The 72,089-nt window shown below is 36.8% G+C and overlaps 2 protein-coding genes across 2 annotated transcripts; one reads left to right on the top strand and one right to left on the bottom strand.

Moving 5' to 3' along the window:
- Nucleotides 1–34,869: 34,869 nt before the first annotated feature.
- LOC115969891 ((-)-kolavenyl diphosphate synthase TPS28, chloroplastic) lies at nucleotides 34,870–43,363 on the top strand. Its single transcript, XM_031089525.1, has 15 exons — nucleotides 34,870–34,963; nucleotides 35,867–35,953; nucleotides 36,303–36,394; nucleotides 36,543–36,846; nucleotides 36,952–37,138; nucleotides 37,311–37,525; nucleotides 37,677–37,797; nucleotides 37,913–38,025; nucleotides 38,370–38,596; nucleotides 39,155–39,270; nucleotides 40,076–40,174; nucleotides 40,274–40,513; nucleotides 42,157–42,280; nucleotides 42,495–42,689; nucleotides 43,058–43,363. Exons 1-15 carry the CDS (start codon nucleotides 34,885–34,887, stop codon nucleotides 43,292–43,294), a joined length of 2,436 nt encoding a protein of 811 aa, XP_030945385.1. The 5' UTR covers nucleotides 34,870–34,884; the 3' UTR covers nucleotides 43,295–43,363.
- A 3,869-nt stretch (nucleotides 43,364–47,232) lies between these two features.
- On the bottom strand, nucleotides 47,233–61,949 carry LOC115971180 (N-terminal acetyltransferase B complex catalytic subunit NAA20). Its single transcript, XM_031090919.1, has 6 exons — nucleotides 61,733–61,949; nucleotides 61,544–61,634; nucleotides 61,307–61,439; nucleotides 59,748–59,817; nucleotides 47,700–47,760; nucleotides 47,233–47,609 (listed from the first exon to the last, which is right to left on the bottom strand). Exons 1-6 carry the CDS (start codon nucleotides 61,808–61,810, stop codon nucleotides 47,518–47,520), a joined length of 525 nt encoding a protein of 174 aa, XP_030946779.1. The 5' UTR covers nucleotides 61,811–61,949; the 3' UTR covers nucleotides 47,233–47,517.
- Nucleotides 61,950–72,089: the final 10,140 nt, after the last annotated feature.

Raw genomic sequence — 72,089 nt, 5'->3', positions numbered from 1 at the left:
CGTCGCCGATCTCGCACTATCGCATAGTCCTCTGCCCCTCTCATCTTCCTCGCGTGACACGGCCTCACTCCACCTCATTCTCCATTTTTTTTTTCTGGGTTCAGTTAACCTCAATCATGTGAGTTTGTGTTTGTGTTTATGATTTCTGAAAGGGAAAAATGAAAATCATAGATCTGAAATTTGTGTTTGGTTTGTGATTTTGAAAGGGAAAATCATAGATCTGAAATCTGTGTTTGTGATTTCTATGTTTATGTTGTGATTGTGTTTGGATTTGTGTTTGTGATTTTGGGCCGAAAAATCATAAATCAAAATTTTTGTTTCTGATTTTGGGTTGGGTTGGATATGACCGACAGGGCGGGTTTGGGGTGGGAAAAAATACTCGTTTATTAAACGGGCCGGATTCGGGTTATAGTAGTAGGCCCACGGGTCGGGTTCGGGTATAGAAAAACCTGGCCCGAACCCAACCCGTTGCCATTCCTACTCTCATAGATCCTTGCCCCTTATTTAATTGGGCTTTTGTCTATTTACAATAAAGCTCTCACCTTACTCTCATGGGCTTTCATTAGAATGTACTTAGGAATCTTCAACCCTTTGTCTCAAACTTGGGTCTACAATGTATTCATCACATTTGGGCTTTTCATTTTTATTCATTATTTCAACACTCTTTTTGAAATAGCCCTCTAGCTAGAATACTTTGTAGCCATCCTTTCAAAGTCTATGAAATTCTCATCATTTTGGGCCTAGGCATACAATAAAGAGACCCAAGATTAGGGAGTTTCATTTTGGCTTTGATTCAGGCATACTTGTTACCTTAAGCCCAAAGTCCTCTTTTCCGAAAGGCCTTTTAATTGGGCCCATGATAGCAATTAGGCTATAGTCTTATGAACCTTTCAAGTTAAGATATACCTTTGGATTTAGGGACAAGCCTCTTATATGTGAAAACTTCTTTTCTTTTGTCCCACAACATCTTAGGGTATATCATAACTTTAAGGCCATCCTTTCCATTTTTATACATTTTATTTGTCCCTTAGAATTAGGTGAACACATGATATATAGTTGAACAAATAAGAGATATATAAAGGGTACCCTTCATGGTAAGATCTAGGATCTCTCTAGTGTGAGTAGGCACCCTAAGGCTAAAGGGATAGATAAGTAGGTCACTCACAACTAAGTGGGCTATGATTCCAACTGAGGGCCTAAATGGACCCCATAGTGGATTGGTAGCAAACCTTTATAGTACTCAAGGCCCATTATAGGTAATGACACTGATTGTGAGTTGGTGGGATGAACTTCAAAAAAATTGGGCCCAAATGGAGCCTTCCATCTTCCCACTCATCATCAATTGAGGTTAAGGGACAAAAGAACAAGTGAATGTGTGTGCAACAAGTATTGAAAATATTTTTATCAAGGTTAAGAAATAAGACACATAGGAATTAAACTCATTGTCCCCAGCAGAGTCGCCACTGTGGGAACAACGAAATGGAATCACCTAGTTATATGGTCTAGGAACCATGAAATAGCGTCCTTTCGAGAAAGGACCTTTGATCTTACTACCAGAGTTTTGGTTCAGAGTTTAGGTGCGTTCTTGGAAAGGTGTTAGGCCCCCAAAATTGCCCAACCCTAAGGTTGGCCTCCCATCATTGTGTCTTATACCTTAACCTCATTAAAAGCACTTTCAACACTTGCATCTATACTCACGCACACACTAACATACATCTATGCATACAATCATGGTATCCTTCATCCCAAAACACATATACTTATCAATCTAAAACAAAAGCAAGCCAAGGCGCAAAAGAAAACCCTAACATTCATCTAACATGTGAAAACCAATCATGCATCTACAACAAGGCAGCAAGCAAACATATTACAAAACCCTAATCTTACATCTAAGCATATTCTCTCATATCATCAAAGTGAAACCCTAATACAATGCATGAACATCGCTAATGCATGACTTATCCTTTACTTACCTCTCAGTAGCACAGTACTTATGGCGTCAATGCATGAACATGTGAATGCATGATATTAACATTAAGAAACCCTAATCTACACATGTGATAACAAATAAACATTTTAAAAAGTAGACAAATAGTTATGGGGCTTGAAACATATGAAAAGGAGGCTACACGGAATACACATGTGAGTGTAGAAACAAAACAAACAAAAATTAGGGTTTCTGGGTAACGGCATCATGCACGCTAGAATAGATCTGCGTACGCATGAGTTCAGTCTGCGGGTGTAGGCTAGATCATGCATATGCAGATCCTTACCTAGAAAACCTAATTTACACAGAAATAGAGCAGAAGCCAAACAATACATAAAACAAAAAATCTAACAACCTAACATGCTTAAAGACATAAAAAAACCTAAAACTAACCTAAACAAACATGTGTAAACATAAACTAAATAAAACACATATTAAAATAAAGATTAAAGGCACAAAAGAAAAGGAAAAGTTTAAAAGGATACCTTAAAGTAAAAACTCCTAGGCTTCATTTTTTACCATTCTCCTCAATCAAATCGATCATAATTCAATAAAATAGTGATTAGCAACCTTAAACTCAAAGGATTGGGGCTAGAAAAGGTCCCAATCAAATAAAAATGACTTGAGGGTGTTTTATGAAAAACTCCCTTTTGATTCACTATTTTCTAGTGAATCTTGGGTTTTTCCATTGGGATTTCTGTCTATCTTGAAAATGCACTATGTAAGGCTTTTTATAGTTGAAAAAATGGGATTTGGAATGGCCACCAGATGATGTGGGATTCATTCCAAACCTCAACCATTATTGCAAAAAGCTTGCCTTTCTTATGCTTTTGAAACCCTAGCTGTGTACGCAAGAATGTGTCTGCGTACGTAGGCTGCGACTCGCATATGCAAGCCGCGACTCACGTTCATAGGCTAAGAGCCACTTTGGTCATTTAATTTCCAAAATATATTTTTTTTTCTCATTTAAAAGGTTATATTTTCCATTTTAACACTCCTTAAATCACTTTAATATCTTATTGGCTCTAAACTGGCCTTTGGCCTTAGAGTTCGAGCATTATTAGGGAACGGGGGCTCAAGTCATAAGGGGTAAAAAAATGCGGTGTCTACACCAAGCGCCCTGCGTATGCAAATTTGACTTTGCATACGCAGGGTTCACCTTGCGTACGTGGGCCGCGAATCAGAAAAACCCTAACTTACTTACTTAAGTATAAAAGTAGTTGTTTGAGTCCAAAACCCTCACCAACATATTTCCAACCCAGAGAAAACTTTTTTGAGGTCCTCCGATGGCAGAAAACTCTCCTCTTGATGTCTCCACTTGGATTAGGAAGCTTGGTCCTGATTTCAAGGATTCCATTACTCCTTATGGTCTTTCTTGCACTTTTCCCTATCATAAAAGAGAAGGAAAAAGAAAAAGTTTAAGACTAGATACCTCACACAAAAACTTTTAAGCTTAATTTTGACCGTTCCCCTCAGTCAAATCTATTCACAAATGTGAAAAACTCCCTTTTGATTCACTATTTTCTAGTGAATCTTAAGTTTTTCCCATGGGATTTCTCTGTGTTTTGAAATGTACCATGTAAGGCTTTTTATAGTTGAAAAAATGGGGTTTGGAACGGTTTCTAGACTGTGTGATTCATTCCAAACCTAGACATGGCAAAATGGGCGGGGCGGGGCGGGTCAGGTTCAGGTCAAGTTAAACGGGTTGCAGGTCAAATGGATTGCAAGTCAAAACGGGTCATTTAAGCAGGTTAAAAACATGTTCAAGTTAATCGGGGTGCAAGTCGGGTTAGGTTGACTTGAATTTTTCACATGATTTTTTTTTTTTTTAATAAAGAAAACAACATGTATTTGCCGTTTGGAAAGTCATACAACAAATTACTTGATGTAAAATGCATTACTTTGAATTCACCACTTATATCAAGAATGAACTCAATTAAACTTATAAATACTTATTCAATAATTTTAAAATTATACAAATCCTAACATTGTTATCTAAAACAAAATAACACAAAAATAAGTAAAACAAAAACACAAGTTTTTCCCATAATAAAAAAAAAATACACAAGTTTCATTTCTACACAATACCAACATCTCAAAATATAAAACAAAATTACAAATGACTTACTGGATAACTCATTTGACAAAGAATAAAAACATATAAGAAATTTACAATCTTGAAAATTAATTTTATAATCTATTATCAATTGTGGTTGGCACTTTATTTCATTTTGAGATATACATTAAAGTTTGATTGTTTACTTATTTATACATGATCTCTTTTATGAATATCATTTCATTGTTAAGCAACACACACTCTAGGAAATATCATAATTTATTTTGAAAAACCGTTTATTTTGGACATAAATGGTTAAAAAATAGGTCTAAGCATTCATAATTTATGCTAATTTGATACTTTGGCTTCACTATTTTCACACTTGTGAATGTTTCTCACACATGCCTACAATTTTAAATCTATATTTTTAACTCTATAATAACCAGAGTATCTTAGCATGTACTTTACTATTTGATATCTAAAACTCTTTACTCATTACAAAATGCTCAACTATTCATCTTTCAATTAATTTGCATGCAGTTATGTAAATGTCTCAATTGTTTCCTTAAAGCTCACAACAAACAATTAAACCAATATTGTCTTAATTTTATTATTATTTTTACCAAACAAAAAAAAAGTTTTAAAAAGTGGTTCGAGTTTGGGTTGGGTCGAGTCGAGTCACACGGGTCAACTCGTTTTTGCTTCGGGTAAAAAAAATCGAGTTTGAGTCAGGTATTTTTCGGGTCGGGTCAAAAAATTCTGACCCGTTTTGCCATGTCTATCCAAACCTCAGTCATTATTGCAGAAAACTTGTCTTTATCATGCTTTTGAAACCCTAGCTGTGTACGCAGGAAGGTGCCTGCATATGCATGCCTTAGCTTACATACACAGGCCGCGACCCACGTACGCAAGCTAAGGGCCTCTTTGGTCATTTTATTTCCAAAAATAGATTTTTGCTCATTTAAAAGGTTATATTTTCCATTTTAACACTCCTCAAGTCAATTTAATATCTAATTAAGCTCTAAACTGATCTTAGGCCTTAGAGTTCGAGCATTATTGAAGAACAGGAACCCAAGTCGTAAGGAGTACAAAATACGATGTCTACACCTAAGTTTAGGGCCGGCCTTGACCGTACCCCATGGAAACTCACATGTACGTACGTAAATGTGATATTGAATTATTATTTGATAAGTGCATGTCATATCCTTTTATACTTCAAGTTCCTCCTTCATGCTACCGTTTGTCTTTTTACCATATAATCCATGTTGTTGGGACAATATGTAGAATAAATTTTACAATATTAATCCTATTGAAGATATGTTTAGTAAGAAAGAGGAAAAAAAATCGCTTTGTGTAATAAATTAATGTTGTGCTTTCCTAAGGACTTCTGGAAAATTTTCGAGGGAAGAATCTTCTTAGAAATCATAGTTGTTTTTCATGGTTTTAGACTCCAATTATTTTCTAAATATTTTCAACTGTAAATCCATCCTCATGTGATAAAATTTCTTACATGATATTGATTAAGGACAAAGTTTAGTTACAAAATTGGTTATAACTTACAACCTTACTCAATAAAATAAACATTATTATATATTTTTGAAAATATAACCGTTGAATTGCATATTCTTTATGCTCTTAATAAACATGTCAAATTTTGTGTCAATCGGATATTATTTACTATATTATCTATAAACATATATTTTATGCATAATTTTAAACTATAAAAACTTGCAATTTAAACAATTTATTGATGATATAGCTATTGATATTTAATTTTCTAGAAATTTTACAAGTATGGAAGATATAAGAAGAAAATGTAATCAATAATAGATTTGTCAAAATTCACCTCCAATAAAAAGTTATTAAGTAAGGTTGTAATCTTAGGTTACAACCAATATTGTAGTTAAACTTTGTCCATTGATTAATTAGTGTGATAGAAGGTTTGCCCCCAACGAATTATCATGGTTTTAAGGTTTTTTTTTTTTTTTTTGAAAGGAATCATGGTTTAAAGTAAAAAATGTGATTACTACAAATTTTACTACATAAAAAAAATTAAACTAAAAATTTATTTATAATGTCTATTTATAAAAATTTTGTAGCAAACTTTATAATATATAACTTTAGCATATTCCAAAATACACATAATCCAAAACTTATATGTAAACGAATATAAAAGATTTAATATTGTCGTCCTTTGTTGATAATGAAATTTTGCTGACCTTGCTCTAGACGGCATCCGCAATTATCTTTATATATGTTAAAATTTTAGGTTCTTTCTGCAAATCAAAATATTCTAATGAAGGAAATTTAGATGCCTATGAATAGTGATATGGAGGGTCTATCAATACCATATATACCCTACAAATGGTACGGAAAAATTCAGTTTGCAAGTTCTCTAATGTCAACTTAAGTATGCGACATTAATTTGCACCAGATAACAAAACTGAGACTCAGGTTTTCCAAGTTATGAGCACTTAATTTGCATACTGGTAAAACTATGAATTATTCTAAGGTTTTTTCTATTTTTTTTTTTTTTTATCCACAATCAATTATTCGAAGGTTTTTTTTACCCCCTTTTTGTTGAATCAATTATTCTAAATACCCGTTTGGATAGCACGTTTACACGTTTGCATCTGCATTTTTTTTTTTGGAAGTGCATTTCTCAGTTTTTGTGGCTGTGGCGGCTTTCCAGTGGGTCCCGTACACTGTTCACGGGACCACAAACCTCTTGAAAGCTCGAAATGTGTAAAAATACAAGAGCTTGTTTAGTGCAGAATAGTGTAAAAGCAAGCATACAAGCAAGGGAGCTACTCTAATCCATATTTAAAGCAACACAGCAGTAAAATGAAATGAACAAAAGTAGGGAAGAGAGATTCAAACACAGATAACACCGAGACGTGTTATCGAAGAGGAAACTGAAGAACTCGGCGAAAAGCCTCTCCGTCGCCCTCCAAGCGGTAATCGATCCACTAGACAATCAGTTGGGATACATGGGTAAGCAAGAGACCCTCCAAGCTTAATCTACTCTCTGTACCTAAGCCCTCCAAGCTCCTACTCCAATAAGGCTTCTCGGAACCGTGTCTTGTCTAGCTCTCCAGATCCCGCAACAAGCTCCATGTTGCATCCACCAACCTTGGCATCTTCCAATGCTTTCCAGCAACACCAAAAACACTCACTACACTCTGAAAAGGTATGGATTGTGTTTGGGTACAAATCTCCTCTCAATGTATGATAATGGGAGAGGGAAGGAGAAGAGGCTACAATTAATTTTCACTAAGGATGAGTAGCTCTCTCTCAAAAAGATGGGTGTGTGTGTTGTAGAAAACCTATCTAGGGTTTTTCTCTCTGAATGGCTTCTCTTACATTTGTGGGTAATGAGGGTATATATAGTATGGGTGAAGGATAAGGAATTCACACATAAAAATCCTCCAGGCAGAATGTTTTGCGACTGTCTCGCGGGAAGGCCTTACCCACGAGACACTCGCGAAAACGACAACCTGGCACGACTCTTCAGCTTCCAGTCATGTGCTCCTCACATGCTCTTTCGCAGCTTAGCTTCTAGCGAGCTTCTCGTGAAATCCACTGATTCTTCATTTAAGCTTGAGTCTTCACCAACTTAATACTAAACCCAATACAATAAAATCCCACAAAATACAAGGAACAAAATTAGAGCAATTACAACACTTTTTGTCATGGAATAAAGCCATAGTTGTAAATCACAACTTTACACCCCTTTTTTCAACAAAACTTTCATTAAAAATAGGTTCTATGGAACTATTCACACATTTAAAAATAATTTTGTTACAGTGTTTTCAATTTTTAGTTTTCAGCAAAATAAGCGGTATCCAAATGAACCCTAAGTTGGTTGTTTTATTATTATTATTATTATTATTATTATTATTATTATTATTATTATTATTATTATTATTATTATTATTATTATTATTATTATTATTATTTTATTGCTAAAATCAAAGCTGGTTGATAGTAGAAATTGATAAAGATATATTAATTTAATTTCCACCATACATAGTTTGTGGACAATGAAGTGAAGGCCAAAATTGGAAATATATTTTCAAACTATATATTTAGGCACTGTTTTCAAACTATATTTTTTACTAACATCTCGAGTCTAAGAGGCTTGATTTTGGGTTATAAATCGAGTCTTTGAGGGTCGGTTTTCATGTTCTGATCAGGTCTAAGTTGACACTTTTTCCACGTGGCGTCCACCTGGAAATCGAGTCTCTAAGACTCAATTTAGTGGAGTTTTCATTTTCACTTAGATTTTGTAACTTTTATGTGGGACCGACTCTACTAACTAACTCAAACAACCTAGTTCTCTCTCCACTTCATTTTTTTCTCTAAAAATTTCTTTCCTCTTTCTCCGCCCCTTTTCTCTCTTCCACTCATTCTGCCATTGACGAAATTGATTCCTACAAAGTTTTGTTCTTCATTTTTCTGCATCTTAGGTAGATCGGTGTCTTCGATTGGAGAAGCCAACTTAGAACACAACCCAGGTAGATCGGTGTTCTTCATTTTTCTCTCTTTCGGTGAAGCCTCCATCGCCGATCGGCCTCCATGACAGTGGGTTTTTGGACCACGTGGCTGACAGCAACGCCCGACGAGTTCGACCTTGCCGTCTACGAATCGGACCTACATGACAGTGGGTTTTTGAAGTTGGTGGTGTGGCTGTTGAATGATTGGTTTTGGGGTTTTTTTTTTTTTTTTTTAATCTGGATTTTAGGTGGTTGTTGGGGGTGGATTTGGTTGGATTTATGCTGAATTGTTGGTCTGTGCTTGTATTTGATGGTGGCTAATCTGTGTTTGTGTTTTGTACTCCAAACACTTGTGAAAATCTTTGCAGTGTAAATGTTTTACAGATACAAATCGAGTCTCTAAGACTCGATTTCTAGGTGGACATCAGGCCAGCTCAAATCTGATTCAAACATGAAAACTGAGCCTCAAAGACTCGATTTATAGTCCCAAAATCGAGTCTTTGAGACTCGAGATGTTAGTAAATAATATACTCTCAGAACCGTGCCTACTAACTAAATAGTTGAGAAATCATGGTTAAATTCCAATTTTGGCCATGAAGTGAATAAACCAAAGACAACCGTACGTTCCATATTTTTGGCTTTATCGCCACGTACAATGGAATTTCGAGTTCATGGTCCATAAAAACTATTCAAAATTCGCTTAGAATTTCTATACAATTTCGGCATTTCCTTTCAAATTCTCAGCGTTTTGGCAGGTTTATTCTTTTTTACTAGCATTCTTTAGAGCCAAAAGTAAAGAATTCAATGGGTAATAACATGCATGTTATATAGTAATATATATATCCCTAATCATTGTAGTTTGTGCTTGGCTAAGCCTTAAGATGCTTCAAGTGTCCAATACTTTTGGTTTCCTTTGTATATACGCATACAATACGTAAGAAGACTACAAGTCTGTTTGGATAAGCTGTTAAAAAAAATGCATTTTCAAAAAATAGCGTTTTTAAAACAAACATTTTGAAAACTCAGTTTTTAAAGTTATATTTGAGTGTTTGGTAAAACATGTTGTTCTAAAATGTTGTTTTGAGAAAATTACAAAACAGGACATGACAGACTATGCTGTAATGATAATTATATGAGTAATAATATTTTTTTTTTATTTAATAATTTAATAATAGGAAAACGTCCCATAAAAAATTTAATAAAGAAAGTAATAATAATATGGTTCCATTTAATATTGTAATTTATTTTTGTTATTATAATAATAAAAAATTACACAAGAAGGACACCTAATTTTTATCTTTCCCAATGTCTATCTCCTACTACCTCATGCTTCTCGTTCACTTGCTGGGTAGCTGGACAAAAATCCTCTACTGCCAATCACATGGTCCGCATCTAACCTTAGTAATTTCTAAAAAAATTCATTCAATTGCATCCAAGTTTCTCTAGACTCATCTTCTTTGCGTCACCCACAATCTCATCCCATACCAAAGTAATTTTTGCATGCCCAGAATATCAATTAATGAAAAAAGCTAGAGAGAAGAAATTTCATCAAAGCCAAGCAAAATTAGATAGAGGCAAGGCCTAGAGGTGATAGATGATAGCAAGGTAGCAGGCAAGACTTTAGTATTTGTGAGGTTATTTTAGGAATTTCAAGCTTCAATAGACTATGATAGTTGCGTGTTTTACCTGGTTTTTTAAAAAGCTATCCACCATTGTGTTTCGTAAACGTGAATTTTCAGAGTTTTCAAAAATGTAATTTTTCAAAAACCGTAATGCCAAATGCATAGCTTACAGCGTTTTTGATCAAAAACGCTAGTTTTCATTTAGAAAACGCCCCCACCAAATAGAGCCTACAATAAGTCAAATATGAACCACTATGTACCAATGTGGGTTGTAATTTTTTGACCTAAATATAATACTTAACAATACAAATTAACCTTTGTCCAAAAACAGAAACAAGAAGAATAAAAGTACACATTGGACTAGTTTTATAAGCATTCACAATAGTGGAGCTATTTTTTTAGCTATTTGGCACCATAAAAAGTTCATTTATTTTACCTTCTCACTTTACAAAATATCCAACATCAATGGTTTTATTTTAGCTTTCAACACACTAAAATAATATAAACAACACAATAAAATAATATATCTTTACCTTGACGATTGCTTCGCGACCAGTGGCTTTGTAATCGTAGCTGCATACGTGGCGATCAGTGTACCGGTGCTCGGTGCAAAAGAGCTCGCTGCACCTACACCGGTATCCGGTCAACCCTACCTTCCTCCTGCAATCGAAGCACCGGTTCATCTCTCTCTTCACCTCTGATATGAATCCAAAACTGAACCCCTCCAATCTAACCTGATCCGCCGCCGCTGTCGTCACAACGTCCTTGCTCGACACCTCCATAGTAGTAGATCTGAACGAACTCACACTAGATCTATGATGAACCTTCAACAACTTGTTTGTCGACGAAGAGGCCATTGTTGAAATGGTCATCATTGTTGTTGATGATGAAGAATTTGTTGTTGTTGTTGTTGCGTTTGGGTTTATGGTGGTTGTTGGTGGTGAATTCGAGGTGTTGAAGCAGTTTTAGTACATGTTGTTGGTGGCCGAATTACTGGTGAAACTGCAATTGTTGATACAAAGAGGGATTTTCTCGTGTACCTTGAACTCGGTCTCTTCTTTTCTGATTTTCTGAGCCATGGTGTTTTGGATCGGAACGAGCTTTGAGGTTTTCGGAGAAGAGCGAGAAGTTTGATAATAATAATAATAAATTTTAGCTAAAAATTTTTAGCTATGGCACCACTACTGCAGCATGATTTTTAAGTATCGGTGGTGCTAAAAATAGTAATATAGCTATTTAGCACCACTATTGTGGATGCAATGCTATCAAACCATCAGAACCGACAATGGGCATATTTGTGGGAAGGATGGAGAATTTCATGCCTTGATTCTAGTTAGTTCATGTATTTAACTAATCAAAGCTTGCCAAATGCCAATCTAGCCGTGATTAACATCAGGTGTGAAATTATAATATGAATTCATTAGCTTCAAGGAGAGGAAAAAATATATGCGCATGCAATCACACACGTACACATGTGAATATATATAGCATTTGAGACAAATTTAAAATAATAAAAACTATTCATTTGAACATTAAGTGATAAGTAAGAAAATCCACAAACAATATCATTATTATTATATTATAGAGTTTACTTATTAGGATTTTATCATTTAAATAATCTATTTTTTCAACGTCAAAATTTATTTATGGATGGAATGAATTAATTTAATATTTAGATAAATATCAAGATAGTTTTTATATAAAATCCCATATCATTTTGGTTAATATAGGCTCATAAAATGTTTAAATTGTAATAATGTAAAACTGTACTATGAACATTGTTGAGGTACTTTCCTCCCAAAAAAAAAAAAACATTGTTGAGGTACAAAATTTCAGGCCCTAATTTCGTTAGCCCACTCACTAAAAAATACCCACACAAGTCTATAAATTATTTTGAGCCCCATAAATATTCCCCACATATTACTCAAATATTCTCCATGTTATTGGGCTCCCACAAATATTCCCTATATAAGCCCCATAAATTACCTTGAGCCATTTCACAAATATTACCCATTATATCCTACATATTATCCAACTTGGGCTTTCCACAAAAAATACCTATCACATTACTACCAAATTGGGCCACAAAATTATATTATCTTCACAAAAAAAGCCCAAAATCATTTACTTTGTGGGAAAAATCCAAAAAGCCGAACAAAACCCTATTAAAAGCCTATTGCTACAGGGCACCTCTAAAGCCCGTTGCTACACGGCACCTCTTAAAAGTCTGTTGTTACACGGCACCTCTAAAGCCTATTACTACATGGCACCTCTAAAAGCCCATTGCTACATGATAATATTTTTACAAAATCTTACAAAGCCCAAATACTATTTTGGCACCTATTTTACAAAACCTAAATATTATTTTTGGCAACTACTCATAAAGCCCAATAATACTTTGGCACCTATTTACAAAAGCCTAAATATTATTTTGACAAAAACAATTACATTATGCTCAAAAGCCCAAAACTATTTTTTGGCAAAAACATATCTTCATATACTAAAGTGCCTAACTTATGGGAAATATAAATTATTCATCTCTCAAAAATATTTCTTTTACAAAAATTTATGGGAACTATGCTTATTTTTCCATAATCAACTAACTACAAAAGCCCATGTATAGCACCCATGGCAAAACTATTCATCTTGTAGGGATGGACAAGCCTAAAGAAGCTCAACTATAAGGCCTAGCTGAGCCAGCCCAGCTCACATGAAAATCCCAGCAGCTGAAGCTCATGTGAGCTATCTAGTCAAGTTTTAGTACAACCTGACAACTGGAACCCATCACCATCAATTCCAACTTAACCAGTCAGATCAGAAAAGGACATGTGTCCAGCAGGGGTTAAACCCTTCCTTACTAAGTTCATTTTCATCATTTCTCATGTGACATAAAGCTGGGATGACATAATATAAATCTGGGAAAGCTTCAGCCAGCTGTCTTCCCTTTCTTCTCCAACCCATTCAGTCAAAGACTGAGGGCAACCATAACCAAACCATGGATGCTCAGTTCATTTTCATGCCAAAAACGTGTACTCTCTGGTTCATGGACCAAGCACATGAACCTAAATTAGGAAACTTAAGGAAATGTGGTTTGGAGGACACCAAATGGATCTCTAGCAGAGTTCCCAACAAAGGGCTCTAAGGTTGACACTTGGCTTGGGGTGATGCAACCTGCCCTAGGGAGCTCTGATTCTAGCAGCATTAAAACCAAGATCATTAGCCTAATACATGCTTTAATTCCATCAGCTAAGGCCAATCAGCATTTAATGCTACGTCAGAACTCCAGCTGCCATTACCCAAAACAGCAAAGAACACTCTAAAGCTGAGTTTACTACTCTTGACCAAATCCTAGGAACAATTCTCTAAAGATTTTCTGAAGATTGAGGATGATTTAGCAGAGATTATTTGCTAATATCCCCCTCAAACTCAACTATAAATGGAACTCTCCATTAATACTTCAACACACACTAAGAGATACACTAATAGAAATGAGTTCTTCCTTAACTTCTCTATTTAGCCTTCTCTAAGCTCTGGCAAAGTTCTAAGTCACTGAATTCTTAGCTTCAAGCTTAGAAACTAAGTTCTCCAGCTCCTAGCTCATAAATACCCCTCATACCTCTACCTATAAACACTCATCTACCCCCAGCAGAAATCTTCAGCAGCTTTACTATACACTCTCACTCACTACTCACTCACTACTCATACTACTCAAACTGACCTTCTCTACTCACCACATATACTATATCCACGAGCATGCCCTGGCATCATAATGATCTTGCTGTATTAGCTAGAATCTCTCTCTCTCTCTCTCTCTCTCTCTCTCTCTCTCTCTCTCTCTCTCTCTCTCTCTCTCTAAGTTTTCTCATTACTTGCTATAATGAAACCTATGATATTTGTTTATTCATTTACTATTGAAGGTTATGACGTAATTGTTACTATAGAGTTTTCCCTCATATTATTGTATTAGAAGACTCTTCTCCAAAGTCCACGGATGATAAGTTTGAAGATATAGATACTTTCCTTAATCTGTGAATATCTAACGGCTGGAGGTTTATTCTGCTCTGTTTCATTTTACCGCTGGAATACTTTACCGTTGGGATACTTTATTGCTGAAATATTTTACTGCGGGGTTATTTCTTTATTGCAGTATGCTTTTTATTGTGCTGACGTGTCTGCTATAGGAAGTGTTTTTGGGCCATCTCCTACCCTTGTCAGTCCCATCCTAGACCCAAGGTATAAAAAGAGGGCGAACTCTTCAAAAACTTCACCGATAGCGTTTGGGCCATGCTTCAAGTCCATCGTCGAGTTTCGGTTTAGGCCCCCAACCCAACATAAATATCATTTGTCGGAAGGAAAACTTTTTCGCCCCCGACAAACATTTTATTATATTAATTATCTCCATACTTTACTATTAAATTTTACCCAAATTTTTATGAATGAGAAATTATTATTAAAAAAAAGTTGCGATCCTATTATTATTGTTTATAATTATTTAAAAGTAACAATAATTTTTTGCCTCTTCAATTAAAACTTTTGCTTCTCTTTAAGCTTATCCTCTCTCTCTCTCTCTCTCTCTCTCTCTCTCTCTCTCTTAAATGATTTCAAGATATTAATCAATCATATTTCTTTCTAATTATTTTAAAATGAAATTTAACATAGATATATCGTTTTGCTTAAATATTGTGTTTGAAAGTAAATATTACATTTAACAATGTCAACCAGAAATCTTATTAACTTAGAAAGAGGTGCATTGTAATAACTTTTTATTTCCTCCTTTTTGACAATGCAATTATAATTTTTCTTTCTTTTAAAAAGGAGAATCAAATTATAATGTGCGTGTAGTGGGCTAGTGGCTCCCATCGACTAATTAACTTAAGTGGAGTTTTAAGCATAGTTTTAGCATGTCTATTTTAATTACCAAGATTTTCCTTTGGGCTGGGGTGGTTGAGGTGCTTAGGAGAGGTCTAAAATCTAAATGGAAAAGTAAAGAATTCAATGGTAATGACATGCATATATGTTATATTATTATCCTATTTTGTGCTTAACTAAGCATTAAGATGCTTCAGAGGGGGAATAATGGAGATCGAATAAGGTATAAAAACCAAAACATTGTCATATAATTTTGGTTTCCTTTGTATGCTTACGTAAGAAGACTACAATAAGCCAAATATGAATCAATACCAATGTGGGTTGTATGTTTTTGACCTAAATATAATACAAATTAAGCTTTGTCCAAAAAACAAAAACAAGAAGAATAAAAGTACACATTGGCCTAGTTTTATAACAATAGCAAGAAATCTTGTAAGAAGTAATTAATTCGTGGGCAGCAAATAGACGCTACCAAACTACATATCAGAACAGACAATGGGCATATTTTTGGGAAGGATGGAGAATTTCATATCTTGATTCTACTTCTAGTTTAGTTCATATTTTAACTAATCAAAGCTTGCCAAATGCCAATCTAGCAGTGAATATTAACATCAGCTGCGATATCATGATATGAATTCACTAGCTTCAAGGAGAGGAAACGAAAGGAATATATATATATATATATATATATATATATATATTATCAGCTCCAGGAAATTATAAGTGATTAATTATTTTGATAAAGTTCAAACAACATAACCACTAGAAAATACTTACACGCATAGACAACATATATAGTCGAGATTCTATTCTGGTGCAACAGTTTGAGGAGCCTTCTATTTACCCACATACGTTTGAAATTAACCCATGCATGTACATTAATTTGTACACACATGCTGTTTTCATTTTCCGGCTAAGAAAATATAATTAACCAAAGGGACAATCTTTAACCCATTATGTAATGGTTTATAAGACCATTCTCATGTATTTACTTATATAATTTATATTTAAATAAGTTTTATATATTTTAAAAAGTTAGATTCTTTCTTCCCATCGAAATATTCTTTGCCCTGCTAATGCAACACATTTTAGTCTCCTTCATGAATATATAGTAAAATATATAGAGGGCCTATCATGCATGCCCTATATATAATGGTACGGAAAACAAAGAAAAAATAATCAATTTGCAAGTTCTCTAATGTCAACTTATGTATGCGACATTAATTAATTTACACGAGATGAAGAAACCGAGACTCAAGTTTTCCAATAGTGATGAGCTGGTAAAACTATGAATTACTCCGAGGTTTTATTTATTTATTATTCTTTTGCGTCTGTCATCTGTCGATTATTCTAAGTTTGTTGATAGTAGAAATTGATAAGATGTATTCTATATATTTTTTATGGACAATTAATGAAGTGAAGTGAATAAACCAAAGACAACCGTACGTTCCATATTCTTGGCTTTATTCACGTATCATGGAATTTCGAGTTCACGGTCCATGTAACATGGACATAAAAACAATTAAAATTAAGTTATGATCTATTATAATCTCTAGTAGGGGAGCCAATATTTGACCTGAAGGGGACAAATTTTATACAGGGATAATTACAGTAAACCCACCTGTGATTAGGCCCGTTTTCACTGTACCTACCCGTGGTTCAAAGCTTATCACTTTGCCCACCTGAGGTGCCTTCCGTTAGGGATCTATTACCCACCTCTCCGTTTGCCGTTAGAAAAACACATTTTTAGAGAAAAACAAACATAACAAAGATCAAAAAGTAGGGTTTTTTATTTCTTAAGAACTTCTATAAGAACAAAACACAGGAATAGCACAGATCAAATGCTCAATGAAATCACTTTTAATCAGGAGGATGACGCAGAGGTGGGAGTATAGAACAATTCCTTCAATAAAGACTTCATCAAATAGTTCCTAACAATCCAATTACATGCTCCACACTTGGAAAACCCATTGAAACGTGGATTAGGAAGCAATTACAGAACCCAAAAAAGAATTCACAAAAGGGTTTATAAATTCTGAAACATTTCAAGTAAGCAAACGATATTAGTCCAATTTCACACTTTTTGATTCAACAATCAGCTCAAACTTCTGGGTTTGTTCAAATTTAAATTTAAAATTAAATAAATACAAAATAAAAAACAAAAAATAAAAAAACAAACAAACATACAGATCCAAAAACAAGAATCCTAGGTTTTACTCCGAACCCTCAAGAAACTAAAACGAAAAACCAATGTTTCAGATTAAAGGCCAAAACTTTACGTAAACCCACATATGAATAATAACAAAAAACAAAGGAAAAAAAAAAAAAAAAAACGCTTGCCTGAGATCGCCATGTCAGCAGGTTGGGAGAAGAAGATGAAGAAGAAGGAGGATGAGGATGTGATTTTTTGTGAGACCCCATTACTAGCACATACCGGACTCGCAGGAATCCACAATCTCCAACAACTATATTTATATGTATGAATTTTTTTATATTATTATTATTTATTAAAATAAAAAATAAAAATTGTGGTGGGTGTGAGCTTTTTTTGTGATTGGTTGCAGAGAATGGAGGACAAGGATCAACAGCAAAATATATTTCTGGTAATTTGTTTTCTGGGATTTGGAATTTTTTTTTTTTGGGTTTGGTTTGGTTTGAATAAAAGTTGGAGAGATCTATAAAAAAACCAAAAATAAAAAAACAAATGCTCAATGAAATCACTTTTAATCAGGAATAGCATTTGATCTGTGCTATTCCTGTGTTTTGTTCTCAAAGAAGTTCTTAAGCAATAAAAAGTCCTAACTTTTTGATCTTTGTTATGTTTGTTTTTCTTTAAAAATGTGTTTTTCTAACGGTAAACGGAGAGGTGGGTAATAGATCCCTAACAGAAGGCACCTCAGGTAGGCAAAGTGTTAAGTTTTGAATCACGGGTAGGCACAGTGAAATCGGGCCTAACCACAGGTGGGTTTACTGTAATTATCCCTTTTATATATATGCACATACAATCACACGTGTAGATGTGAATATATATAGAATTTGAGACCAATTTAAAATATAAAAGGAATTCATTTGAATACTAATTGATACTTACAATAAGAAAACTCACAAACAACAGTGTATTTATTATATCATGTTTATCTGATGGTTGAATAAGAGATCTGAGGTTCAATTTCCACCTACACCAAAAATGTACCGATTAGTGTCTTAGTCTGACGATAAAGAACTATCATCTGAAGCGAATACCATATAACTCTCTCAAAAAAAAAATATATATATATATATATATATATCATGTTTATCTATTTGGGTTTTGTTACATGAATAATCAATTTTTTCTATTCATGAATGAAATGATTTTTAGTAGTTAAATAAATATTGTTTTGGTTAATATAGCCACAATTGTTCAAATTGTAATAATGTAAAAGTATACTATGAGTATTTATTATTTAATTATATTCTATGAATATTTATTATTATATAATTATCTCCATACTTTACTGTTAATTTATACCCACATTTTTATGGAGGAGAGTAAATTATTATAAGAAAATTTGAGATCCTATTATTATCGTTTATAATTATTGTTGAGGTACAAATTTTCAGGCCCTAATCTCATTAGCTCACTCACTAAAATACTCATACAAGCCCATAAACCATTTTAAGCCCACACAAATATTTCCTAAATACTTCCCAAATATTATCCAAATATTTTCCCATATTATTGCCCAACTTGGACTCCCACAAATATTTCCTATATAAGCCCCATAAATTATTTTGGGTTCTCTCACAAATATTACCCATTATATCCCACATATTACCCAACTTGGGCTCTCACATAAATACTTATCATACCATTACCAAAATTGGGCCATAAAATTATACCATCTCTTAAAAAAAACCCAAACTCATTTACCTTGTGGGCAAAATCCAAAAAGCCCAACAAAACTCTCTTACAAAGCTCGTTGCTACACGACACCTCTAAAGCCCGTTGCTACATAGCACTCTAAAGCCCGTTGCTACATAGCACTCTAAAGCCCGTTGTGTTAGTTTTTAGACCCCTTAAACAATTGTTTAAACCTAGATAATTAGCCAAGTTGTTACTTAGTCCAATTAAACAAGTCTAGGTTATCACAATAATAAAGATCAAATCATGCAAAGCAGCGGAAAATAAATAACACACGATATGATCACCCAGGAAACCAAACCGGTAAAAACCTGGGGAGGATTTGACCTAGCTATCCTCAAGGTAAACTTGAATCCACTATCCTGAAAGAATCGAAGTTCATACAAAAGGACTTACAAGCACCCTCACTTGACTTCCTAATGCTACCAACCAGTAGAACTTACTGACACGACCACGTGCAAGCTCCGAATCCACGGACTCCTTCTTTCTTGGATTCCCACCAGCTACAAGCACCCCCGCTTGTGTATTCTTTAAACTTTAATGGCAGCAACTGTTTTGATCATCAAGGTATAGAAAATATCTCCTCCTTGAAAACCCTAAGTTTGTGTAAAGAAAAGCTCCTCTAGATCTCATAAGAGATTTACACAAACCGCAATATGAGCAACAGCAAAACGTGGCTAGGATTTGCCTTTTATACTTAGGACAAATAAGAAACCCTAAAAACGTTTTAAAACAACTAAGGCTGAGTTGGAAAATTCTGCAGAAAAGCGATCTGCCCGAGCTTCGATCGGTCGAGCCTAAGCTTCGATCGATCGATCCAGGCCGAAAGCCACAGTGCTTCCTACTTTACACTCGATTCCAACTTTACATTGACATACAACTTTGAGCTAGTTTTAAACACTTCTAAACACATTGTTTTGATCATGGTTTGACAACAATACAAATTAGAGTTCTAAATACATAAAATCCTAAACTTTAGAACCTAACACGTTGCTACACGTAGGAGTGTTCAACAAAACCACAGACCAGACCCACCCGGCCAAACCGACTGGACCTGAACCGACAGTCGTCCGACCCGACGACCTAGGCGGTTGGCGATGGGTCCCTGCCATCTCAAACTGATTTTGGCAGGTCGAAGTGGCGAGTCCTCCCTTCCAAAACCCGATCCACCCAACCCAACCGTGATATATAACCCAGCACTTAACAAATCTCAGTTCACCCGTTTAGTTCTTTAAGTTCACTCGGTCTCTTTCACTCTTTCACTCTCTCGATCTCTTAATAGCCAACAAGCTCCACCAATCTTTAGATCTTCGAGCCATCAAACTTTAGATTAGAACTTTAGATCTTCGAACCTCCATCGATCTGCGATTCTCCTTGATCTGTGATTCTCCTCCATCACACCATCACCAATCTGAAATTATCTCTCTCAGGTTTGATTTTCAATCATTTTGTCTCTTTATTTCTCTGTTTCAGTCTCTTGCATGTTCAGATCTGCTATCATTTCTCTTATCTCTGTTTGTGTTCTTTGGATTTATGGGCTACTGGTATTTGGGTTTGTAGATTTGTTCTTCAGTGTAGATTTGTTCTTTCAAATTTGTGGAATTTGTTGCAAGTTTGGTCTTTGATTTTTGTCTTTCAGTCGAAGTCGAATCTGATGGCTGTCCACCCGAGCCTGATCTGACTCGACCCGTGATTTTTCACAGTCGATGGTGGGTTCGCCGTCCAACCACCCAACAAGATCAGGTTGGTTCTAGGTTGAGCCCTGAGCCCAAACCCGAACTGACCCAACCCGTGGACACCCCTAGCTACACAGCACCTTAAAGCTCATTGCTACACAGCACCTCAAAGCCTGTTGCTACACAGCACCTTAAAGCTCGTTGCTACACAGCACCTCTAAAGCCCGTTGCTACACGGCATCCTAAAGCTTGTTGCTACACGGTACTCTTATAAAGCCTGTTGCTACATGGCAATATTTTTTACAAAATCTCAAACTATTTACAAAAGGCCAAATACTATTTTGGTAACTATTTACAAAAGTCCAATATTATTTTGGAAATTTTTACAAAAAAGCCCAATACTATTTTATCAAAAAACCCAAAACTATTGGGCAAACAATTATTCTATTAAAGTCTAAATATTATTTGGCAAAAATAATTATATTATGCTCAAAGCCCAAAACTATTCTTTGGCAAAATTTATGGGAACTATGCTTATTTTTTTCATAATAAACACTAACTACAAAAGCCTGTATATATTACCCATGGCAAAACTATTCATTTGTAAGGATGAACAAGCCCAAAGAAGCCCAACAATAAGGCCCAGTCAAGACAACCCAGCCTATGTGCTAATCTCAGCAACTGAAGCTCACTTGAGTAACTAAAGTGGTTAGACTAGCCACTAATCAAGTTTTAGCACAACTAAGCTGATAGCTAGAGCCCATTACCATCATTTTTAGCTTGTCAAATCAAATCAGAAAGAGACACATGTCTAGCTGAGCTTACACCCTTCCTTGGTAAGCTGAATTTCATGATTATTGATGTGACATAAAGTTGTGCTAACAAGACATAAAGTTGTGAAGCTGCAGCCAGCCATTCTCTCTATCTTCTCCAACACAATCAGTCAAGGAACAAGGGGCAGCCATGAACAGACCATGGAAGCTTTTGGAATCACTTGTAAACAGCTCATTACCATGCAAAAAATGTACATTTTCTGGTTCATGAACCAATCACATGAACCCTAATGGGGAAACTTAGGGAAACGTGGTTTGGAGGGCACCAAGGAGATCTTCAATAGAGTTTCTAGCAAAAGGCTCCAAGATTGACACCTAGCTTGGGGTGACACAATCTGCCCTAGGAAGCTTTCATACTAGCAGTAGATAACCAAGATCATTAGCCTAATTCATGCTTTAATCCTATTGGCTGAGGACAATCCAACATTTAACGCTAAGTCAGAACTCAAGCTGCTATTACCCAAAACAACAAGAACACTCTAAAGCTAAACTTACCACTCTTGGCCAAATCCTAGGAACGATTTTCTAAGGATTCTCTGAAGATTGAGACTGATTTTGGCAGAGATTATTTGCTAAAAACTCTCTTAAACTCAACTATAAATAAAGCTCTCCACCAACACCTCAACACACACCAATAGAGAACAGTAACTCTCTCATAAGCTTCTCTATTTTCCTCTCTCTAATTTTCTTAAGCTCTTAGTGAGGTTTTGAGGTTCTGAGTTCTTAGTTTCAAAATCAGAAACTAAACTCTTTAGCCCCTAGCTCACCAATACCCTTCACACCTCTACTTATAAGAGCTCTCTCTCTCTCTCTCTCTCTCTCTCTCTCTCTCTCTCTCTCTCTCTCTCTCTCTCTCATACTACCAAAATGATCCTTACTACTCACTACATATACTATCTTTATGAGCATACCCTGGCATAATAATAATCTTGCTATGCTAGCTAGAATCTCTCTCTCTCCCTTCATCTCATTCTAAGCTTTTGCCATTAGTTGTTATAATGGAACCCATAGTGTTTGTTTATTCATTTACTATTGAAGGTTATAATGTAATTATTACTATAGAGTTTTTCCCTCATGTTCTTGTATTGGAGGACTTCTTCTCACTAGAACCTAAGGATGATGATTTTGGAGATGTAGACACTCTCCTTAATCTATGGAATAATTAACGACTAGAGGTTTATTATGTTCTATCTCATTTTACTGTTGGGCTATCTACTTATTGCAATAGGTTTTTTCTATTATGCTGACATGTCTGTTGTAGGAAACATTTTTAGGCCACCCCATAATCCTTGTCAGTCCTAACCTAGGCTCAAGGAATAAAATAAGGCAAATTCTCCAAATCTTCACCGATAGCCTTTGAGCCGTGCTTCAAGCCCATTGTCGAGTTTCGGTTTAGGCCCCCAACCCAACACAAATCTCATTTATCAGAAGGAAGATTTTTCCGTCCCCAACAATTATTTAAAGGTAACAATATTTTTTTCCTTTTCAATTAAAACGTTTTCTTCTTTTAAGCTTTTCACCTTTTTTTTTAATACCTGAAATGGTTTCAAGAAATTGAAAAAGTATACTTCTTTCTAATTTTTAAAATGAAATTTAACATTTTTTTTTCTCAAATATTGTGTTTGAAAGTAAATATCACATTTGAGTTTAACAATGTCAACCAAAAAATTTCACCCAAAAAGAAAAAAAAAAAACAATAATAGTCCACTTATTAACTTAGGGAGGGGCGTTATAATAACTTTTTATTTTCCTCCTTTTTGGCAACACGATTATACATTTGCATATAAGAAGAATCAAATTATAATGTGTGGTGGCCCATCTACTAACAAAGCGGAGTTTTAAGCATAGCTTAAGCGTGTCTATTTTACCAAGATTTTCTTTTAGGCTAGCTGGTGTGATTTTTTTTTTTAAATAATATCTTATGAATATACCAAAATGTGTCAACCAATTGAACTACAAAACTCTTGGCAGGTTGGGAATAATCAAGGCACTTAGAAGTTGTCTAAATGGAAAATGATTTCTTACACTAAATATATATAGCCCCTCACAATATTTACCTTCACAGACTCACAAATGTGATGTTGTAGTAACTAAAAAAGCAATAGGCTAATTAATAGAGTAATTGATATGGATAAAAATAGTGCTTACTCATATTAAGGCATAAGCTAACGGTTACAGGTAAAACCGTCAGCTTCCATTGGTAGTTGTCAACAAGAGGAGATCTGATAAGGGTAGTGAAGGAAGTCGGCAGGTCGCACCAAAAGGCTAACGCCATCAATAAGCTGACACCTATAAAGTTGAAGGGAATGGGATAAGCTGACGATCCTAATAGCGGTTTGCTTGCTACCCACGATTGCATATATAAAGAAATGTCTTGCCCTCCACGTTTGGTGCTACTCAAAGGGATTCCTATAAGGAAAGGATTCCGCCAAATAAGCCCAAAGAGACTCCTATAAGGAAAAGACTTCTAAACCAAGGAAGAGAGGTCAATCCCCTACTACTATAAAAGCACCAATACCCTCGCAAACCAAGGTACGCATAATTGACCCCACTCTAACACTTTAGAGTTGTGAGAAGTTCTAACTTGACCTTCGAAGGGTATTTGGCCGGCACCACACCGATGCTCTCTGCGAGGTCTTCTCTTTTTGTTGTGCAGGTGTCGTTTCGAGTGTGTAAGGACCGTGTGGCTCACTGGTGACTTTTTCGACATCATCAGTTGGTGCCATCTGTGGGAAACGACTGTCATAGCAAACGCTTCCTGGACAAAGAGTTGCATGGTACTTACTCGATTAATGGCGACCACCAACAACATTCAAGGAGATGAACCACGTGCGACGGCCCTTGAGAGACAAATGCAGACCCTTGTTGCAGCCGTGGAACACCTCACTAAGCAGAATCACAATTTGGAAGAGTAGTTACGCCAAAGGAATGTGAGATACGGCACCCACAAAGAAGACCAAGAAGGTACCAGCGCCGAGCGACGAGACCGAGAGGGACTGGAAGGTAGCAACGCCCCAAGCAGACCGAAGCGACAAAATATGAGCCTCTCATCCCTCACGGATACAGCTCCACCACATATTGTCGCAGAGATGCAGGCAACAAAGGAACAGATAGAGGTTATGATGAAGGCCCTCAAAGGACAAGTGTCTAGCGATCTTGACGATCTTGTTAACCGAACTAACTCACCGTTCACCGCCTCTGTCAATTCCTTCCCCCTACCGCATAAGTTTCGCATGCCGCAGATAGATAGTTACGATGGAGTTAAGGACCCTCTAAATCACCTAGAGACCTTCAAGACCTTGATGCACCTTCAAGGAGTAGCAGATGAAATCATGTGTAGGGCCTTCCCTACAACGCTGAAGGGCCCTACAAGGGTGTGGTTCAGCCGACTGACGCCCAACTCCATCAGCACTTTCAAGGAGCTAAGCGCTCAGTTTACTGCACACTTCATCGGGGGACATAGGTATAAGAAGTCCACGACGTGCTTGATGAGCATCAAGCAGCGAGAGGACGAGACGCTGAGATCCTACATAACCCGCTCAATAAGGAAGCACTCTCGATCGATGAAGCCGACGACAAAATACTTGTAGCAGCCTTCACGAATGGATTGCAGAAGGGTAAGTTTTTGTTCTCCTTGTACAAGAACGACCCAAAGACCATGTCGGAATTACTCTACAGGGCCACCAAGTACATGAATGTTGAAGACGTGCTGTTGGCTAGGGAGGAAAAGTCCAGGAAGAGGGAGAGATAGGAAGACATATGGCAGGACCAAGGGCGGAAGAAGGCAGGAACAGGAGACTGAAGGGATGAAAGGCACTCTAAGCCCCTAGGAGGAAGGTTCACAAGCTTCACTCCATTGACCACCTCGATAGATCAAGTTCTAATGCCAATCAAGGATAAAGGGGCTCTAACATTCCCCAGAAAGCTGAAGGGAGACCCCAACAAGCGATCTAGAGACAAATATTGCCGCTTCCACCGTGACCACGGTCATAACACAGCCGATTGCTACGACTTAAAGCAGCAGATTAAGGCCCTTATCAGACAAGGGAAATTGCAGAAGTTCATCAACAAGGAGAGAGCAGATCCACCCCCTCAAGAGCAGCACCCCCGACAGGATAATGAACGTCCTAGACCCCCCATAAGGGACATAAGGATGATCGTAAGGAGAACAGCGATTACTGGGTCATCTAAAAAGGCCCACAAAACTTACTTTAGAATGGTCCAGAATGTTTAGCTAACGGGCTCCGTACCAAAGATGGCACGGAAAGAAAGCCCCATTATCGGGTTCTCAAAAGAAAATGCGCGACGTCTTCACCACCCGCACGACGATGCGCTTGTTGTTAGCATACGAGTAGGAAACTACAACATGCACTAGGTGTTAGTCGACAATGGTAGCTCGGTAGATATCCTATACTACCTGGCACTCCAGCAGATGAGGATTGACAAGGAACGATTGATTCCGACGAACACCCCGCTCGTTGGTTTTGAAGGAACAAAGGTGTTCCCCCTGGGCGCGATCACATTATTTGTAATGGTAGGCAACTATCCTCAGCAGATCACCAAGGACGTAACATTCCTAGTAGTCGATTGTTCGTCTGCCTACAATGCTATCCTCAGACGACCCACCCTCAATTCGTGGAAGGCCGTAACCTCAACCTACCATCTAATGATTAAGTTCCCTACCAACTATGGAGTGGGAGAGATACACGGAAATCAGGTGGCTACACGTGAATGCTACGTGGCCATGATGGAAATGGATGACAACCTCCAAGCCATGAACATAGAAGAACACCGGATGGTGACGGAGCCCGTAGAGAAGCTTGAAGAGATACTTCTTGACGACTCCAATCTTAACCGAACGACCAAAATTGGAACCCTCGCTAATCCCGCGGTCCGCCAAGTGCTCACAACTTTTCTCAGAAATAATTGGGACGTATTGCCTGGAGCCACGAAGACATGCCAGGGATAGACCCTTCAGTCGTGGTACATAGGCTGAATGTGTCGCCCTCCTTTCCACCCATCCGATAGAAGAAGCGGGTGTTCGCCCCGAAGTGAGATCAGGCCATAGCGGAAGAGGTCCGCAAACTACAAGAGGCGAGCTTCATTAGGGAGGTTTACTACCCCGACTGGCTAGCAAGCGTGGACTTCACCGACCTAAACAAAGCATGCCCCAGAGATAGATATCCCCTCCCACAGGTCGACGTTCTAGTAGACTTTATGGCTCAGCATCAGCTGTTAAGCTTTATGGATACTTTCTCGGGTTACAACCAAATCCGAATGCATGAAGATGATCAGGAGAAAATTTCATTCGTGACTAGCCAAGACCTCTTCTGTTATAAAGTGATGCCATTCGGCCTAAAAAATGCGGGCACAACGTATCAGAGGCTTATGAACAAGATGTTTGTGCAGCAAATCGGGAGAAATGTCCAAGTCTACGTTGATGACATGCTAGTAAAAAGCCAAAGGGAGGAAGACCACTTGAAAGACCTCAGGGAAACATCCAACACCCTTCGCTCTTACAACATAAAGCTCAATCCAGGAAAGTGCACCTTCGGAGTGTCGACAGGAAAATTCCTAGGATTCATGGTGTCTTAAAAGGGCATCGAGGCCAACCCAAACAAGATCCGGACCATAATGGAGATGGCGCCCCTAAGAAATGTGAAGGAAGTACAAAGCCTTAACGGCAAAATAGCAGCGCTAAATAGATTCATGTCGAGGGCAATGGACAAGTGTTTAGCCTTCTTTCGCATGCTGAAGAAATCTTTCAAGTGGACTACCAAGTGTTAGTAAGCATTCGAGGAATTAAAAGCTTATCTATCTTCCCCACCATTGCTAAGTCCCTCGCGGCCAGGTTAAGAGCTTTTCCTCTACCTGGCCGTCTCCCCTATTGCCATCAGCTCCGCCTTGGTCAGAGAAGAGGAAAGAGTGCAGAAGCCCATGTATTACGCCAACAGGGCGCTTCGCGATGCCGAAGAAAGATACCCACCCATGGAGAAACTCGCCTTCGCATTGGTTACGACAGCCCGCAAGCTCAAACCGTACTTTCAAGCCCATACGATGATTGTCCTGACCAACAAGCCCTTGGGGCGAGCGATAAGCAACCCTAAAGCCGTTGGTCGATTGGCGCTATGGGCCATAGAGTTGAGTGAGTTTGACATCCAGTATTGCCCACGAATCGCCATCCAAGGATAGATCGTTGCGGACTTCATAGCAAAATTTACCAGCGACGAGGACAAAGGGGCAAAAGAGTCTCCTCTGTGGAGCATACATACGAACGGATCATCCAACAGACAAGCCGTATTAAAAAATTATAAATACTCAAAATTGTTGTTTCTAAATACATTAAGATGCAATCATCTACCAACAAAAGACAAAAACAAAAACAAAATAATGTTTTTTTTTTAATACTAGGCTAGCTAGGTTTTCTTTTTTTTCTTTTTCTTTTTTCTTTTTTGTTGTTGTTGTTGAAGTTAGAACATTCAAAATGGTGGTACTAAAAATTTTATCTTTTAGCACCTCAAAAAACTACTTTATCTATTTTACCACACCACTTTATAATACACTCAATATCAAATGTTCTATTTCTTTTATCACTTCATTTAAAATTATATAAACAACTCATTAAAATAATAAAAGAATAAAGATAATTTAAGTTTTTTAATTGAAGGAAGAAATATAATCTTAATAAAATATTGTATTTTATTTTTAACAACTTACTACAGTCAACTAGTATAAAGTTTTACTGTAATTGCAAAAAATTTAGCTTTACCTTCTTCAATAACACATGATTTTTTGGTTCTTTGGTGGTAAAAATGGTTTTTTTTTTTTTTTCTTTTTGCTAAAATGCAATCACCATTGTGAATAATTTTATTATTTTTGTTAATTTTTTGAGTTAAATAGTTGTTATTTGGGTTAGACTAATTAGATTGATTGGGGAGAAAGGGGGCTAAGGTTTTGAAAGAGGCTAACTACAAAAATGAAATAAATAATAACTATAAAAAAATAAAATAAAATAATTTGGACCCAAAGGAGGCCCAGGCCCCCTTGGGCCCCCACCTGTGTCCGTCCTTATGTATAACACTTATTATATGTTATAATATTTGAGAAAAGAATTTTAATTATTTTACATATCATTAGAAAGAGAGGATTTGCATTTTTTTTTGAATTAATATAATTAAGAATTTGATCTTCCTTGAGTGAATTGATATATATTTAATTATTTTCACTAATTTAAGCCTACAATAATTTATTATATTCTTGGTTGTGCGTTATTAAAATTGCTTTTATATTTTCATTAACTTTGTTTCAATTGTTATTAACAAAATCAAGCAGGAAAAACATATTTCAAATACATCCTTAAAAAAACAACCATAAAAATTTATTTGACATAAGTAATAAGTTCTTCATCTATAAATTATTTATATATGAAAATAAATGTATTTATCTTATGTTTAATCACAAAGCACAAATTTAGACTATTAGAATGTCGGTGTGTATATATATATATATATACATACACACATGTTATTAAAAAGAGTTAGGAAACTAAAATATTAAGATTAATATAATTCAAAATATAGACATAAATTTTGATGTGAGGAAGGCTAAATGAGGATACTTCTCTTTTCTTACTTAAACAGTTACAGTGTACTTAAATGGAAGGTATTTACAACAAAAACAACAATAAGAAGTTGAAAAGATAAGAACTAATCAATGTTAGGTTCTAAGACTTTAAGAACTAATGTATTAGAACTTCAATTTGTATATGTTGGCAAACCATGATCAAAATATTTAGTCTAGGTTTAGACTTGCTCAAAGTTTCGTTTAATTTAAGTTTGGAATTGAGTAATTGCAGGAAATTACTATTCAATTTCTGCAAGGCTCGACCGATCGAGAATCGTATTTGCAGAATTTGAATTAAGCCCAAACAGCAGTTCGAGTCCATTAAGGATTAGGGTTTTAGATCTACTTCTCCTAGTATATAAAGGAAACCCTAAGCACGTTTTTAATATTTTTTTTTAGAGAGATTAGAGTGCATCTTGTGCCTCTTTTGTAGATCTAAGGTTTTGTACCCAAAAGCTCTCTAAAGTCTTTTATGTGCTGTGTGTTAAATCTCTTGTGAAATCTAGAGGTATTTACCTTCATACACATTTAAGGTTATCAAGATCAAGATTATGTCAAGAACTTGGTGATCGTTTCAGTTGCTACATAAAGAACTTTCAAGAAGATCCAAAACCTTTGAGTGGAGTCTCAAAAACACAAGCAAGAGAACTTGTGGTTGTTGTAGATCAAGGAAAGAAGTAATCTGTGGACTCGGAGCTGTCACGTGGTCATAATAGTAAATTTTCTACTCAAGGTAGCAATAGGATGTTAATGGTCTAAGTCGCTATTGTAAAACTTCAATTCTTTCATAGTAGATCTATTTTACCTTGAAGATAGCTAGGTTAAATCCTCCTCAGGTTTTTTACCAGTTTGGTTTTCCAGAGTTATCATATCGTGTGTTCTTTATATTTCCACATTACTTACATGATATGATCTGATTGTGTTAACCTAGATCTGAATAATTTATTTAAGTAATCACTTGGCTAAATAACTAGGTTAAACAACTTGTGTTTTAAGGGGTCTAAAAACGTACAATCATGTTAATCTTTGTAATTAAGTTGTAACTGTTAAACCTTTTTTTTTTTTTTTGGGATAATTCGATAGTTATAATGGAGGAGGGGGATTTGAACCCTAGATGTCTTCATTGGACATAGGAGGTACTGATCAGTAGAGTTACAAGAATCTTGAGTCTTGACTACTGAACTTGATTTTAAAAATTCGCGTCATTACAAGAAAAAATGCTTATTATAACGAAAAAATCATTACAATAACACCAAAGTCATTGTAATGGGTGATGCAAGGTGTTATAATAACATTTGGGGTAATAAGTTTGTGCAACAAAAAAATTTGTTGTAATAAACTCTAGATATTTTAATGACAATTTTATTGCAATGATATATGTCGTTGTAATAAACAATTTATTGTTTTGAATATCTTATAGCAATTGGCTATTACATCACAAATCTTATTGCAATAAACAGCAATATATTCGTTGTAATAAATAATTATTTTATATTTGTTATTGCAATAGGTCATAAAATAATTGTGTTAGGAATATGAAATAATTGTTATAATCGCTTTAGTTAGGTAGTTAGCTAGTTGGTTGAGATTAGGATTAGAATGAGTTAGTTAGGATTTGAGCACATATATCTCATTTAACACATGACTTAATTCATAGAGCACATGTTGAATAAACTAACCAATTATCTTGAGCCATGTGGGCCAATAACATTAGAGCCAGTTCCCTATAAATACATGATTGTAATTCAACATTAGATATGAATTGAAGAATAAACCAATTTTTTAGTGCATTAGTGCATCTCTCTCTCTCTCTTTTAATCTATTTATTTCTCTATGAAGTGTAACTACCTCGAATTAAGTCAATTTCCCTACAATTCCCATCAACCCCCTATAATTCATATCCATCCCCATTAGAAACCTCTAGGTTCCTAACAAGTGATATCAGAGCCGTCGATCTTAAGACCAGTAATTGTGACCAAAGAAAACTTTTGAAAGAAATATAGCAAGTGTTGAACAAAGCATCTGAGGATGTCAAGGATATTTCAAAGATGGTCAGGGCCTTGGCTGAATCTAAAAAGGCCATGAAAGAAGAGCTCTCAAGATTGCAAGAGGATCTTAAGAACATGATGGAAGAGAAGTTACAATTTCTTGATTCAATGGAATTCGAAGAACAAATTAAGTTCCAAGAATCTACTGCTATTGTTGCAAGCCAGGATGTTGATTTTTGTGTTAAAGTGGATGATGATATACATGAAGACGCAGCCCTTTAAGTTCAATCCAAAGAACCAACAAAGAAGAAGATGATGATTTTCCAAGAACCAATTCTTGAAGCACCAATGGAGGCTTCCATTCAAGAGTCTATGATTCAAGAATTGGCAATCCAAGTGTCGGTGATCCAAGAATCCAAGATGTGAGTGCCAACAATTTTAATGGTTCTAGAATCAAATGAGGTCTTAAGGATACAAGAACATTCCAAGGTTCAAAGAACCAATGAGACCTTGAAGATTGAAGAACCATTGAAAGCTCAAGAATTTGAGCAAAGTTTGAAGATCTACAAAGAAGAAACCTTCATGTGCACAAGACCGCTTGTCAAAGAGAAATGCATGAATATGTTGATCAAAATTTCACTAAAGTATTGGTCCATTGGAAGATCTCCTTTAATGAAAGGTGTCATTTCACAACAATACCTTGTGGGCAAGGTGTTTGCAAGGGGAGGGAAATGTTAGGAATATGAAATAATTGTTGTAATCCCTTTAGTTAGGTAGTTAGCTAGTTGGTTGAGATTAGGATTAGGATGAGTTAGTTAAGATTTGAGCACATGTATCTCATTTAACACATGGCTTAATTCATAAAGCATATGTTGAATTAACTAACCAATTATCTTGAGTCATGTGGGCCAATAACATTAGAGCTAGTCTCCTATAAATACATAATTGTAATTCAACATTAAATATGAATTGAAGAATAAACCAATTTCTTAGTGCATTAGTGCATCTCTCTCTCTCTCTCTTTTAATCTCTCTATTTCTCTATGGAGGGTGACTACCTCGAATTAAGTCAATATTCCTACAATTCCCATCAACCTCCCTACAATTCATATCCATCCCCATTAGGAACCTCTAGGTTCCTAACAAATTGATATCAAGTTATTGCAATGATATCTTCGCTTCATGTTTGTTATTATTGTAATAAATAGTAAAATAATTAATTTTAAATTATTGCAATGTATATTTCTCTTGTTTTTATCCATATTGCAATGTATCTTCATTGCAATAAAATATCACTTTGAAATTTTCGTTATAATAGATTGCAAAAATAATTGGTATTAACTTATTTCAATAATTTATTCATTTTAAGTTATTGCAATGAATTTTTGTAATACAGTACTGATAATTATAAATTATTGCAATTAATTATTATTAATGCAATAATTTACCATTATGAAATTAGAAAAATGATATATCCACAACATTTTTACAACAAATCCTAAGTGGCAGGTTGTTACTGGTTGTTATTGTTAAGTTAAAAAAGTAATCTCAGTACTAAATTCAAATTTGAACCAATAACAACTAACCACCCATAATTTGTTGTGCAAATATTGTAAAAATGTTATGGATGTAACACTTCTCATGAAGTTATTATTGCAACAACTTTAATTAACTTGTAGATTGGTGATATATATGTATGTTAAATGAAGAATAGATGGTGGTTGTGGTGGTAGTGAAAGTCGTGGCAAGTAAAGGGCTAATAATGAATTAAAAACCATGCCCAACCGCTCAATTAAATTTTGATTTGTACACTGAACTTATTTTGGTGTAGTTGGTGTCATCTGTAATTTGCAATGACTGGTGCCAAACATGCATGTGCTATAGCCATGCATGGATGGCATGTGGCTATCCCCCTATAAGATGGGGTTTCTCCCAGACACTTATTTTGTTTTTCTTAAGCTTCCATGTAATTTTCAAGTGGATATAGTTCTATCTGTTTCACTTAAACAACAACAAAATGTAAGCAGGATACAATATAATAAAATACTGAATAATATGGAACCGGATGATTGGACCGCTGATCAGATCTCTTTTCAGTTAAAATGAGATCCTTATCCTTTCTTAAGAAAAATAAAATCCTGTTTTCATCCACTCAAGTCTCTCAACTCATATGTGTCTTTTCTCTTTAAAAAATAAATAATAAAATCTCAACCTATCGAGGAACCATTTCACTCTAGGAAGACCACTTCTTGCCTTAAATTTATTATATCTAATATGTTTTGTACATTGCAAATGACAAAGGATATGAAGATTACCATGACCACAACTTACAATCTTATGTTTCACTTATATATATATATATATACACACTAAAAAAACCATTACAATATTATGTCATTTCTATGTTACAATTAAACAACCATATAAATAAATTATCATCTAATCGAATCGTTATTAATGGTTTAGATTATAAGTATAATAACACGATTGGAAGATATCACTGCAAGTTTCAATCCGGCAATGGCCACGATAACTTAATCATTAACAAAACCCTTCAAACCCTTTTAAGGGCTTAGATAAATATAAAAATAGAAAATGGGAAGGAGGAGGTAAATTATATGCTTCAAATTCAAGAAGTTTGGATTTGGTAATTGAAAGTTCAAAATGGAATAATTTAGTCTCTCTATTTATAATGTTGACTCAATTTTAGTCCCTTAAATATAGGAGTCCAAATTTGGTAAGGATGGAGTGTAAAACTCATATTTTACACCATCCAATAAGAGATTGTCACATCAGTATTTTACTTAAAATTCAATACATCCTACCACACCTAATAACATCTCAATAAACTCCTAATTTTATTAGATTTATATATGGATATTAGAATTGATTGATTGTAGATGTGTTTATTCTTAAATATGTGATAAAATGATAAGACATATTGGGATTGGAGGGGTAAAACATGAGTTTTACACCATATCTTTACAAAATGTAATCTCTAAATATAGAGTATGTTGAATTTTGATCATTCTAATTACCACTTCATTGAAAGACCACTTCTTGTCTTGAATTTGTTACTTAAAAAAGCCACTTGACTATAAAAAAAAAAAAAAAAAAAAGAATCCCTAAAAATGGATGCCTAACATTGTGTTAGCACTTAGTTATATATAGAAAACTTGTTGGAGTGAACAAATTGTTTTCGTATGTGTCTGTTTGGGATTCGCTTATTTTGCTGATACTGAAAACTTTTTACTGAAAGTACTGTAAATAAATGTAAAAGTTAGCTGAAATAGTACAGTGAGATCCATGAATAGTACCAAAAAGTGCAGTGGGACTCATAAATAGTAGCAAAAATAAGCTGAATAATAAAATAAGTTGGTAAAATTAATCATGTCAAACAACACTATGGGATCAAATTTGAACTTCTTGAATGTAAGAAATAAGAAAGGAATCTACAACTAATAACTAGGACGATAACATGGTGTTGAGTAAAAGAGAGGTGTTACATATACCCATCAATTAGGGCATTACATCATATCATTTTTCAAAATTTAGGAATTAAAAGTGGTATATATAACACATTGAAGGGTAAAAAATAAAAATTGTACCTTTAAAAAAAATGAGAGAGAGAGAGAGAGAGAGAGAGAGAGAGAGAAGAGAAAAGAAAAGGACAGGACTGCCCTCAATTCGATACTTTTGGATGTTTTGATCCCATGCACCTATTAGCGGGAATCTCTTTGGAAGTCGATTCTGTCCGTTTGCTTCCCCCTCCAATTCTTTTAAATGCTTCCCGTTTCACTAACTTCCTCTCCACAGAAAAACAAAAACACCATGTCCTCTCAGTCAAATTTTCTCCCTCTTTCCCCTACACTTCCAAGCATTCTGCCACTACCTTTCTTGTCCTTCAAGAGTAAGTACTACTTCTTTACCTTTTCATCATCATCATCATATATATTCTGATTATATTTATCTATATCTATGTGTGTGTGTATATATATATATTTGTTTTCTCAAATTGATCATATATATATCAAACATTTGAATACGTATGGTGTGTATATATATATATATAAGGCAAGGAATACTAACCTTATTGACAAAGTTGGTTTCTAGAGTATTGATTTGTTATTTATGGTAAATTGATGATTACCCTGTTCCGTTTTTTTTTTAAGAGATTCTGATCTAATCTTTCTCTATAACTGAGAAAGATATTGAATGGATCTTTAAAGGTTTGAGTTTTGTTTTATTAGTTGGCAGCAGATCGAGTTAAACGGTGCCAAAAGAGTGTGTGGATACAAAAGTTCTGTTTTTTATTATGATTTCGGTTTTTGAAAGACAAAACGCATTTACAGTCAAACTGGTAATGAGAGAGATACAGCAGCTTTAGTTTCATCATTTGATTTCATTGCATAAACATAGAATACGAGGAAACTGGGTTCTGTAGCTTGTTCTAGTTCATTATATTCATCAGTTTTGTACTTGGGTATAAAGAATAAAGATTCATATATATATTTCTCTTTAAATTATTGCTTTGTTCCTTTTGTTCTTGAAATTTTCTCTCCCCCTCCTCCCCAAGAATGGTGGGGATCAACTTTTTCGATTCTTTTTTAGAGAAATTTACCAAATTGGTTCTTAGTGGCAACATCGTATATATCACTACCAAGAGGGGCTACATTTTTTTTTTTTTCCTTTTATGCTACATGCTATTTTGTTGTTAAAATATTTGCAATTTTTAAGTATATTTTACTAATTTTAGCTATTAAAATAAGGAAACTAAGGACTTGATTGATTGCATCGCTATCCTATTTTGTAGGTGTCTGGTCATTCGGGGTTAAAGACAAACGAGTTAACTTTGATTTCCGCTTGGGATGCAGTGCTATATCCAAACCTCGAACTCAAGGTAAATGCAATTATACAAAATATAATTATTAAACATTTTAGAGACCCGCATGCAAACATATATAAGATACAAAAACATATATATATAGTTATTAACTTATTATGTATATCCAAAATGCATATGTTCATGCATATTAGTGTACAGTGTACAAGTCCACTGGGCTCTAGCTAGGCCCATCAATAGTTTTGTTTGTCCATCGGCATGATATTTTGTATTATACTTGTACAACAATTATATGTTTGTTTATATAAAAGTAGCTTCTTGTACAGTTTTATACTTTGAATATAATGATAGAATTACACTCACTATTCTAACAATATAAATCAATAATTATTGATTATATACGCAGAATACATAAATATTTTTCAAAATGGCATCTCAGTCGTAAAGTGGCATGAAATTGTGGAGGATGACGTAAAGACGGAGAATAAAGCTCTTAAGGTGCTTTGAAAATAAAAATTCCGAACTTTAATATATATATATATATATATATATACACCCCTGCGCCCTTTTTAAGTATTGTTATTATGTTCCATAAGGGCATTTGAAATTATGGTTTTTAATGTGATTTTACTTTATCTAATTAAAGGTTTCTACACCAAATAACATAAAGGAACGTGTCAATTCCATCAAATCAATGTTGGACTCCATGGGAGATGGAGAAATAAGCATTTCAGCTTATGACACGGCATGGGTTGCTCTAGTTGAAGATATTCATGGAAGTGGGCTTCCTCAATTCCCATCCAGTCTTAAGTGGATTGCCAACAATCAGCTTCACGATGGTTCTTGGGGTGATAGTGAAATTTTTTTTGCTTATGATCGAATAATCAACACCTTAGCTTGTGTTATTGCACTAAAGTCATGGAATAGTCATCCTGAAAAGTACCAAAAAGGTATTAAAATTTAAAACTATAGTTCAGATTGTCCTCTTTTTTTTAATGCTTAATTGAATGTGCTTTAGGCTGGACAAATCTTTATTATTTTTGTCATTGTTATAGGAATTACATTCTTAAAAGAAAACATATGCAAGCTAGAGTATGAGAATGCTGAGCACATGCCAATAGGCTTTGAAGTTGCTTTCCCTTCACTTCTGGACATAGCTAGAAATTTAAACATTGAAGTAGTACCTCCTGATTTACCTGTCTTGCAAGAGATATATGCCAAGAGAAATATAAAGCTCTCAAGGTAACTTCAGCCATGATTATGTTTGCTACTTTCCACAATTATAGAAAAGATTATAGGTGAGAAAGATATACCTTATCTTATAAAATCTTTTCAAATTTTCTAGGTCCATTTGTTATTATGTTTTACATTGTGTGTAATGATTATAGTGTGTGTGTGTGTGTGTGTTGGATAGGATACCAAGGGACATTATGCACAAAGTGCCCACAACACTACTCCATAGCTTGGAGGGGATGCAAGGATTGGACTGGGAAAAGCTTCTTAAACTGCAGTCCCAAGATGGGTCATTCTTGTTCTCTCCATCATCCACTGCCTTTGCACTCATGCAAACTAAAGATGAAAATTGCCTCAGATATTTAAACAAAGCGATCCACAGGTTCAATGGGGGAGGTAAATTAATTATAAAGTACATGCCTTTTTATCTATACCATTACCCAAAAAAGAACAAAACAAAACAAATTGTTACTTTCACTTTTTAAAAGTGTGCAGTACTGCATGCTTGTTTTCATTTCTGATTTTGCTAACTTCATTTTGCTTTTAGTACCAAACGTGTATCCGGTAGACTTGTTTGAACATCTTTGGACTGTGGATCGGTTGCAACGCCTAGGAATTTCAAGATATTTTCAGCCAGAGATGAAGGAATGTATTAATTATGTTTCCAGGTATACATAATATGACCCAAAGCTATAGTAAAATTAACTTAGGTAATATAACTTAAAAATAAAAAATAATAAAAAAATAAAAAATCTCTTAATTAATGTGTATTTAAATTTTCAGATATTGGAATGACAAAGGAATTTGTTGGGCAAGAAATTCTGAGGTTCGTGATATTGATGACACTGCCATGGGATTCAGGTTACTAAGATTGTATGGTCATGAGGTATCAGCGGGTAAGTTTGAGACACACAATCTCTCTTATTAAGATTTTATTATTATTAGTATCGTCTCTTGCTCAAAAAAAAAAAAAAAAGATTTTATTATTATTATTATTATTATTCATATAGTATACTATATATTTATTGGGTCCGGTTAATGTGTTCCTTTAGGACACACTTTAAGTCATTCATTTTTGGAAACATTTTCTCAAGAATTAAAAAAGCTGTTAGTACTTTTTCAATTTTCGAGAAAATATTTTCAAAAGTGATTAATTATTGTGTGCTCTTAGGGCACATAGGGCACACATTTGGAAAATCCATATTTATTTTGGGTTTGGGTTTGGGTTTGGGTTTGGCAGATGTGTTTAAGCATTTTGAGAAAGGTGGTGAGTTCTTTTGCTTTGCCGGGCAGTCAACACAGGCTGTGACAGGAATGTATAACCTGTACAGAGCTTCACAAGTGCTCTTTCCAGGAGAGAAGGTCCTTGAGGATGCAAAGAAATTCTCATCAAACTTCTTAAGAGAAAAACAAGTTGGTAATGAGCTCTTTGACAAATGGATCATAACGAAAGACTTACCTGGTGAGGTATGGTATATATTTTGGTTAATTAACAAAAGGGCTACATGGCTCCTCAATGACCAAAAGGCCGCTAGAGACAACAACATGGTTGCTCCACAAGGAGCCAAGAGTTAAAACAATCAAAAAAACAGTTGAAAACCCAATAGGAGCTCATTATTATTATAGTAGTAGAAATAGTAAGCTCTAATATATTGGTTGCCCCCCAAAATTTGGTCTAGTTTATTTTTTGTCCCCAAATTCATAAATTTACAGTTTCATCCTAAAAAATTTAAAAGATAATAATTGTCCTTTTAATGGTCTATTCCAAGTCAATTTTTTTTTTTTCTTAATATATCGTGACAACATTTTGTTTGTAATGTATAAATCTCTTCAATCAACTATTTTTTTATTCTATGAGATTTATGGAGTGTCTCATGTGCATGGAGTAAAATAATCCACGTAAAATACCACTTTATTATATTAAAAAATAAAATTGACGCCTTTTAAATTTTTTATGAATTAGAAATAAAATTATGGCTTTTAAAGTTAAAAGTTGAAATAGGCTAATAATTATAACAATAACAGGTGGGTTACGCACTACAACTTCCATGGTATGCAAGCTTACCTCGTGTAGAGACGAGATTCTACATAGAGCAGTATGGTGGTGAAGATGATGTTTGGATTGGCAAGACCCTTTACAGGTTATTTCCATCTTTGTTCTCCATTCTTTTTCAACATTTTATTTTTAACTCTAGGCCTGCCTTAATGTTCTAGAGCAAAGGTTTGTAAAATTAGACATGGTCAATGATACGAATTTCCTTCATAATTGCTTATATAATAAAAATTTATCAAATAAACACCCCGTTTGATACTTTTTACAAGCAAATATCACGATCAATAGTATCGAAATTACTAATCACTAATCACTGTTAAACTTACAATTTTTAATAGCAAAACGACAAAATTGAATATATTTATTATATATTCTCCTTTACCAAAGTCACTAGTCACAATCAACCTTACAATTTTTTAATAGCAAAATAACAAGACGGAATATATTTATTATAGACTCTCCTTTTAATGATACGTAATGTATAATTATACTATGTTAAAGAAGTGTAATATAATATTACTTAAATCAATAATGCCCACATCTAGACAACGAGGAAACCACATGTACGGCTAATTGGCAAATTAAATTATAGTTCTTAATTGTCTTTATGTTTGTCTACATGTTAGGGTGCACGTAGGATGGTCACCTTTCAATAAGAGATAATTAATTCATTGTTTAATTGAGTAATACTACAAACACAAATAATTTAACAAAATTTTCATAAAATATAATATTGTATCCTGTCATGTATTCAAAAATCTGAATTGAAATTTAAATCGCAGGTCTCATATATAACAAGACACAAGATTTTATGGAAAAGAAAAATGTGTACAAAGACATTGTATTTAATTAAATTTTAATTCTAATTCTAATCATTGCTAATTTTAACTTAGGATGTCGAAAGTCAACAATGAAACCTATCTGGAGGTAGCAAAACTAGACTACAACAATTGCCAAGCCTTGCATAGGATGGAATGGGACGGTATTCAACAGTAAGTAACATAAATTTCCCATTTGACCTAATCATTATTATTATTATTATAATAATATGGTATTGAATAATCTAAAGTGGTCTTTGTCATGATTCACAGGTGGTACTCAGAATGCAATCTTGGAGAGTTTGGATTAAGCAGAAGAACCCTTCTCTTTGCTTATTTTCTAGCCTCATCCAGTATTTTCGAGCCAAAAAGGTCCATAGAAAGACTTGCATGGACTAAAACCACAGCCTTGGTTGAAGCAATCACATATTATTTTGATGAAAAGGAAATGAGAAGAGACTTCCTACAAGAATTCAGAAACTACAGTAATACACGAGACTGCATAAACAGAAGGTAAATATAAATTTTGAAAGACTCAATAGCTTTATAATAAAATAAGTAATACAATCAGCTGCTTAATTTGTTGTTTTCTTTGTTTTTTTCCATGATCACGAGACTATTATGGACGACATAAAATCTAAATGGTCTTTCATATATTGCTCAGATTAATTCTTTTGCTTCTTTTTTTTTTTTCTAATACATTATTTATGATTTTAATTTCTCGATTATGGTAGCTAGCTAGGTCTTTATCATTCTCTTTAGTTTGTTGTACGTTATATAAGCATTGTCTTTATGAACATCATTACACTTATCCATGTCCTTAATGGTATCATCATAGTTCGTTGTTCTTTATGTAAGAAAAGTTTATATATAGTCACTTGGGTTACACAAGCAACAAAGTAATTAGCTGGCTCAGTGCTAAAGCTGCCCCCAAAATGAGAGTTCTAAGAATTCAAATCCACCAATAGTAGAAATAATCCGACCGGGTACGTGACCAATTTATTGCACATATGTTGTGCCTCGTACGATGAGATTGAAGAAAAAAGAGGGTGAGTGTGTCTATGAAGGTTTAAATTTAAAAAATAAATATAAAGTAAAAAAGAAAACATGCACAATAATTAAAAGGTTCAAAATGCATTTCTTAGTGTGTGCATATCTTTATGTGACTTTAAATTTGGTTCATCTTTTAAGATTTTCAATCATTTTTAGAATATTTTTAAGTATTCCCTATGATGAATGTGAAATGTACATGCCTACAAGTAGTAAGATTTCCATAAAATTTCCTTTCTGTAGAAATATGGGAGCCCCTTGATTAGTGGGTATCTAACAGGTTTAGAACCTTTTTTTTTCCTAGGGTTAATAGATCTCTCTCTCTCTCTCTCTCTCTCTCTCTCTCTCTCTCTCTCTCTCTCTCTATATATATATATATATATATATATATATTTTGGGGAGAGAAAGGGAACCAACCACACCAAAAGAACCAACCAGATTGGAATGCTATATCTCATCAAACATTTTGTGCGTTTGAATTGGGATGGAAAATTAAAATTATTTTACTATTCATCTTATTTTTGCTATTATTCATGAGCCTTACTGCACTTTTTGGTACTATTCGTGGGTCCCACTATACTATTTCAACTGACTTTTATCGTACTTTCAGCAATAAGTTTTCAGTTTCAATAAAATAAGCGGTATCTAAATACACTATTTATTTAATGAGCATGCAAATGATTTATATATGTTTATTGTGATAAAAATGAAATATTTTAAGTTAATCTTGTATAGAGGGTATTTTGGGAAAAAAATTATTCCACGAATCTTATATTTCTGAAAATCTTCTTACGTTCCTTATCATCAAAGTAAACATTTTGCATATATAATCAGCGTGCATTAACTTTCAAGTGAAATTAAAAATAAAAAAAAATAAAATAAAATAAAATAAAATAAAATTTCAAGACTATCTTGCATGTATATAACATGAAATTCTCATATTCTCGAAATACATATAAAATTTCTTACTAAACCAAACATAGACGATCATTAGATCTCAAGCTTTAAATTCTCACATATTTGAATCCATAAAGGTGTCTTGGATTCTTCAAGATAAATTCCACTTTAAAATCATTGGAAGATATTCATGTTATTTTTTGTTGCAGGGGATCGAATACAAACAAGACATGTCAAGGACTTATCGAGACCTTACTTGATACCATAAACCATCTCTCATTGGAGGCACTTGTGACACATGGTCAAGATATTAGCCGCCATTTACATCTAGCAGTGAGTAATTTGATGACCTATACACTCTTATATATAATTATATACATTATTGATGGCCTGTGATGATTAATTTGTCCCATTCACATTGACAAGACCACATCTATTTTAACATATATTCAATTTAATTATTATTAAACTTAGCGTCCGTTTAGATTGGTGAATATGATAAATCTTATATATATGGTGGTTTTTGTTTTTTTGTGATTAAAAAAAGTGGGAAAAGTGGATCCTGAAGTGGCATATTGAAGGTGATAGGCAGCAAGGAGAGGCAGAGCTATTGGTACATATCATAAATCTCACAGCTGGCCGTTTGTTTTCGGAGGAACTAATGTCTCATCCTCAATATAAACCACTATCTGACCTCATTAACAAAATATATTGTCAACTTTGTTCTTACCAAAAGCACAAGGTTAGTGATCTGAGAGTGAGACAACAATCACTCACACCTTGGACTGTATACTTTGGAATATTTGATCATTTTGATGATGTGCTTTTTATAATAGTATCCCATATATCCATTTATTGTAAAAGGAATAGATCGAATTTTAGCATATCATCAATAGTTTCATTCAATGTTTATTTACAAATTGATTATGGTAAAGTTTTTATAACATTAATTTTACATGTTTGGTATTGCATGTTTATGAAAAAACAATACAGCTTTTTAATTTATGTTTGTGGTAGACCCCATGAAGAAACCGATTGTACAATACAACTTCCATTGCATTGTTATAAACGTATTTCACCTTTCTGATAGTACAATTCTATATCTACCAGGTATACAATGTCAAGGGCAGCAACACTTCATGTTCTGACAACATCACTACCCCAGAAATAGAATCGGACATGCAAGGACTTGTGCAATTGGTACTGCAGAACTCCTCAAATGATATTGATTCTGATATCAAGCAAACGTTTCTCACAGTAGCCAACAGTTTATATTATGCAGCCTACTGTGATCATGAGACTATCAACTTCCATATTGCTCGAGTACTATTTGAAAGAATAGTTTGAAAAAACAGTACTTTGAATTATCTGTGTAAATAAATGCCATTATTTATGAAGCATATTCGATTCTCTCCATCAATATGGGATTTCTTTTTTGTACAAATAAAAAAAGTTATTTTGATCTATGTCCAAAGTGTCCAAAAGCCAAAAGGTCCTAACAAACAAGAAGTAAGGTAATAATTACATCAAAAAGAAAAAAGAAAATACATCAAATTATAAATAGATGAAAAATAAGTAGAAAGGAAAGAGACAAAACACAAAAGGGGGCCAGTTGACCGGTCGAATGGTTGCACTTGCAGCATCCAACTCTGTCATCAGTCTCATCCAACTCAGTCTATCCCACACTAAATATTACCCAAATGTTTGGTTTAGATATGAGGATTCAAAATTAAAGTATTTGAAGGACAAATATTAGTATAAATTACTTTTATATGAGATTAACAACATAGAATAGACTCAATAAAGTTAGAGGCGCAACAAGTATGAGTAATTCTAGTACTAAATATAAATATAAAAAATAAATATAAATAAAAATAAAAAGTTACAGGTTTTGTCACAATTATTCTACGTGGCATGTTATGATTTGCTGTATATCACTTTCAAATAAATTCACAATTTTTTTTCTATTGCTCACATAATTTACTACATAGACAATTGTGACAAAAATTATGGTTTATTATAACGTCATAAAATTTTTGAACAAATATTCGCAACAATTTCACAAAAACATTTGTGCAGTTGGAGCATTTTTTTTGGAGTGGCGAAAATATAGCAGCGCATATATTAAATAAACCCAAAACAATATTCACATCGATCCACAAGCTCTTAATGGGGGTTCTATTGTCGTACTCATGAGAGACCATGGGTTGGTACATTTTAATTTGGAGGAGGTTGAGTTCGATTTCTGACATAGAGGAACATGACTAGAGGTGGAGCGAAGAACCACTTGTAGAGGTTGATAACGTACAAATACGTGTCTAGCTAACAACTCAAAATTAATTATAGTATCAAAATACCCATCTAATCTAGCAAGAATTCAGAAGAAAATTTATTATGAGCCAGTATATACTTCAAAAGTTCAAAGAACCAAAATCAATGTTGTGAAGTCCAACATCTAGAAAAGACTTATTACCAAAACTTCAAAATGTCCCATCACGGAAAGGATTAGTGGTTGCACAAATTTAGTGGATGTATATGGTAAACCACAATAAGTTGTTTTGTGAAAAATATGAACCCTTTTTAGCTTGTTGGTACAATGGTTTCCTTCTCAATGTAAGAAAAATAGAAAATGGCAGACAGTATCAAATACAAACACGTGGAGTGGAAGTTCACCATATCCCTTATCATCAAAGATTTGATATCCCATTATTGAAATATGAGAGATTTATGCCCTACTAATTATATATTGTCCCATTTTGAATTCCACAACTAGCTATATAGGTTTGTCTAAAGCACCGAGTTCTTTATGATGTTTTGACTAGCTCCTTGATCTACCATGACTAAGCCAGTGGACTAATTCATCAAGAAGTATGGCACTTCTTCACTCTAATTACAAGAATATTGACTGAGAATTAGCCAATGAGACTGGACATGTAAGAACTAGGTTACAAGTTGTAGTGAAGTAAGTACAATATTAGGAATAGCATAACGCAAAAAATGGATTCAATCTCTCACTTTTTTGACCAAATTTAGAAAGACAATCATAACCGTAAAACGTTCAAACAGCAAAATACCAAGTTAGTCATTTTCATCCAAATGTCAATCGTTATGGTATGGACCTCAACATATGCTGAGTTGTTTGCCCACTTGCAAAATAATAATAATGATTTTCAATATCATTTTCTAACTTTTGTGACATAGAAAGGAAAATAAGTGCGGAGAAATAAGTCAAAAGGCAAGAGAATGAGATAGCATAGTCATGGCCACAACAAAAATGATGGGCTCCTTTGGAATAGCATTTTCTATTAGTTTATTTGTTCTTGTACACCTTTTTGAAATATCACTTTTTTCTACTTTACTACAATTAAAAATAACATCTTTGGTTTTCTCTTTTTCGTTTTGATAATTTAGATTTAGATTATATAATTAGCAGTGCAAGTAACAAAAAATTTGGGTAAATTAGGGAACAAGAACATGGTTTTGTAGGGAATAAGAACATGGTTTTGTAAAAGTAACCAAATATATTAGGGAATAAGAACATGGTTTTGTAGCATGACCATTTAAAAGCCAAACTCTGGGTAAATGACTTTTTGCTGTGGCTGTGGCTGTGGCTGGGTGTTAAAAAAAAAAAAGTCCAAGGAACATGATTGTATTTGTGATCACTTGAATTAGGTGATAAAAGGAGAAAGAGTTTGTGGTGAATGGCAAAAGTAATGTCATAAAGGAAAAAGTAGCATTCCTACCAATTAACTATGCACTTAAGTCCATGACCATCCATAATCCACTGGCTCAGGTCCACCTGAAAATAATTTAACTAGCATGGAAACCCTCCTAATTAAATGACGATTGTAAGTCATGCAGCACCATATGGCTGGCATGTTTGACATGTTGTTGTATGTATTCAGAAAAAATTGAAAAAGACAATTGTTGTACCCTACTCAAAGGCATACCTATCTTATCTATATCCATTGGGTCATTGACCCAGAGAGAGAGAGAGCTTATGGTCCAGTATATATAACAGTACTGCATGGTTTGCCTTTAGAATCAATGGAAAACAAATTGGTTTGGTTGCAGAAAAGAAAAGAAAAAGAAAATATTATATATGCGATTGGATGGTGGAAATTAATTAATGTGAGTTTACTCTGTACGTAAACGACAGAATTGGGGAAGAGGACAAGGAGAATTTCAAATGGGGGAAAAGGCAGAGATCAGATGGATCATGGACATTAATAAATCCTTAAATAAAAGCTTAACCTGAGTGGCATGCAGATGCAGTACTACAAAAGCAAGAATGGATGACTCTATTTGTAGGCTAGCCGCTAGCCCATTTTGGGAATGCCTTTCCAAACTTCCATTACTGCTTTGTCACTTTGATTCGTTTTCTTTTTTCTTTTTCAGAATGAAGACACCCCTTGTCCATTGCATGTTTCTTTGTTGTGCAAGCGGCGAACATGCACATACCATGGACCCCACTTCTTCATATGGCCCAACCATCTTGATTTGGAAGAAGATTAGATCGAAAGACTGAGATGTCATATCAGAAATAAAGTAGTGTCTGTGAGAGAGAGAGAGCAGAAATTTATTGATTAAATCAAATCAGATGGGTTCGGACTTCTGATTCTGATGGCTCATTGCAGTGTACCTTAGTGTTCAGGGTTTGGACTATTGTACAAGGGTCGGTCCTCCTGTATTTTTGCACGTTTTAAGGATGTAGCAGGGCTGCAGGAGAGAAACGCCACAGTTTTTTTTTTTATCCTCTGTGATTGCTGCAGTTTGCAGGTGACAGAATAGAACCAAGATTTGTTTTCTCTCTCTTCACTTTAACCACTGCCCCTTTCTCTCCAAAACAAATTGATGCCTGGGCCTATTTGGTTGGGTAGAGAAAGCAGCTGGCACCGGTTTTGGTCATTGACCTAAAGAGGGTGCAGCTGTTGTTGGGCCTTAGCCACTTGAGAATGAGGTGGGGCTATTTGGGAATTGGAACCTCCAATTCCATATGATGTTAGCCCACTTCAAATTTTGCATGTGAAGTCCACCCAATCAATACCAGATCTCTTTTCCTTCGGGCTCAAATTTGATCAAAACCTGGCTCTTTTATGATATGAGCCAAGGCCTAGAGTTATAAATGGGCAAGAATGTCTTATCCCTCTCTCTCCTTTTGGGACACGGGATTGCCCAGAGTGAGAGCGCATGTTAAACTGTGGATAAGACTCTTTAAGAGTGAATTAAACGACAGCATGAATCTCACCTTAAGCCATAAAAACTTAAAATCATACACAAACAACTCTAAATGAACCACTGTTCTTTCATTACCCATGGCAAGCTACTGTTTTAAGAATGATTCAAGAAATTGTCTTGTAATGAAAGGTAACTTTTCAATAATATGAACTTACAAGAGTTTTATGATAAAAGCAAATTACTCATTCACGGAAGAAAGAGGTACCAATAGTACAAGAACAACTTCAAAAAACCAGTCTACAATGCCTAAACTCCACATCTGGAAAAGCCACAAGCACATGGTGATGAATCATCATTCAGTTTGGCCAACAGAAATTCCATAGAAAGCTGAACTAATCATACTCTAATTCATCAGGAGTAATTGGCCGTTTAAGGGGGATGATGGACTTCTTTTCAACATCCCGAGATAATGCTTTCCTCATATCTGAAAACAGAACACATGGATAAAAGATAAGAAGCAATACAAGTTTGGTAATACATCATCATCTGTTTTGTACTTGGATGTGAGACTCACCTAACCCATCTTCCTCCCCAGAATAATAGCGTAGCACTCTTCTATAGATTACATACCCAAGCTGAGAGATGAAAAACAAAGAAATGGTAAGTAAGCAAGCATAATCTTGACCCGTTGAAGGGGAGAAATGACACAAGAAAACATCATATTAAAAAATACTTAATACTGGCAGTGAAGGAAACATCAACACTGGTTAATAGAATTGGTCCCAGCAAAAGAGAAATGATGGGCGGGACCAAGAGTTTAGACAGGAATTTTCTTTTGGGGAAGCAATGAATAACATGTTCATGGCACTTGGTAGCATTAGTTACAATGATTCCCCAATAAAAATGCAGTGGTAATAGATAGTTATGAAATGAGCAAAACTTAGGTACAGTTACTTAAATTAGTACAATAGGTTTCTCAATTAACTTTAAACACATAATTGCAATGACCAATAAAGCGCTAACAGCCTGACATTTTCCAAAAATATGTAAATTCAATGCAACTACGCATTTGAATTTCATTGGGAAATCTAGTGTGCGTTTGGCTACTAATTAAAAAGCCAGCTTATTTTACTATTCAGTTTATTTTTGCTACTATTTATAAGCCCTACTGCACTTTTTGGTACTATTTATGGGTCCGACTGTACTATTTCAGCTAACTTTTATCTTTATTTACAGTACTTTCAATAAAAAAATTTCAGTTTTAGCAAAATAAGTGGATCCCAAACAGACCCCTAATGTACTATACTTAAGTTTTGCCCTCACAAAGTAAAAGAACTAAGCGTCATAATGTAAATTACTCATTTTGGTTGCAAAAGAAGCTACATCTTTTTTTATGGTAGATTACACATGCACCCTTGGGGTCTTGAAGTCATGACATCACCCTCCACCTGACTCTTACTAGGAAGAATGAGCCATTTGTACAAGATCTCATTGGCAAGGTCACCTTTTTTTTTTTTTTGGGGGGTGGGGGGAGGAAGAAGAGTTAAATTGAAATGGGGAGACAATTGATCATTTACTTCTCCTTGCCAGAGAATTGTGGACTATGGTTTTTAGCCTATTTGGGATCTAGTGGGTGTTGCCGAAAGGTGTAATCAATTAGTTAGCTTATTGGAAAGTCCACTTCGATCGACATTGGAATATAGAAATATGAAAGGTGATTCTCCATTGTTTACTATGGTGCATATGGCAAAGGAGGAATACTAATGTAGTTTAATCTGGTGCATATGGTGTGCGAAGAATACTAGTGTAGTGCATATGGCAAGAGAGGAATAGCAGAAGTTTTGAAGGGTGTGAAGGACCATTTTAGAGTTGAAATTGCTGTTTTTCAGATCCTTGTTTGAAGGGATGACAGCATCAGAATTATTTTCAGTTACAAAATTATTAGATTTGACTGATCATTGTGTACCTATTGTATACTTCCAGTGTACTTGGGCCATACACCTCTTTATCTCAATAAAATACTCATATTTATCCCCAAAAAAAAGTTTTATTGAAACAAGCAGCCCTTGAAAAAGCTGCAAACAGTCAAATACAAAGAACTGCAACCCACTGAGAAGCTGCAAACAAATCTATACAGAGGAAACAGCTAAAAGCCTAAAACAGCCGACTGCAGACCCTCACATCTAAAGAAGAAAAAGAGAAAAAATCAATCAATCAATCTAAAGACAACTTTCTAAACATCAACACAGGTATAGCTTCTGCTAACACAAACAGAACCATTTCTTCCAAAAACATTATCTGACACTTTCTAATTGGCACAAATAATCTTTGTGAGAATAGATCATACATAAGTGCACCAAAAAATGAGGGACGGCACAGCATCCTATATTATACATAGAGGTTCTTTTGCAAAGGCAATTACATAGGAACTTTATAATCTAAAATTGACATGAAGGGGGAGGGTCCCTTCTAGCACTACCAAAGGATGACGGGCACACTAATGAGACAGCAGGTACTTTCCAATAACTGCAAAGCTTGATCATGGCCTAAAACTTAAGCGGACACCCTAGAATCTCAACTACTGAAAGTGCGATTTTTCAAAGATGACAGTTTCTGATCTATTTATATATTTAGGATGTGTAAATTATAGGAGGGTACCCTCTTACCCACAAATTAAAATGGTGCCTCTTCAATCAAATTTAAAACAGTGAGGATCAAATAGTTGAAAACTGCAAGAGGAATATGGTAGCTGAGCAATCCTACAACTTTTCCAGATGTAAAAGTTTATTCAAATTCTCACAAACTAACAAAAAAGTCCCGTTCCCTTTTCTGGCTTCTATCCTTGATAGCAAAGATATAGAAATGATCCAAAGATATTCCATTGTGCAGGTCAGTGCAAATAGTTTTTTTTTATAAGTAATAAGTTTATTGATATCAAAAAGGGGAGCACCCTAGTACACAGGGAGTGTACAAGGGGGCAAACAATCAAGAACAAAAATTACAAGAATCTAGGAAATCAAGAAAAGATAAAAATGATTGGTTCCGCAATGCAGCCAACCAATCCATTAAAGTTCTAAAGAAAAATAGCTTCAAATCTGATCTTGATCTCTCCTTATCTTCAAAGCACCTACTATTTCTCTCTCTCCAAAGACACCACAATAAACAGTGGGGAACAATCAACCATATATACCCATTTCGATGACAACCAAATCTGCCTTGCCAACATCCTAAAAGCCCCACTACAGATTGCGGCATAACCCAGCTCACTCCAAACAATCCGAACACCATAGCCCACATATCCATTGCAACCGGACAATGAAGAAAAAGATGATCAACCAATTCACCATTACACTTGCACATGTAGCACTAATCCAATACCCAAACCTTCCTTTTTCATAAATTGTCAATCATTAAGCACTTCCCCAAAGCAGCAGTCCAAACAAAGAAAGCTACTCGAGAAGGAATCTTCTGTTTCCAAATACTTTTCCAAGGAAAGTAATAGTCATTAGAGCCCACTAAGAGACTATAATAGTCTTTAACTAGGAAGCCCTTCTCTCTATCAAGTTTCCAGCACATCTTATCCTCACCAAACCCTTTCACCAAAGCACCATAAATGGTATCCATGAAACCAGCCAGTGCCTCTAATTCCCGGGCATGCACACCCCTAAAGAAACTTACATCCCAAAAAAGGAATCCATTATCAAGCTTCATAAGCTCAGCCACACTAACCTCCTTGTCTCGGCAAACTCTAAACAATTCAGGATAGCTGACTGCAAGAAAGTGTCACCACTTTTTTTTGATAGATAAAGAGAAATTTATTAATAAAGAGAAAAAAGAAAAGAAAAGTACAAGTTGTTCATGATGATGAACAAGAAGAAAAAAAAGAACAAACAGCACAACAAAACAAGAAATCGGGAAACTAAGCTAAGGGAAGACTTAAACTCAGAGAGAGAAGAACAATCAGTAAAACCCCAACAACGAGACCACTCCCAAAGACTACGTTGGCATAAAACTTTTAACTCGTCCAAAGTCTTCTCATTATCCTCAAAGGAACGACGATTTCGTTCCAACCACACAATTCACATTAAGCGTCCTGGAACCAAATTCCAAATGTCTGAATTATGTTTCCCAAGCCACTGATGCCAACAAGATAACAAACCCGCCACTAATCCTGGCATAACCCAATGAATACCAAAGGCCTGAAGCATAAAAGTCCAAAGGAAATGAGTAAAAGGGCAATGAAGAAGAAGATGGTCAACCGACTCCCCATCACAACAACACATACAACACCAAGTAGCCAACGGGCGACCCCTAAGCATTAGATTGTCCAAAGTGAGGATCCGACCATGAGCAGCTGTCCACAAAAAGAATGCCACTCGCCTAGGAATCTTTGGTTTCCAAACACCCTTCCAAGGAAACAAATAATTCGAAGCACCCCGAATCACATGGTAATAAGACCGGGTGTCAAAATTACCATTACCCTTTAACCGCCAACAAAGGGTATCTCTCCTATCACCCCGAGGAATACAAGTTTGGATAAGCTGGAGAAGGGAATAAGATGTAGCTAGCTCCCAATCTTCAAAAGCTCTATAGAACCTTAAATCCCATACTCTAACAGTACCCCCTTCTGGCATCCACAAAACCTCAGAGATACATGCATCCTTGACTGCTAAACACACATAGAGATCAGGAAAGAGATTTTTTAGAGAATTATCACCAATCCACCTATCATGCCAAAAGCGTATACGAGTGCCTTCACCCACTACGAAAGAGAGATGCTTAGAGAAACTCTCCCACCCTTCATTAATGCTTCTCCATAGGCCACACCCATGAGTCCTCCTGCACACTTTAGAACACCACCCCCCTTGACCCTCACCATATTTTGAGGAGATAACTCGCCGCCAAAGATGGGTATCTTCATGCCCATATCTCCACAACCATTTCCCTAATAAAGCTTGATTAAAAGGCACCACACTTCTAATCCCCAAACCACCCATCTCGACAGGTAAACACACATTTTCCCAAGCCACCAAAGGATATTTGAAACTCCCCTCAGAAGACCCCCAAAGAAAGTTCCTCTGAATACTTTCCAATCTAGCAGCCACAGCTTTAGGAATAGTAAAAAGGGATAAAAAGTACGTTGGGAGGCTTGAGAGAGGACTCTTAAGTAACATGAGCCTACCACCCTTAGATAAATAGAGACGCTTCCACCCAGATAGCTTCTTCTCCATTTTCTCCAAAATAGGATTCCAAATCGAAGCTGTCTTAAAAGAAGTCCCCAACGGCATCCCCAAATATTTCAAAGGCAAACTACCCACTCTACATTGAAGAATATTAGCCAAAGCGTCTAGATTATTCACCTCTCCAACAGGGACAATCTCACTTTTCCCAACATTGACCTTTAAACCCGAAAAGGCCTGAAAACAAGACAACACCAACCTTATGGACAGTAGCTGTTCCCTAGAGGCATCACAAAATAAGATAGTGTCATCAGCAAATAGCAGATGGGAGATACGCAGCCCAATAGAGTTCACAGAGCCCACTTGAAAACCCCGAATAAGATTACACTCCTCTGACTTCTTCAAAAATCTACTCAAAACCTCCATAATCAAAAGAAACAGAAGCAGGGATAATGGATCGCCTTGTCTCAATCCACAAGAACTACCCAAAAAACCTTCAAGGGAACCATTTACCAGAACAGAAAAACGGACAGAAGTAACACAAGCCTTAATCCACCCCCTCCATTTCACCCCAAAACCCATTCGGCCCAACAAATAAAACAAGGCCTCCCAGTTCACATGGTCATATGCTTTTTCAACGTCAAGCTTGCAAACCACACGCGGTAATCTGCTCTTCAACCTACTATCTAGACATTCATTTGCAATAAGCACTGAATCCAAGATCTACCTTCCGGCAACAAATGAATTTTGAGACTCTGAGATAAGATTATCCAAAACCGCCCTCAACCTATTAGCCAACACCTTGGATAGTAGCTTGTACACACTACCCACCAAGTTGATGGGGCGAAAGTCCTTAATGGAAACAGCATTACACTTCTTGGGAATTAGAGTGAGAAACAAAGCATTCAAAGACCGTTCAAAAATAGAGTGCCAATGAAAATAGTCAAAGAAATCCATGACATCCTTTTCCACAACACTCCAACATTTGTGAAAAAAAGCCATGGTGAAACCATCAGGACCAGGGGCTTTATCACCCTTCATCTCCCTTAATACCTGGATGACTTCCTCCTTTGAGAACTCCTTCTCCAAGGACAACCTCTCTTCCTCTTCAATGCATGCAAAGTCTAACCCATCCATAGTAGGACGCCAAGCCTCAATTTCCTTATACAACCCCTGGTAAAAGAGGACTAACTGAGAGCGCACATCAGCCTCATCCTCATAAAGAACACCATCCACCTTTATCCTCTTAATTAGATTAGCATTTCTATGGGAATTTGCTACTCTATGAAAGAAACGAGTATTATTATCTCCCTCCTTCACATACAAAGCGCGAGACTTTTGTCTCTAGGAAATTTCCTCAAGAGAAGCCAAATGTTCTATGTCCCCTTTGAGCTGAATGCGCCGATTCTGATCCTCATTCGAAAGACCCACTGACTCCTCTCTAGCATCTAAACCCATAAGTTCAGTAAGCAAATTCTTCTTTCTAAAAGCCAAATCACCAAACACCTCACTGTTCCACTTTTTTAAATCAGCTTTCAAAGCCTTCAACTTTTGTGCCAAAATAAAACTTGGAGAGCCCGTATAACCAACCCACCATTGCTGCACTCTATCAACAAAACCCTCAGCTTGCAGCCACATGTTTTCAAATTTAAAGGCAATATGGCCTCGTCGAACAACACCAGCTTCCAACAAAAGTGGACAGTGATCTGAAATAACACGCGGAAGCACCCGTTGGGATATATTCTCAAAATGTTCCTCTCAGTCTAGAGAAACCAAAGCTCTGTCAATTCTTGACATAGAGGGGATACCAAAATCCCTAAACCAAGTAAAGGAAGCTCCCTCTAACGGTAAATCTACTAAAGAATTACTCTCTATAAAGTCCGAGAAGGCAAACATAGCAGGGCTGAATGCCTCACAGCCAAGTCTTTCACTTGGATACCTGATAATATTAAAATCCCCTACTAAACACCATGCCATGGGCCACCTGGCTCACACCCGTAATAACTCCTCCCACAAAAAAGACCGTTGACTATCCTCATTGGGGCCATAAACACCTGTACATGCCCAAACAAAGTCATCCACTACCCCTCTCAATAAGACACTAACAGAAAACTGTCCAACAATAACATCCATCTTTTCAAAAACCCTCTTGTCCCAAATTAGCAAGACCCCTCCCGAAGTCTGGACAGCATCCAAAGCAACCCAATCAATGAAAGGACTTCCCCATAAACTTTGAACAAAAGCAATGTCGATAAAAGCTACTTTCGTTTCTTGAAAACAAACAATATCACATTTCCACTCTTTAAGAAGATTTTTACAAACCTATCTCTTCCGAGGATTGTTGAGCCCCCTTACATTCCAAGAAAGTAGGCGTAAATTCATAAATAACTACCAACGACCCCCACATCGTTCGAAAGAGCTCTGCTCCTACTCCTACTCCTAGAAGAACCACCTTCATAATTAACATTAGAAATGAGCCCCTTAAGCTCCCTAAAACCTCGTGACCCTGAGTTTGTAAGTTGCTTAGGCACCCCAACATCAATCACCTTGAGACATTCCTGTTCAAGTAGGCGAAACAAAGCCAAACATTGAGCTTCATGTTTCACAATAGGAAAACCCACCATATTACAAAAATCTTTCATTAGCTGGGACAAAATTTGGTTCAGTTTTAGCCACCTGAGCCCCTGTATCATCCTAAACCAACACCACTTCACCAAGAGTATTAGGATCTCACCGAGTCAAAGGATTACACTCCAAAAGACAAATATCTTTCCCCCCACTACCACCCCCACAGTTATCGGCTCCATTGTTGTCCCACAGCAGGAAAAGGAGCCCAGAATCATTATGACAAATACCAGCAGAAGTTACTGACCTTAGCTGTGCCACCACTTCGTGGTAGTCACTAACAGTCTCAACCCGATCTTCCCCTTCCCCAAACTCAGTACCCAACTCGCTACCCAGCTCAGACAAAGGGGAAACACGATTCTGTTTCACCCACCGATGTCGTCGATGTGCCTGTGACCCATTTTGCAGAGCAGGCGGCACCATCGCCGTACTCGCCGGAGTAGAAACCACCTTACCGGCATCAGAATCCACCATAACAACCCCCGGTGCACCAGAACCCTCCATCGGCGTGCACCCATCAAGCTCCAGCTCAGAAACTGAGGCCACCGTCGCACTAAACTCTACATCAGGATTGGCTCTCTCCAAAATGGCAAACGGAGAAGCCACTTCAGCCCCCGGTGCACCGGAAACAACCATCGGCGTGCACCCATCCAATTCCAGATCGTAACCTGAAGCCACCATCACACTACCAGCTACATCGGGAGTAACTCCCACAAACCTGCCAGCTAGTGAAGCCTCCGATGTACTATGGGTCGGGTAGCCGTTGATTGCAGAGGCACTAAGAACCAGGTCCGGCTCCGCTGCACTCTCCGGCGACTCGAAATCACCACACCAAACACCATTCGAGCACTCTCCAATTACCCACGTAGTCTGGTCACCAGATTTAACTTGTAAAGGACTGGGCTTGACCAAACGGCCCTTCTTAGAAGAAGTCACTTGCACAATGGGTTGGGCTTCATCAAGCCCACCTTTTAGTTTAGTGACTACTAGCCCACCACCAACAACCTTGGGCCAGCTAATCTCCTAAGTACTCAGGACAGTCACTATACGTCTTCCTCCCACGAGCTTGCACACCCTCAAAGCCAATAAAGAAGGAGTCAACTTAAACTTACAAGCCCACGTGGGTCTGCCAGATAAAGTTGAAACATTGCCATTTCTAGCTAAACCATATTCAAAATAATCTCCATGAATCACGTTCTGCCCCCATTTAGTTCCATTTTTTCCAAACTTTCTGAACTTCTGCTGATTACCAGAAACAAACATACTCTTCCCACTCTGGCCATCACTAGCAAGTTGGCCACCTCCACCACCATTAAAAATGGAGACTTTGGCCAAAGAAACCGGTTTAGCACCAAAGCAAAAATTCCTAAGTTCATTCTGAAACAAAGACCAACCAGCTCTATTAGAGCTTGCTGGTATCATAATACTACCTCTCCTAGACCCACCAAAATAAACTGCAATAACAACAAATAGACCAACTTTGTTAGATCTTCCACAGAACTCTAACAACTTCCCATTTTCTCTAAATCTCTTACAAAGTAAAACATGGCTAGGCACCCAATCTCATATATCTTCAAGACATGTAAGTAACCACTCTATGCCCCTACGTCCAACCCAAATAGAGCTCTTAACATTCCGACGTGTCTCATGTATGGCATACAAATCAGACCGCCCCCCATCAAAAGAAAAAGAAAAGAGTTTAGCATCAACATGAAAAGACCTCTTGCTACCCCCAAGGACAAAGGATTGAGGTTTAAGAGGGATGTTTAGAGAGGTTTCGATGGAGGGAGGACAAGGTAAGGTTAAAGGTGCAGGTACAAGGGACGGTTGTTTAGGCAGAGCTTGGTTTGACCTCTAAGGTGGTGGGGGAGGGGAGGGCAAAGGCAGTGGTGGAGGAGGGAGATAAGGATATGCGAAAAGCCCGAACTGTGGAGGAAAGCATAAGGGGGAAGGAGAGGGAAAGAGTGAGGGTGGCAAAAAAGGAAAGAAAGAAGGTGATGGTTGAGGGAGAGGGAGAGGGAGAGGGAGAGGGTGGGGTGGAGAGGCTGAGGTTGGGGTGGGGGAGGGGGGTGGGGAGGAGTTCTCATGACAAAACTTCAGACATAGGATAAGAAAGCATATGGCAAGAAAGTGTCACCACACCAATGGTCTTGCCAAAATTTCACCCTAGACCCATCCCCAATATCATATAGAATGTGGCGAGAAAAAGAAGGCCATCCCCGACTAATATATTTCCACAAGCCAACACCATATGGACCATTAACAGGCCTAGTACACCAGCCACCCCATTCACTGCCATATTTCACCTCTATCACTTGCCTCCAAAGGGCAGCCCTCTCCATCCCAAATCTCCATAGCCACTTCCCAAGCAAAGCTTCATTAAAAAGTCTTACCTTCCTTATCCCCAAGCCACCCGAAGCAATGGGACTGCAAACAGTAGCCCCTTTAACCAAATAACGGGGATACAATTGGTTAACAAGAAGGAGATGCAGAGATTCAGCACATAACAATTATAAGTAATGCTCTCTGCATATATAGCTATGATGATTTGAAGAATAATCTATCAGACATTGTAGTATTGTGGTTGCCACAAAATAAAATGTATGATTTTTGTTGGGAGTCTCAAATGGCATCTAGTCCACATGGACATGGTCTTTAGGAAGCTACATCGATGTCAAGGTTGGAAATTTAAGAAGTTCATAGAAAATATCTAACCCCTTGATGCAGAACATAATAGGAACCCCATTTGAAGACTTATAAGCGGTGAGGGAAAGCTAGTTCTAGTGCTCAAGCATTAATTGGGGATGTTTCGGATGATGGAGAGCTCTCTCTCTTGGGACCTTGCTTAGATAGTCTAAGTAGAATTGATGGCCAAGAGATACTAAAGAGAAAGAGCTTTCAATATCCTGGATTCCATAGTTCATAAAGATGGGGAGATTGAAGAGGATGTGAATCATAGAATAAGAGCAAGGTTGATAAAGTGGAGAAGTGAATTAGGAGTATTTGTGATTGTATAATACCTATTAAGTGAAAAGAAAAATTTTATAAGACTACTATATGACCAACTTATGCTCTATGTTACCAAATATTGGGTTGTTTGGAAGCAACATATTCATAAAATGAGTGTAGCTTAAATGAGAATGTTAAAATGGATAAGTGGAAATATACAGAAAAATAGGATCCAAAATGAGGAAATTCGCTTAAAGATAGGGGTAGCTCCTATTGATAAAAATATGCAAGAAAGTCGCTTGAGATGTTCAAAGGAGAGCAATTAATGCACAGGTAAGAAAGAGTGAGTTCATCCAAGTGAGGTAATTAAAAAAAGGTAGAGAAATATCCAAATTAAAAGGTCTTATTGATTAAGGAAGTAGAAGAAAGTATGACATCATATAGACTAGAACAAAGTAAAATAATACATGTGGCCAACCCTAACTAATCTATTGAGGATCCATACCTAACCCAAAATTTTGGGATTATGGCTTGTTATTGTTGTTGTTATATGGGGTGGAATCATTTTTATGGCTGCATTCAATTGAATGTTGGCACAGGTACTTCTGTTCTTTGTGGTCTGTTGGTGGTGTGGGGAAAGTTTCTTGAGGGATGATTTCCCAGCTCAGTATAGTATAGCTTGGGAACTGTTGCGGATTATTTGAGGTGGAATAGAGAGACTATGCTTTGGTATATTAAATTTACAAGAGCTATTCATGATTATTGATTGGGAGGTGGATATAGTGGCTGCATTCATTCATGAGTTTACTCTATTCATCAAAAAGATTAGGAAGGGGGCTGCTGATCAGATATATTGGAGACCAACTAACAAAGGCAATTTTGAGGTGAAATTGTTTTACAAAGTGCTGTGTGGCATCTTTATTACTTATCAAAAAAAAAAAAAAACAAAGTGCTGTGTGGTAGCTGTCACCTTTTGTTTCCTTTGGAGGAGTATTTGGATGGCGCATGTCCTAACTAAGGTAGCATTCTTCACTTGGACTCCTGCATTGGGTAAGATCCTTACTTTGGATAATTTACGTCAACGCAGGGTGGTTGTAGTTGATTGGTGTTACATGTGGAAGAAGAAAGGGGAGAGTGTTGACCACTTCTTACTTCATTGTGAGTTTGCTAAGGAGTTGTGGTCTTTCATCTTTTGTTTTTTGGGGTGCAATGGGTGATGCCAAGTAGGGTGATTGAGCTATTGCAGTGTTGGAATGGGGGCTTTGTCGAAGGTGATCCGGGAGTTATTTGGGGGGCTGTTCCGTTGTCTTATGTGGACTATATGGAGGGAACATATAAGCAAGCTTTCAAATATTTAGAACGAAGCACAAGGGAACCGAAGCTGATCTGTTTGCGTGTCTTGTTTGATTGGATGGTTGCACTACCAGGCCATTCCTATTCCTCTTTTTAAAATATTCTTGAGTGTTGTAATTTAGCTTGAGGCTGTCCTTCTGTACAGCTTGTGTATTGCTAGGCATCCTCCTTTTTAATTTTAAATATAAAAATTTTATTTACTTATCAAAAAAAATTTTAATTGTCCTAAAAATGAAAAGAAAGAGTGATATGAACATCCTTAAACTGCAAAATTTTGCCAGACCAAGGTTGAAGCTCCAGAATATATCCAAAAGTTTACAAAGTATTCATGCATGTGAAAGTATTGGAAATGACAGCATTAAAAGATCAAAACTTCATACAATGACAAGAAAGGGGGGAGAGGAGGATCCTAATACGTGCAAGAAGTTAGATAACTAGAATAACGTTCCTGCATTTACATTTCAGTATGAAAGCAACAAATCTCCAAGTTGAAAAGAGAAGTTAAAAGAAATCACCTTTTCATACATCTTTATTGCAGGTGTGTTTGATGCTCTAACAAAAAGATCAACAAAGTAAGCCTTGTCACTGCCAGGAGAAAGTTCTTATTAGTATATAGAAAAGACAAAGCTTAGAAAACTACTCACCAGTCACCATGCTTGTAAGTGACTAAACAAGCAAACATACAAGCCAGTGAGAGTTTCTACATGCATCAAAAAGAAAATTCTGCAAAGATGGTCCCTATACAAACAGTTTAATTCAATAACAACATATACTTAACAAAAACTCAAAAGCTTAAAACTCCCTGCTCTATGTCAAGACATTAATCAACATGAAATGTAAAATTGTAGTTGCAAAAAGTAGGTACAAGCACAGAAACGCAGTTATAACACTTAAAAAGGTTAATACCTTCATTAAGTAATCACCCTAAAAAGTTTGCTAGTTTCATAATTGGCAAATCTACATAGAAAAAGCCCATGTCCACCTCCTTCCTCTCCCTCTTCTTCCCAAGCCTAGACCCAAAAAAAAGAAAAGTTCAAAATTTTAACATCTTATTGAATGGTGTAGGTTTATATCATTGTGACCCATACTGATATCAAAGATGTCCATAACTACACAAGATCTACACTTTGCACAGCCCAGATTGATCAATAGCAACCTAAAGTAACACCTTGCACTTCCACAAGCTTTGCTATCAATTAGATTCAATGTAATGTCCGTTTTGGCTGCTTTAGGAGTTCATGACAAGCCCAAAAGCTCAAATTTTCCTCTTTAACAAACTACAATAACACAAGAAAAATAATAAAAATAGCTTTTTACTAGGGGAAACACTTAAAATCTAATCATTTCCCATTACAGTCAACCTAAGACTATACACAAAAAACTGTCTCTTGTGACTCCAGTGGACCCATAATCTAACATAAACAATCATGGAACTATCTATACTTCCAAAATCTGTTGCACAAATTGCAATATAAAAAGCCAAAATACAGCAACCATTCCTACCAAAATTTATAATATTATGAGCTTGTAAGACTGCAAACATCTTTCTTTCTCAGGGAAATTTGAACCAGCAACAACAACAACAATATATATATATATATATATATAAATTGAATTGAAGCCAATCTTTTGTGGTAACCACAACATACATTGATACGCAAGGACAACAAACATATAAAACTTTGAAAAACTAAGCTGCAAGTGGTGGTTGACGTGGCTTCTCAATGCAAAATTCTGAAATGTAAAATTGGTTAGACCGACAACCATTAAAAGCTGCAATGAAGAATCAATATAGGACCCCAATGTGAAAGATGTTTCAATGTTGATCCTAACTTTCCCCAGATGCAAACAACACAAAATAGTGAGCAAAAGAGATCAGGGTTGTGTCCACGAGTTTGTTGCAGTTTTATTACGAAAGCTACAAAGAAATCACATTCCATCACTAACAACATTTGAGTTTATCTCATAAAAGCTCGAAATTTTTGACAATCATTACAAAAATAGCATATGCGCGAAAAACATGAAAAATATAGGAATCAAAACAAAGAAGCTGGCAACAGAGAAATTAATTTACATCTTGTCACTGATATCTTCTAACAGGTTCATCAGTTTCTTGGCTAATTGCTGCCTCCTATATTCTGGAGCAACGGTTACCGCAGTTACATGACCATGCCAACACTCCCCTTGCCCTTCAACTTTTCCCATAACTACACAGTAAATAAAATTGCATCTAATCTAAATCATTTCTATAATTGCAAGTAATTTTAAAAACAATATTAACGAGGTCAAGAGAGAGAGAGAGAGAGCGTACTGTATCCCATGATTCGGTTACCGGGGGCTTCGGCGACATGGAAATAGTCGGGCCATCTTGCTAAATAGGTCATGTAGAAGGACATGTTGAACTGTAACGTACAGTATATAAAAATCTTTAGCAAATTAAGAGACAATAATTAAATTTTTGGGATAGAAAAAAACAAACTGTGAAGAAAGAAGAGGTTACGGTTTCAGTGAGGTGGTCTAGGTTGACCGAAGTGAAGCGAAGAAGATCGTTGCAGCAAAATCTGCGTATCGTCGTCATCTCTTTCTTTCTTTCTTTCTTTCTCTTTGTCTCTCTACTCTCTACACCAGCTCGCTTTTTCCTTTCTTTTCTTTTTTTGTGCGCTCTTCTCTTTTGGTTGTTGTTGCTGCTTGCTAATTCCTTGCTATAACTGACCCGACCCGGTGGACTGTGTTTTAATTTGCGGGTCGGGGAGTTCCTTTTATACCGGTTTGACCCGGAACCCGCCCGATCCTAAAATTACACAGTAAGAACAAACAAACAAACAAACCACCTATTCGTTGTAAGGATGTGCACGGCTCCAGTCGTGCAGATGGAGGCCAAAATTTTTAATCAACCTGCCAATGGTGGATTGGGATTCCAACCGAACAATCTCTAAATCTAACAGGTCTATTTAGAATCTTAACAATTTTGACTTGGTGAGTTAGATTTTTTTTTTTTTTTTTTTTTGATAAGAAGGGGTTGGCAAATTCAATTGACTATACAAATTTATTTTAAATAATTTGAATAATTGTTTTCTCCCTTTAGGCTGTGTTTGGTTCGCGTAAAACCATTTCCGGAAAATATTCTATTTTCCGGAAATGCTATTTTTCGGAAAGGAAAACGTTTTCAGGTGTTTGGCTGTCACAAAATTCATTTTCCGGAAAATTAATTTTGGTGTTTGGTTCATTTAAACATTTTACCAAAAAATGTATCAAATCCGGCAAAACGCTCGTCCAACGAGCGTCCGACGAGCGGTGCGATCGACGATTGTGATCGCGCCGCTCGTCGGACACGCACCGCTCGTCGATCGACGAGCGGTGCGATCGTCTGACGAGCGCGCTCGTCAATCGCGCCGCTTGATCAATGATCGCGATCGTGCACCGCGCCGCTTGTCGGCGCGGCGCGGCGCGATCTGGGCTCTCTCTCTCTCTCTCTCTCTCTCTCTCTCTCTCTCTCTCTCTCTCTCTCTCTCCGGAAGTGATTTGAATTGAAAATGAGGGGAGAAAATGATTTCTGGGTCAAAGGTGAAAATATTGGTCAACCGAAAGTCATTTTCCGGGAAATGATATTTTCCGTGACAGCCAAACACTCCGGTTTTACAAAAAATGATTTCCTGAAACAGTTTTCATCCAATTCAAACACACCCTTAGTAGAATAGGAAAGAAAAAGTTATAACTTTTATTAAAAATAATTATAAATACTACGTTATTTTTTATTTGAATGAATGAAATTTTATCACACTTAAAAAACAAAACATCTCAGAATCTAAAATTAGACTTATACATATAATAAGATCAATATCCAAATCGTGAAGAGAGGAGAAAAGTGAAATGAAAAAAAAATACAAATATAAAGAAAGAGATGAGAGAGAGAATAGAAAAAAGTTATAAGTAAGGTAGAGTTTTGCAATATGTAACAGGTTAGAAATATCTCAATTTGCTATTTAACCTGACCAATTAATTTATTTGTCTAACATGCCAACCCGACCCACCTCACTTAATGGACTCACACAAATTGGGCTAGGTCAGTGTGGGTCGAGGGGGTGCGGGTCTACTTGTAAGAGGTTAAGGCTTTGCTCTAGTGCAATGGAGCCAACACAATACAAATAAATGATTGGTTTTTAACACGTGTCTGAATCGTGTCAACTCCTATTCATTGGAGGTAAGCTAAGTCTCTTGTATGATTGTAAATGAGATGAGATGAGTTGAGCAGAATGTTAAAAGTTTTGTTCGTTTAATTTTTATTCGAAGACAAGCAGAACTTGAGCTCATCATCAAACAATCTTACACATTTAATAAGCGAATAATAATTAACATCATATGAACCTATAGGGACACATTTTGGATACTAGACCCAAAGAATGATTAGATCCAAGCCCAATACAATGAATTTGTAGAGAGTGGGTTGGAGAACTAGGCTCTAATGAATGGGATAACAATTATAATGGAATTTAACAAACAATTAAACAAAATTGAACTGGAGTTGTCTAAGTAAATTTGTCCTCAGCATAATCCGAGAAGGTCTGTTCTAATATATATTGATTGAGAATGGTTACAGATATGGTTCAAGCTGTTACAATACTTTCTCTTACAAATTTTCGATCCTTTCTCCATGGAGGGTCTCTCATGTTATATAGTTTCCTTTAAACGATCTTGGTCCTCTACTTATTGATCATTTAAGCCACTACTTGAGTACTTGTCCCATCGGACACCCCATCAGGCCCTCTATGAGTTGGGGTAGCCAAGGCAGCACTGTTCAGGGGTCTTCTCCACATTAATGCAGCCAAAAAGTTAGTTACAGAGCATTTAATGTGGTGGTAGCAGTTTTTCCTTAGATAATTCTAAGCTCCCGTTCTTCCAGTACGTTCATAATGCATGTCCCTCTCAGTGGCATTTCCTGGAAGGTTACTTTGAGTGGTAGGATATACATTTGACCTGTGCTTCGTTTATCCGAGGAGCCAATCCTCCTTAGACCACCTTTCCCAAATTTTCCACTTGCACATTACTTATGGGACTCTGAACTTAACGCTCTCACTACTGCTTATTCGTCCTCGGACCAATCAACGTTCTCGGCCAAAACCCAAGGCCCAATATTCAATTTGGACCCTTGCCCCTACAATAGCCCCTTAAAACTCTGGTTTTTCCCTCTTATCCAAGGAGAAAAAGTCGGGTTTTGATTTGTTAAGAGTTAAGGTCATCCATTTCTCTGGTTTACACGAGTGGGAGTACCGTTTTGTGTGCCCTATAACTGTTACTGACGCTTTAAAGCCCGCGATGCATCATTAATTGCTCTAGGCGGTGCTTTGTTCTCCGCATCCAACGGTGAGACGCAAATCCAACAGTTGACATTTCTCCTTGAATTTTGGGCAGAATAATTCCCACTCAATTCCATCCCCTATATAAAGGACCCGAGGAAATCATTTTTCCTTATTTCACAAGTCTTCAAGCTCTCCAGAGATTCCTAACTCTTAAACCTTCAAGACTTCCTAAATTTCTAAAGTCTCCAAGTCTTTTTCTTTAAGAAATTCAAACTTCTAAGAAGCACCAGAAGCAATACTCGTACATGTTCTCGTAAGTTTCTTTCTTCCTACGGTCTTTTCTCCTTGGCCAATCTCCTCGGCTTTCCATTCTTTACTTCCTTTCCCTAAAAACTTCATTCATTTCCCCTTAGTTTGACCAAATGGGTAGGTTTAAGCACCTCATAGACTCTCCAGCCGGCATGAAAGGTTTTAGAGCTAAGTATCACATTCCGCAAGGAGTAGCCCTACGGTATTGTGCTCCAAATCGAATAGTTACAAATAGAAAGGAAGGGGAGGTTGTCATTCCTATGATCACTTTCATAGAAGGAGGAATGACACTTCCCATGGGTAGGGTGACCCGAGGCTATCTGATCGATCATAGGTTGACTCTCCATCAATGTGCCTCTAACCTGTTTAGGGTTTTGGGTAGTGTAGATGCTCTCAACGAGCAAATGAGCCTAGGACTCACGTGGTATGATGTCATTCATTTGTATGAGTGCCACAAGCTCACCGACGCAAGATATTACCTCATGTCTCGGTCCACCACTGTTAAACTGATATCATGTCTTCCTAAGTCCAACAAAGGCATGAAGGATGACTACCTAATCGTTTCGGGGGAATGGCACGACGGTCTTCACTGCCCAACTCGGAAGGGAGACCCAGGTGGGGTACCCTAGGTTTAGGTCCCTCAGCGTGGGATTTAGATCCTTTAGCTTTACCACCTTTACCTTTTAACACTTTGTTTTCTTTCGACGATTGGTTTCATTGATCTGACCTGGTTTGCCCCTCGGATGTTTTTGCAAATAAAGGGCATGTTGCTCCCCGACTCAGTCTTGTCAACGTCACGGGTCTCAATAAGGTGGTGCGATCCAAGATTTTTGTGAGTGAAGACGGGCAACTGTGAGCTGTCCACTTAATATTGGACTTTGAGCCCTTGTCAAACGCATTCCAAGACGTAGGCCAAGTGATAAGAGCAGGCGATCCTAGAATCCATAGGATAGATGTCTCTCGGCCTGGTTTCTTGGCTCGGGAAGGCCTCCCTCCAGTTGAACTTCCTCTTCAACGCTCCTCGCGAGAAGTAACTATTCCAAGGGAGGAAACAACCTCCTCGCGTCTCTCCCTTGAGGCCGAGATCGGTCAATTCCAACTTGAAGAAGAAGAAGGAGCACCAAAAAGGCTTGTGGAGCTCTCATATTCCGAAGCTGAATTTGACAGACTTTCCGTAGTTCATTCTCCAAGGCTTGTAGTAGCCTAGGTTGACCCTGCCTCTGAGGAAGAGGAAGAGTGGCCTTGAACCCTAGGAGAGGCCTTAAAGATTTAATGGCTGGGAGGAAAGGGTCATCATCCAAAGATGCCCCACAAACTCAACTTCCTCCCAATCCCCCACTTCCACCTCTTCCCTCTCCTCTCGACTTGCACCCCGATCCTAACTTGCAAAGGAAGAAGAGGAAGGGGAAGGACATTGAGGAGGGGGAGATCATCCTTCCAAAGGACCCGAAGCAGTAAAAAACTGTCAGAGATAAAAGGGGCTCCTCTGTAGAGAGCAAGGAGGACTCCCTTGGGGCCGAGGTTCACCGAACACAGCGCACCTAGGCTCCCCAGCTGGAGCTGGATGGCACTGCCATCCCCAGGTACACTTTAGTTCGAAACTTCCAGGGGGGCATTTAGGCTACGTTGCTTAAGCCTTAGAGTAGCCTCTCCTCCTCCCCAAAGATATGGACGTTCTCAGGCGCTTCAAACAGCTTGACCTTTTCCTATCCCTGAAGAGGGACCTTGTTATGGAAAGTAATCTAACATATTTTTGAATTAAATACTTAGCTGATGTTCTTTACATGGGATCCTCTGTTATTTTTATGTAGGTTACCCAACAAGTTTTCATAGCTGAGGAGTGGGTCAAGGACGCCCGTAATCAGGTTATAGCTGAGGCCCACTCCTGTGCTGAAGTTGAGAAGTCCTTGGGGGCTATCAAGCAGGAGCAGATTGAACTGGCCAATAAGCTGACTGCCTCAAAAAGGGCACGTCAAAGTGCTGAGGCTGGCTTAAAGAGGTTGGAGACCCAGGCCGAAGACCAGCACCAACAGCTAAACATAATCGAGATAGACCTGGCCACCTAGAGACAGCTAGTCCTGGATCTCAAGGCTGAGCTGCAAAAAGCCAAGGATGCAGCTTGGATGGTCAAGGAAGCTTCTAAGGCCATGGAGATGGCATCTTATAAACGTAGGGTACAGGACACGAAGACTTGGTTGGCAAAAGAGGTGGCAGGAGTCTATAGGGACTATTGCACCAAGACATGGGCAGAAGCGCTCAACCGAGCGGGAGTCTCTACTGACTTTGAACTAAGGAAGGCTGAGAACATTTTCTTCCCGGAGGACATCCGAGAAGTTCCAGCAACACTCCCTCCTCCTAAGCAGCTCCCCACCACCCAAGCCCCTCCTCCCAATGCTGAAGTCTCCAAAGGGGCTGGGAAGGGTAAGAAGGCTCTGTCACCGATGAAGGCCAAACACTCCGAGAATGCTCTCACAATTAGGGATGTGATCTCCCAAGCTAAGGATATAGAGTTTAAGTCCAAGGCTGAAGATTCCCAATCCGAGACAGTTGATCCCAAGAAGGACCCTCCACAAGCAAAGGCCTAGCTACAAAATATTTTATTTTTTATTTTTTTATCTTTCTGCATGTATATTTTTTTGTTGTGGTGTTTCACCACTGTTTGTAATAAACTATCATTTTTTGATCAATAAAAATATTTTACCTTTTGTTTCATGAATCTTTCTTTTTCCTTGTAACCTTTATTCTCTTATCAGTATTAACTAAGATTGCGAACAATAATGGGTCGTTATTACTCATACTTTAACAAAAGCTAATAGTATTGTATTACTGCTAATTCAAATAAATCGAACAAGTGCCAACAATAAAGAGAATTATCACATACTTGTACTGAGAGTTGGGCCCTCTGCAAGGGAGGCTGAATCTTATGGAGATGAATAATATATCTTGTAAATGATAGATAGGGCAAAGAACCCTTATTCTGCTCAACACTTATATAAATATCTAAGAACATTAACTTACTTCAAGCTACTGATCCGAGGAGTCGTGTGTGACCTGGGACCTATTCTGGTACTTAGGAAAATAAAGGTTATGTCAACTTACCCAAAGCATGTGGTCCGAGGAGTCAGGCATGTCTAGAGTTCTGTTTAGTACTTAGAAAGGTGTCATAGAGTGTTAATTTCTCCAAAACATGTGGTCCGAGGAGTCAAGCATGTCTAAGGTTCTGTTTAATCACTGAAGAAGATATCATTAGGTATTAATTTTTCCAAAGTATGTGGTTTGAAGAGTCAAGCATGTCTAAGGTTCTATTTAATACTTAGAAAGACATTATGAAGTATTAATTTTCCCAAAACATGTGGTCTGAAGAGTCAGGCATGTCTAAGGTTCTGTTTAATACTTAGAAAGGTGCCATAGAGTGTTAATTTCCCCAAAATATGTGGTCCGAGGAGCCAGACATGTCTAAGATTCTGTTTAATCACTGAAGAAAATATCATTAAGTATTAATTTTCCCAAAGCATGTGGTCTGAGGAGCCAGGCATGTCTAAGGTTCTGTTTAATACTTAGAAAGATGTCATGGAGTGTTAATTTTCTCAAAGCATGTGAACTGAGGAGCTAGGCATGACTAAGGTTCTGTTTAATCATTGAAAAAGATGTCATTAAGTATTAATTTTCCCAAAACATGTGGTCTGAAGAGCTAGGCATGTCTAAGGTTCTGTTTAATACTTAGAAAGATGTCATGGAGTGTTAATTTTCCTAAAGCATGTGGCCCGAGAAGCCAGGCATGACTAAAGTTCTGTTTAATCACTGAAAAAGATGTCATTAAGTATTAATTTTCTCGAAACATATGGTTTGAAAAGTCAGGCATCTCTAAGATTCTGTTTAATACTTAGAAAGATATTATGGAGTGTTAATTTTCTCAAAGCATGTGGTCCGAGGGGCAGGCATGACTAAGGTTTTGGTTAACACTTAAACCAATGATTAAAAGATATCAATTTACTCAAGGTATGTGGTCTGAAGAGTCAGGCATGACCAAGGTTTTGTTTGATTTAGCAAATAGTAGAACACATGATAAATAATATGATAAACCAAAAATATGGCAAAGACTGCTTTTATTAATAATAATACCTTCTCAGGTTGTTTACATTCTAGGGACGGAGTACAGTATTTTCATCTAGATCTTCCAGATAATATGCGCCTACTCCTGCCACTAAAGTAATGTGATATGGTCCTTCCCAGTTAAGCCCCAGCTTCCCCCAAGCTGGGTTCTTAGCAATACCCAAAACTTTTCTTAACACCAAATCTCCTGGTGCTAGTGATCTCAGCTTCACATTGGCATTATACCCTTACTTGAGCTTGTGTTGATAATAGGCCAATTAGACCGTTGCATTTTCTCTTCGTTCCTCAATTAAGTCTAGGCTCCTCCCTAACAGCTTATCATTATTGCTTGGATCGAAAGAACTCGTCCTCAGCATTGGGAATCTAGTCTCCAAAGGAATAACTGCCTCGGCCCCATACGTCATTGAGAATGGTGTCTCTCCTGTTGACCTGCGAGGCATAGTCCGATATGTCTAAAAGACGTGTGACAACTTTTCCACCAATTTTCCCTTCGCATCATCCAACATCTTCTTAAGTCCATTCACTATGACTTTATTAAAAGCCTCGGCCTGTCCATTCCCTTAGGGGTAAGCCGGAGTGGAATATCTATTCGTAATTCCCAAGTCACAACAATATCTCCGAAAGGCCTTGCTATCAAACTGCAGGCCATTATCCGAGATGAGGGTATAAGGGACCCCAAACCGGGTGACTATGTTTTTCCAAACAATTTTTTTTGCATCAACGTTCCGGATATTCGCCAAGAGTTCAGCTTCGACCCACTTAGTGAAGTAGTCCGTGCCAACTAGCAAGTACCTCTTATTCCCTGCTGCCTTGGGGAAAGGGCCAACAATGTCCAAGCCCCATTGAGCAAATGGCCAAGGGTTGGACAGAGGATTAAAGACCCCTCTCGATTGGTGGATATTTGGTGCATATCTCTAGCATTGATCACACTTCTTTACATACTCTTGTGCTTTTTTCTGCATGTTTGGCCATTAGTAGCCCTGAGTGATGGCTCGATGAGATAAAGATCTGCCTCCAATGTGGCTTCTACAAATCCCTTCATATAACTCCTCAAGGAGTAATTCTGATGCCTCAAGATGCATGCATAGTAGGTATGGCCCAGAAAATGAGCGTTTGTATCATTTTTGGCCCTTGGATAGCCAAAACCTAGGAGCTTTTCTCCGTACCTTGTCAGCTTTTGATTTCTCCTCGGGCAGGATATCCTCCTTCAAGAATAGTACTATAGGGCCCATCCAGCTAGGCCCTACCTTAACTTGATGAACATGTACCATCTCCCTCTTCCCTTCCGTGGGTTTGCATAAGTCTTCTACAAGGATGACCCGAGGTAAGCTCTGCGCCAAGGAGGTTGGAAGCGTGGCTAGGGAATCAACATGCGTGTTTTCGCTTCTAGGGATATGCAATATGTTGAAAGATTCAAACCCTGACTGCAAATGCTTAACTTAACTCAAGTATCCTTGCATTCTCACATCTTTTGCTTCTAACTCCCTTTTCACCTAGCCTACGACCAACCTTGAGTCTGAAAACATCTCCGTTGCCTTTCCGCCCATTCTTTGAACCATGGTCATTCCCACTAGTAGAGCCTCATATTCAGCCTCATTATTTGTGGTCGAGAAGTCCAGTCTCAATGATTTCTCAATAGTAATCTTCTCGGGAGATACTAGAACTAACCCCACTCCGAATCCCCTTTAATTTGCTACACCATCAACGTATACTCTCCAAGATAAAGGATAAAGGATCTTGTAGGTAGATCATGCCAACCGATTTTCCATCCACGCCTCGCTTCTCTACTTCTACTTCCAATGGAGATTCAACAAATTCGGCTACCAGATCTGCGAGGACTTGGCCCTTAACAGAGATACGAGGCATGTATTTGATGTCAAAAACTCCTAGGATTGTGCCCCATTTAGCAATCCTCCCTGTGTAATCAGTACTTTGGAGCAGAGATCTGAGCGAAAGTTAAGTTAGGACAACAACTGTGTGTGCCTGGAAGTAATGAGGCAGTTTACATGTAGCATGCACCACCGCCAAAATGGCATTTTCCAGTGGTAGGTAACAAACCTTGGCTTCATGTAGTGACTTGCTCACATAATAAATTGACCTTTGTGTGTCGCTATCGACTCGTATCAACACCAAGCTTACAGCATGAGGGGCCATAGCAATATAAGCAAACAGGACCTCGTCTACCTCAAGACTGGACATAATAGGCGGCTGAGAGAGATATTCCCTAAGTCGCTGGAAGGCCAAAGCACACTCCGCAGTCTACTCAAATCCTTTCCACTTATTCATCAACAGGAAGAAAGGTTTGCATTTATCCGCTGATCGGGAGATAAACCGATTCAAGACAGCAGTCATTCTAGTTAGCTTTTGGACTTTCTTGGGGTTCCGAGGTGTTTGTAAATTGTTAATTGCCTTAATCTGATCAGGATTAACTTCAATTTCCCGATGAGTTACCATGTAGCCTAGAAACTTGCCTGACCCCACACCAAAAAAGCATTTGAAAGCATAAAGGCGTAACTTGTGTTTCCTCATAATTTCAAAAATGTTCCCGAGATCTCCCATATGCTCAAACACTACCTTACTCTTCACCACCATATCGTCTATATAGACCTCAATACTCTTACCCAACTATGGTTTAAACATCTTAGTCATCATCTTTTGATAGGTAGACCCTGCATTTTTCAAATTAAAGAGCATCACTTTATAATGGTAGTTTCCAGTGGGAGTGACAAAAGCTGTTTTTTTCTAATCACCCAAGGCTAGTGGTATTTGGTGGTATCCTTTAAAGGCATTTAAGAAGCTCATCCTAGGGTGGCCTACAGTTGCATCCACCAACTGGTCTATCCTAGGCATAGGAAAGGGATCTTTTGGGCAAGTCTTATTTAGATCTGTGAAGTTTATGCACACTCGCCACTTCCCATTCTTTTTCTTCACCACCACAGTATTGGCCAGCCACTCAGGGTAGAATATCTCCTTGATAGCCCCTGCCTGCTTAAACTTTATCACCTCGTCTTTAACAGCATCAAAATGATCATTCAACGAACGCCAATGTGGTTGCTTCTTGGGGGTGACAAATGGATTAACATTTAAATGATAGTAGATGAAGCTCAGATCCACCCCTGGGGCTTCGTAGGCGTTCCA

Source organism: Quercus lobata, chromosome 12 (assembly GCF_001633185.2).
Source record: "Quercus lobata isolate SW786 chromosome 12, ValleyOak3.0 Primary Assembly, whole genome shotgun sequence".
NCBI lineage: Eukaryota > Viridiplantae > Streptophyta > Magnoliopsida > Fagales > Fagaceae > Quercus > Quercus lobata.
The sequence above is the reverse complement of the archived record's forward strand: the minus strand, read 5'-3'. Positions and strand labels throughout refer to the sequence as shown.

What these genes read in the sequence shown, in the direction of transcription:
- LOC115969891 (XM_031089525.1), top strand. Translation starts at nt 34,885, where the DNA reads ATGTCCTCTCAGTCAAATTTTCTCCCTCTTTCCCCTACACTTCCAAGC. An exon ending in TGTATTAATTATGTTTCCAG is followed by an intron (nt 37,798 to 37,912) that starts GTATACATAATA and finishes TTAAATTTTCAG; the next exon opens with ATATTGGAATGACAAAGGAA. An exon ending in CGAGACTGCATAAACAGAAG is followed by an intron (nt 40,514 to 42,156) that starts GTAAATATAAAT and finishes TTTTTGTTGCAG; the next exon opens with GGGATCGAATACAAACAAGA.
- LOC115971180 (XM_031090919.1), bottom strand. Translation starts at nt 61,810, where the DNA reads ATGACGACGATACGCAGATTTTGCTGCAACGATCTTCTTCGCTTCACT. An exon ending in GAAGATATCAGTGACAAGAT is followed by an intron (nt 59,818 to 61,306) that starts GTAAATTAATTT and finishes TTCTCCTGGCAG; the next exon opens with TGACAAGGCTTACTTTGTTG. An exon ending in TGGGGAGGAAGATGGGTTAG is followed by an intron (nt 47,610 to 47,699) that starts GTGAGTCTCACA and finishes TTCTGTTTTCAG; the next exon opens with ATATGAGGAAAGCATTATCT.